At 40.3% G+C, this 72,089-nt stretch overlaps 1 protein-coding gene and 2 long non-coding RNA genes across 5 annotated transcripts; 2 read left to right on the top strand and 1 right to left on the bottom strand.

Annotated features, from left to right (window-relative positions):
- Nucleotides 1-30,190: 30,190 nt before the first annotated feature.
- Nucleotides 30,191-33,449, top strand: LOC120439030. Its single transcript, XR_005612329.1, has 3 exons — nt 30,191-31,011; nt 32,115-32,316; nt 32,964-33,449. It is a non-coding gene; the product is annotated as an uncharacterized LOC120439030 (long non-coding RNA).
- A 29,307-nt stretch (nt 33,450-62,756) lies between these two features.
- On the bottom strand, nt 62,757-63,821 carry LOC120437606. Its single transcript, XR_005611286.1, has 3 exons — nt 63,710-63,821; nt 63,566-63,624; nt 62,757-63,486 (listed from the first exon to the last, which is right to left on the bottom strand). It is a non-coding gene; the product is annotated as an uncharacterized LOC120437606 (long non-coding RNA).
- Nucleotides 63,822-65,815: 1,994 nt separating this feature from the next.
- Nucleotides 65,816-70,179, top strand: LOC120437604 (coxsackievirus and adenovirus receptor-like). 3 transcript variants are annotated; one of them, XM_039608151.1, is made up of 5 exons: nt 65,816-66,598; nt 66,802-66,861; nt 67,024-67,616; nt 68,188-68,532; nt 68,771-70,179. In XM_039608151.1, exons 3-5 carry the CDS (start codon nt 67,556-67,558, stop codon nt 68,875-68,877), a joined length of 513 nt encoding a protein of 170 aa, XP_039464085.1. In that variant the 5' UTR covers nt 65,816-66,598; nt 66,802-66,861; nt 67,024-67,555; the 3' UTR covers nt 68,878-70,179. The 3 variants fall into 3 exon arrangements, 1 of the variants encoding a protein (XP_039464085.1); XR_005611284.1 differs by lacking the exon at nt 67,024-67,616 and having other exon boundaries at nt 65,821-66,045; nt 66,211-66,598; XR_005611283.1 differs by lacking the exon at nt 67,024-67,616 and having other exon boundaries at nt 65,823-66,598.
- The last annotated feature ends 1,910 nt before the right edge of the window (nt 70,180-72,089 follow it).

Genomic DNA, 72,089 nt, shown 5'->3' with positions numbered 1-72,089 from the left:
TAGAAAGAGAGAGCATATTTCTCCTGTTTTGGCTTCCCTTCATTGGCTTCCTGTTAAATCCAGAATTGAATTCAAAATCCTGCTCCTCACTTACAAGGTCTTAAATAATCAGGCCCCATCTTATCTTAATGACCTTGTAGTACCATATCACCCTATTAGAGCACTTCGCTCTCGCTCTGCAGGCCTACTTGTTGTCCCTAGGGTATTTAAAAGTAGAATGGGAGGCAGAGCCTTCAGTTTTCAGGCCCCTCTTCTGTGGAACCAGCTTCCAGTTTGGATTCGGGAGACAGACACTATCTCTACTTTTAAGATTAGGCTTAAAACTTTCCTTTTTGCTAAAGCATATAGTTAGGGCTGGACCAGGTGACCCTGAATCCTCCCTTAGTTATGCTGCAATAGACGTAGGCTGCCGGGGATTCCCATGATGCTTTGAGTTTTTCCTTTCCAGTCACCTTTCTCACTCACTATGTGTTAATAGACCTCTCTGCATTGAATCATATCTGTTATTAATCTCTGTCTCTCTTCCACAGCATGTCTTTATCCTGTTTTCCTTCTCTCACCCCAACCGGTCGCAGCAGATGGCCGCCTCCCCTGAGCCTGGTTCTGCCGGAGGTTTCTTCCTGTTAAAGGGAGTTTTTCCTTCCCACTGTCGCCAAAGTGCTTGCTCATAGGGGGTCATATGATATGATTGTTGGGTTTTTCTCTGTATTTATTATTGTGCGATCTACTGTACAATATAAAGCGCCTTGAGGCGACTTTTGTTGTGATTTGGCGCTATATAAATAAAATTGAATTGAATTGAATTGAATTGAAAGTATATTTCTCCTTTTTTATCAAGAAGCAAAGACGAAAAGGAAAAAAAAAGAAATAGGGCGGGGTTCGGTGGTTGAAACACCCGTCCCCACCAATGCCAAAACCAAATCTACGCCCTTGCTATTAACCTTCCATTAACTTTTACATCTTGGCATTTCTTTCACTCCTTCACACATTTGCAGGAGTTGCTGTCCTCCGCCACTGTTTCAACCTCGTCCGCACCTGATGCGAACATTACGCACTGACCTGGCTGTGTCGCGCTGTGCATTGTGGGATATATGAGACCACGAAGCGTGCACCGGACCACCCTTGATATTTGGGGAAATTTACGGCGCATTTGGAGTATGCATTTTAAGTACACTTCAAATGGCTTGAAGTGATGGCTTGGACAGCCATCGTCATGTGGCGGTTAGTAATCACACTCAAAACGCGTACTCCAAGTGTGCGGCCTCTAAATCGGGACACAAACTCACTCTCCCTCGGCATAATGAGCACATGACCACTGATGCGCTCATTCTTGACATCTGAGGCCCAGTCAGCAGGGAATTTGCACCCAATTCATGGTTGGCTTTGTTCAGCATGAAGACAGCTAGCCTTAATCGATTCAAAATTGACGAGCAGCTGTACCTCTGCGGTCTGATGACAATTTGCTCATAACTGACATCTTCAGTTTTCTCTGTTGAGTAGATTATGACTGGATTATTCTTTGTTGCCCATAACACATTTTACTTTACATTTTAAAACAACTACAATATTATACTACAGCAACATCAAAATACTTTTACTTTTCTTCTTATATAAGATTTTACAAAAAAGCAGCAGGTTCCCACACTTCGTATTCTTAACATCTCATGAGAAACAAAAGCTTTCACACAAACGTTTGTGTGAAACAGAAATACCCAAACCCACAAAGCTGCCATCTGCTTTCAGTGTACGCTGACACATTTTACCACAGAGCACATTCTCACGAGAAGAAGACAGTTCTTAGCTGAAACAGAAAGAAAAGAGGTTAGTTAACTAGAATCAGAAAGAGCACTGTGGTTTTAGTTTCAGAAATTTAAGGAAGTCAAAAGTACTCACTGTATTAAAAGGATGTTTGTGTCACGGTCTGGCTGGCAGACCGTGGGTGTGTAGGGAAGGAGGACCCAGGCGCGGTGCTCTGTGTGCGAACAATGTGTTTATTTACAGTGGAACCAAACAACAATAAATTCCCCTGTTTTCCCCAGACTCCCGTGTCGTGTCTTCTCAAAAAGTCCGTGCTCCGTGTTCTCCACTCTCGTGTGTTCCACACAGACACACCCCATGCCTGCTGCCCTTCACTAACTGCCTCAGATGTTGACTGGCTGCCCTTTATAGACTGCGGCTAACTGGCCCTAAAGCCACACCATTACCTCAGGTTACATGGTAATATGGTCAACTACACCACACACACATATTTTCTAAGAACCCTCATAAACAATGAATCAACACTGTTGACATACAATAATTAAATATTTCCCACTTGGCCTACCGACTACAGTGCACCATAGCTGGGCATTGGGCATACTATGCATTTGCCTGGTGTGCAGATGGGGATTTTTCATTTTTATGGTCCATTGCTTTTTGTTTTGTTCTGTTTTGTAACAGCATAAAAATGAAAAGTGGTGGATTGGCCAGTTGGTCATGATCGACTCTGGGCTGAACCAATTACAGCTGAGGAGGTCGGATTCAGCCTCCCCCATGCTTGGGCAACAGCTCTGAAAGCAATCTTATCACAGACAAACAGAAGAAAATTGTATTGAGATGTAAAGAAGCACAATTTGTACCAAACTTCAGCTAGAATGACAAAAAGACCCAAAGCTGGAGGTATTCTTTGTCTTTATGCTGTGCAGCTGTCTCTTCTTCTCATTCCCTCCCTTTCCCTCTCCTGTTGCTACTTCAATAATGAAACCGATCCATGATCAGCTGATCGGCTTTTGTGATGCAAGTCATTCTTGTTTACGCCAGAAAAATGAAACCAGCAGATGTCGCACTAAACAACAGCAGCACGTTTAACCTTGATAAGCTGTTGTTACAATTTATTTAATATAACTTTCTATTAATACTTTATTTAATATCAGCTGATGATTGCTGGAGCTACAGCTATTAAAGCTGCTAAAATGTCTAGCTTTTAATAAAATAATTATCTGAATCTTACAACCAAAGTAGTCATCTGATGTAAAATGTATAGAAATCATACAATCTTCCTCAATCTTCCTTACATCTGCTTAGTTTGTCCTCTAGAAGGTTTATGGCCCAATCTGAAGTTTCTGACACATGTTGAGTAGGTAATTTATCCATTTAAATCAGCTGTGATGGATCAAGGACACATCTAAAACCTACAAGGGGCACCGGCCCTCGTGAACATCCAGGTACACGAAGATGAAAGGCAATACAGTCCATCAATCACTGAAAAGTCATGGCAGCACTTTTCAGGCAAAACAACATGCGCAAAAACTCGAGAAGGCCAAAGGGAGTAATTACTGTGGTTTCAGGAACGTCTTTGGCGATAACCTATTCAATTCAATTCAATTTTATTTATATAGCACCAAATCACAACAGCAGTCGCCGCAAGGTGCTTTATATTGTGCAGTAAATCGTACAATAATAAATACAGAGAAAACCCCAACAATCATATGACCCCCTATGAGCAAGCACTTTGGTGACAGTGGGAAGGAAAAACTCCCTTTTAACAGGAAGAAACTAGCAGAACCAGGCTCAGGGAGGGGCGGCCATCTGCTGCGACCGGTTGGGGTGAGAGAAGGAAAACAGGATAAAGACATGCTGTGGAAGAGAGACAGAGATTAATAACAGATATGATTCGATGCAGAGAGGTCTATTAACACATAGTGAGTGAGAAAGGTGACTGGAAAGGAAAAACTCAAAGCATCATGGGAATCCCCGACAGCCTACGTCTATTGCAGCATAACTAAGGGAGGATTCAGGGTCACCTGGTCCAGCCCTAACTATATGCTTTAGCAAAAAGGAAAGTTTTAAGCCTAATCTTGAAGTAGAGATAGTGTCTGTCTCCTGAATCCAAACTGGAAGCTGGTTCCACAGAAGAGGGGCCTGAAAACTGAAGGCTCTCCCTCCCATTCTACTTTTAAATACTCTAGGAACAACAAGTAGGCCTGCAGAGCGAGAGCAAAGTGCTCTAATAGGGTGATATGGTACAACAACCTCTTGTCTTGCCGAAGTCATCTGCTGGCCTGTCAGCTCAGTGTGTCCTACTAACTCAATAGCAGCCGGGCAACTGTTGTTTAGCCATGTTTCGACGAAAAACATGCCACTTGAGTCCATAATCTGTCTGTTGTTGGCGAGGGAGCTCTATATCTCATCCATTTCGTTTGTCAGAGAAAATCTGAAAATGTTGAGCAAAGGGAGCCAAGGTGGTGTTAGCTTTAGCTTAGCTCAGAGCCCTCTACACCATACCCACCTTTGTTTACATTCTTGGCGCCGCCTGCATGCACATCCGCCCGGCCGGGAATTGTGGGCAGCCTCCGGTGTTCAGGAGATCTCTGGGATTCGAGATTCGGGAGTCGAGATCGGCGACAAAACTACTGGAGTTACCCCAAATGTCCAGAAGCTCTTGTCTGCTGTAGGTCAGAAACACACAACAATTCAGGCTGAACAATCCAGTCAAGAGTAAATGAAAAACCCTGCTGCACAGCAGATTCTGGAGAGACACTGAGCCTGTTTTACTGTTGGATGGTTTCATCTGTGAAAACACATCATATTAAACAAATTCAAGAAAAACTGTCAGACTTATCTGATACAACATAATGAAGAAAATCACCTCCATCATAAAGAGGAAGTGTAATCGGTTACTGTCCTGTTCTCTGATTACAGTCGCTTGATTTCCAGGAAGTGCTGCAGCAGCTGCATGCCCTCTCTCCCTGCAGACTATTTGCTGCTCGTCTGTTTCTGCTGCTTCTTCTTCGTCCTCACTGTAAATAGATGTACTGAGAGACTCCTGCACTGATGTTTCATAGGAAAGTCCAAACAGCCTCACTGGTTCTCCATGAAGAACAAAGATTTGCTCTCTGTGGCTCCAACACAACTTAAAGACAATCAGAGGGGACGAAGTTCTCCAGAACAGCTGCACAGGAGGTCATGACCTTCGACTTTTACTCATTAGACCAAGTTCATTTTATTTCCTTGACAGACAGAGTGGAAGGTTGTCTCTGTACACTGACTGTTTTCTTTGAAACAAGGTCATTTCCTGTTACAGTAATACATTGCAAATGGGGTTGACTGTGGGTTAAATGGTTTACAGATATCTAAGATGCATCTGTAAAAACAGGATGTCAAAGTGAAACAAGACTCATTTGAATCAGCTTTGTTCACCTGAAGTCAGTTCACCTACAGATTAACTTGTTACATTTCTTTTAATTGTTTACATTTAAAAATGCTTGTGTTGAATAAACCTAAAAAGGAGTCAGTGAGTCATATTTCATCCATCAGTGAGTGTAGCACAATGTTGTGTTCAACATGTTACAGAAAAAAACTGCATTATAAAGAATTTTTAAGTTGTTTTGTGTTTTTTGTCATTTTACAAAAAATCTTGTAATATAAGAGTTAAACTCTAATTTCAACCAGTTGTCAGACACCAAAGTTTGTATGCCGAGATTCAGCTTTGCAAGTATAATTTCTGCCCCATATTGTTTTCAGAAAGAAGAGGCTTTCTCCTGTTGTCAACACTGCTTCAGTCTTTATTTAATTGTGTCATGAACTTAAACATTTTGTGCTGCTGCTTTGCCTTTTCTTTTGGGGTTTCCTTTCTTTTTGTCTTTCCTTTCTATGTTCACTGGCGCCACCGGGCCCTCTGAGGTTGCCAGTAGGCAACGGGTGAAGTGTCTTGCCCAAGGACACAACGACCGAGACTGGGAGCTGGGGCTCGAACCAGAAACCTTCAGATTACAAGAACCAACTCTTGAGACAAAAGACAATCACAGTTGCTTAAGAACAGCTCTAAAGGAGGAATAAATATGTAGCCCAATAAGTATAAAATCCAGAAAGCTACACAACATGGGGCAGTTCATTTACAAACACAAGTCTAACTTAAGTTTCACACTGTTTTTTTCACATTGTTACATGTTTAAATTACACAAAATGTCAGAAATCTGCACTGTCATGAACAAAAATGTAAACCAAAATTTTCATGATTTGTTGGATTAACCCACTGAGGTCTGAAATACAACCGGCCATCTTTGATTCCTTTTGAGTTTACGTTTGTATTTCACCCTCAAATTGTTTCATTTTGTTTTTTCCCCCCTTGTCTTGTTTGGTATCTTTTCAGCTCAACTGAGTTTAGTTGTTTTTTTCACTGACATACTGCATTAGTACTAGTATTACTACTAATAGTACTATTACTGATCTGAAATCACACAAAGAACTTAAAATCTTAGTAGTATTTTTTTTACTGTAAAAAAAACCCCACAGACATGTTGAGTAAATTTTTATAACTTGAAATGCAAATATAAATTGTACTTTTGTAAACATATACAACTATTTATCTATAAATGCAGAAAATACATCTGCCGATTTTTTTCATTTTGTACAACCATTTAAAATATTACTAAAACTAAAATGAGAGAACAATCAGATTTCGCAATAAGATGCCCCACAAATGATGTTTGCCAGTAAAAAAAACATGTTTTTACACCAAAAGACAGAGGAGAACAGCACAGGGACAAACCTGCAGGCCTGACAACAGGAGGTGTATCACTCCGCTGGTTTTCTACTTAGTGACAGTGTTTACGTTGCAAATGTGCCTTTGTGACATAAATTAGTGCCCTCACTGACACACAAAACAACGACTAGACAACAGAACAGCTGCACAAGACAACACAACACACTAAGTATACACTCCACACTAAACGTCACAAATCTCCCACATCTAAAAACACTCTCTCTCTCGCTCGCTGTCTTTACCGTCACTCCCAAAACTCTCCCCTCTTCCTAAACAACCAAATCCCACTTGTTGACTTTTTTTTTTAAAATTGGTCAACATGGTGCATTTTTCCACCGATAGGAAAGAGGGTTTTTTTTTCTTTTCTTTACTGTTTTGGCACTGTCGTTTGAAAACGCTAAAAACGCACACACACAAAAACGTGATCATAGTATTTAGTAAAAAGCGTGGCTTATATATATATATTATCATAACTCTGGATTTACTTGCCTGTAATTAAAATTTAAAAACTTTGAAGTCCGAACTTTCAATGTGAGCTGAAATAGAGACTCAGCGTGGCTGCAGCTTGTTGCTAAGTCAGCTTAGATGAGTCATGTGATTTGGAGGTGCAGCGTGTCCGTGGACCACAGAGGGTTAATAACACTCACCTTCATTACATTTCCAGAGTATAACATCCAGCCACCAGTGTAAAATCTGAAATTCCCATGGTGCTGTTCAAAATGTGCTCTGGCACAATCATAAGCATCGCTTGCTACAGCAAACTAGAAAAAAGCCGGTCCTGCTATGGGCTGAACCATTTGTTAATGGTGGAGGGGGGGAACACTATGCAAATATTCAGTTTTAGCATTTATATTCACTGTTGACTGTAACTGTTAATGTTATCTAATTTTAATAAACAACACTGTCATATGCAAAACTGGGGTGGCACTTGGGGTGGCAAGGGATCATTTTAGGGTGGCACTTGCCACCCCATGCCACCCTTCTAGATCCACCCCTGCTCTTTGAACAAGACAGAAATTTAGGAGTAACATGGCCTTGCAAACCTAACAGTGAGCTCTTAAGAGATCCACAGCTCTTCGATGGGGTGTCCCGGGGTCCCCAGGAAAAAAATGTAAAATGAAAATAAATATTCTGTAGCAATAACACAAGCATATCCAGTAATGTCTCTGCCTACAATTAAACACATTCACTTACCGAAAATCGGGGGCATCTGCTGTGGCAAAGGGTTGCAAGCCTTTTACCACAAACTTAGTCACTGCTCGGTGACATTCGTCTATCCTGAAAAGAGATGCTAACGGTAGACTGCAGCGAGAACTGCCAGCATCTGAGCCAGTCAGACTCTGACTCTCTCATCATGGTCACCTAAATGCACAGTAATGGCAGGTTTTGTAATAAAGCAGATCGCGCTAACATAATATGCTCTGTTAGTTAATTATTTACCTGCCGCATTAACGGGAGAGGACGTGCAAATGTTACCGCTGCTGCTGGGATGAGAATTAAAAACACAACCTTCATTTAAGGTCATCACGTGTTTTGTGAGCAAATGCTTTTGCATATTCGTAGTGTTTCCTCCCTTAAATGCAATATGTACTTTGCAAGTATTGCAAGTTGCCCTGTTGTCATCTGTTCTCGTAAAGTATTGTGGCGAGCCCAGACACAGAGCAGACAGAGGTCTCTTGGGAGCACAGCCATTTATTTAAATCTGCCAGGAGCACTGCCGCTACCAAACTGCTCCTCGCGGCAACCACAGCAACAACACAAAATGGCGCTCTCTCACCCGCAAACACACAGTTGCAGAGAGAGCGTCACCTGTAACCATGGCAACAGAACATACATGTCAATAACAAAACCCCGAACAGCCCTGGCCCACTACAGTATAACCAAACTTTTGAGCGTTTGAGCCGCTTAGGCGCCCTGCCAGGTAAATGACGCTCCGCAACGTGGTGACGTCATTCAGGGCGACTGGAGTCGATGAGGGAATCAATTGCAAAAAAGGCAAACGATTCCAAGGAATTGAAACAGTGGGAACCGGTTCTCAACAAGAACCGGGTGTCGATACCCATCCCTACCCACAACAATAAGTAATACCCGACCACAGACACAATTACTTTACCAACTGACCCTTGAACTCCTAAGTGTCCCTCAAACATGATTCAGGGATCCACTTCACTTTCCCTCCCTGAAAGCTCACTGTCCTCACTTTCTGATGGAATGTCCCCAACTGTACATTCCCTTTATTTCCTTCCATACAAGGTTTTTACGTCCATGTCCTGTGGTTGTCAGCAGATTGTGAAGTAAAAAACATTGACTTTGATCATATAAATGCACACAAACACATCTCTACACACATATGCAAATTTATTATATCGCCTGAAAACAATTAGGCTAACTCCACAGTGTGGCCTTGAGGCAACAAATGAAAATTAACAGTTTTACTGTATAACTAAATTTTAAAAAGTAGAACAATCAAATATACTTCTTAACACATTCGTGCACATACAAGTATTTTTTATATTCTTTCTTTTCACTATAAAGATGTAAAATAGTGATCTTTATCTTGCCTGCCAATGGAGATTTCTCTCAGCTTGCAGTCTTTTTCTAATTGTCTCATGAACTTCAAGATTTTCCCTGATCACTGAGGCCTGTAGAGTCGTGTCCTTTTTTCTGTTTTGTGTTTGTACAGGAGGCCACGACCTTTGACTTTTATTAATCAGACCAAGATGATCTAAACTCACAAACAGAGTGGGGCGTTGTCTCTGGACATCTGTTCAACCTGTTTTATGGAAACAAGTTCACTTCCTGTTGCTCTGTGTATCTACTCTGGTCAAAAGAATCCACGCTTCATGTCCACAATTCCTTTTTATTCCTCTCACAATCACGGCGCACCGTGAAAACTAGAAACAAGTAAGATACTATCAATCGCACATATGACATCATCTCAGCCACTTATTTCTTTTCACAAAGTGCACAAGTATATAAAACATAAACATGAGTACCAAATAAAGAAAACAAATAAAAAACAATATAATGATCTCAGACGCTCTTCTACTGTTGTCATGGCAACCCACACACATATTTCAGCGTCAGCTACACTTATCAAGATTTGTTACTCAGACATGTGAGCTTACAGCAGGTGGAAACAGATGTGGCTGCTAATGTGATGGGCACTGCAGATATAAGACGTGTCTGTATAGACATAACGTCAAAGGGAGATAACAGGAAGTTGGTCTGGAGCACAGAGCAGTTTACCCACAGATTTGAACTTGTTGCTTTCTAAAGGACTATTTTAATTTTTCAAAAACCTTTTCTTTGTGTGGAATAAAACTTCCAAAACTGTTTTTCCATCCTGATGATCAGAAGAGTGTTTGAGGGTCTCAGAGACCCTTCAGAACAACATTAAGTGTTTAAAAATCTTTTAGCTGTTTAGGTGATTACAATCATGTGATTTCCAGGAAGTGCTGCAGCTGATGCATGCTCTCTCTCTCTGCAGACTATTTGCTGCTGTCTGTCTCTACATGTTTTCTCTGTGTGTGTTTCTGCTGCTTCTTTGTCCCTCACTGTAAACAGATGTACTGAGAGACTCCTGCACTGATGTTTCATAGGAAAGTCCAAACAGCCTCACTGGTTCTCCATAAAGAACAAAGATTTGCTCTCTGTGGCTCCAACACAACTTAAAGACAATCAAAGGTGGACAAAGTTCTGCAGAACAGCTGTGCAGGAGGTCATGACCTTTGACTTTATTCATTAGAACAAGTTTATCTCAATTAACTGACAGACAGAGTGGATGGTTTTCTCTACAGGTTCATTTCCTGTTTAATTCGTCTGTCACCTTGCCAATGTCGTCGACTGTGGGTTGAGTGGTTTTGCTAACAGACATGTCTGAGGCGCGTCTATAAAATAGGATGTCAAATGAAACAAGAGTCAGGTTAGTTCAGCTGTTTTGAGCACAGTTGAGTTCACACACAGAGTATTTTAATTTACTATTTTTTAATTTCTTGTTTTGAATAAGCCTTTAATAGGTTCTTTTTGACTTAGAGAAAGCAGATGGATTATACCAACTTCACATTGTTTTTTATATTCATCTTTATATCAATCTTTGTTTTCCATTTTGATGGTCAGAAGAGTTTTGGACAATTAACAAGATCTCTTGGGAACAACAGTAAGTGTTTGCTGTCTTTTTCTAACATCATTTTCAGTCTTTTAGGTAAAAAGTTTGAGTTGTCATGGTTACAATTCAGTTAACATCCACCCACAAAAAAAATTGAACAGAAAAACCAGAGTGCCAGAGTTCGGCATTTCCATGCCTTTAGAGGATTGGAGTGATCAATGTCTGTTCTGCTCGGGCTCTCAACTTGCTTTATTAGGCAGTGAAACCCCTGCATATCACATATACTGTTACACAGAGTGGAGTAGGCCCGTGCTCGATTTTTTGGCTCTAAACGTGCCCTCTCCACTCCGAATGTTCCTACTCCTACACCACCTAGCCTCGTTCATGAAGGAGCAAGCCATAGCTCCTTCTTAGCCTCATTTTCGGTGGCACGCCACCACCTCTGGCTGCCACAGACGGACGACCGGGACTGCCTGATGAGGCTGCTGGTTGACAGTGCAACCCTTTTTGACCTGGAACCTGCAGCAACCTGGAGGGAATTGCTGTGTTCAGGAGATGTCATGTGGCCTGTGTGGGCATTTGGCAAAAGTGGGGAGACCCAGAGCAACCTGCCCCCGATACTCCAGCTTCGGGTCCTGGAGATCTCATGCAGTGGCTGTATACAGGGGCAGTGAGGAGGACCTGGAGCCAAGACTCCACTCTCCTTCAGTCGTCCACCTCCCTCCTGACATCCTTGAGTCAGGTTCAGTTGCCGAGCTGTTGCTGCAGGCTGTGTTTCCCTGGTGTATTGCCTGTGGTTCGCCAGGTTACATGGCAGTCAGACGTGGCTGCGTCTGACTGCCATCCTCTATTCAACCACGCTTTCGGAGAGTATTCCATTTGGCTAGGCTGTCAGCCACCTTCCCTGTCTGCAGTGCGGTGCAGAGTGGCCTGGTCGGCTATGGGGATGGACATTTGGGTTGCATCCCTAGCTCGACCCTCCAGGTCATGGCCGAGCTGCTGCTGCTGCAGGCTGTGTTCTCCTGGCACATTGCCCCGCAGTTCAGCAGGTTACGTGCCAGTCAGACTTCATTGCTGAGCTCCCTGACTGTTATGACTGTCATTCGGAAGTTTGCTCTTGCTGCTCACCTGTCTGCGGTCAGTGCAGAGCAGCTGTTTGGCTCTGGGGGCGGCTCTTTAGGTCATGTCCCTGGCATGACCCTCCACTTTTAGCAGGCTAGGATGCCAGCCCCCTCCCCTGTCTGCAGACAGTGCAGGGCGGCTGCTCAGTTCGTGTGGCTGAACGACAAAACCTTCAACTTTATTTAAATCTTAAATTTAATCTGATATATTTAGGTTTAAACTCAGGTTCAGTTCTTCAGTGCAAATACCAAAAAATCTAATTTAGACATTTAGAACAAAATAAGAGTCAGATCAGCAGAACCTCGAGAACACGGACATGTCTACTGTAACTGTGTCCCTCTGCTCTGCTTTGATGTTTGTTTCTGGAGGTGAGATTTAAACTAAACTGAGTATTACTCTGGTTAAATTATTAATAATATTTCTCAAAGGATTTCATATCGATTTGGTTTCTCAAATTTTTTAGAATCAGAATCTTTATTGTCATTGAGCTTTAAGAAAAACGAAAATTGTATGCAAACACGTTCAGTGTAAGGAAAAAGACACACTATTAAGACAATATATATATATATATATACATATATATATATATATACATATATATATATATATATATATATACAATAAATTATAGAATAAATGAATAAATAGAAATAGTATATAATATATACACAAAAATGGATATAAGTCAAAGTTCAAGAACATTTTCTTCACTTTTGCAATATACAGTACAGTGTATAAAGAGGTCCACTGAGTGCAAAAAACAACAATAAATATAAGAAGAGAATTGATATACCATTAAGACTAAGGTAAAAGGATCAATAACAAATTAAAATTTATAGTTTACAATTTACAGGTTGAATGATTGAAAGTGACCAGAAAATGTAGAAGCTTGTAAACATGAGCAGGACATGGGAGTAGGGTTGTGAATAGAGCAGCATCTGCATTACGAAGGCAGTGGTATGTGGAGGGTTATAGAGTCAGTTAGTTTGTTTGAGTGTGTGTGGTGGTGGTTTTGAGTGCGGGGAGACACAATAGTAAGACACACTCACAGGAGTGAGTTCAAGAGTCTGATGGATTGTGGGAAAAAGCTATCTAAGAGTTATAAAAGAGTGAACAGTGAAAAATGTGGTTGTCGCAATTAGAAATATTGTAGTGTCAGGAGTCAGTATACAGCTACAAAGCTTTTTGTTCAGTGTATACAAACAGCTGTAGCTCCATAAAGGCAGCATGCAGAGACTCACAGTGTCTTATAATGAGAGGCTGCTTTCTCTCACACATTATGTTGGTTTATGAATAATAAGGGTTAAATTTGGAGTTTTAGGTGGAAGAAGCTGAAGTTCAGGTGTAGCTGTGCAGTGTGGGGAAAGACTGTTTTAGAAAAGAGTCACATAATAATCAGTAGTATACCAGGCCCTAACCTAACAGTGACATCACTGCAAACTGCTGAGTTTAACCTGCACTTACCGTCCTGTGAATACAGAAATGTTTTGTTTTGTTTTTTCATTTGCTGTCACACACCCACAAACACACACAGAGCAGCTGTGCAACAACCAGGAAACAGCTTCACCTCTGATCACACACACACTCAACTCTACTCACTCACCTGGAGGAACAACAACTCTGAGGTAGTTGGCCTGTGGCCTGTATTTGTATAGTGCTTCACACACCTAGTCATCCACCCATTCACACACACATTCACACACTGGTGATGGAAGCTACATTGTAGGCACAACCCCCCTAGGGCGCACTCACAGAGGCGAGGGTGCCGGACACTGGTGCCACCGGGCCCTCTGACCACCACCGGGTGAAGTGTCTTGGACACAACGACAAGGACACAACGACTGAGACTGTCCAAGCCTGTCGAACCGGTAACCTTCCGATTACAAGGCGAACTCCCAACTCTTGAGCCACGATCGCCCCGTTGTCTTGGATGTAAGTGAATTCAGTCAGCCTCAGTAGCCAGGGATCTGGCTGACAGTCTCCGCCCCTGTTCAGATCCAACTTTGCATTTTCAGTCTTTTTCTACTTGTACTGAACTTCAACCTATATTGTGCTGATGAGGCTTGTAGAATATGAGACGTTAAAGAAAAAGATTACTCCAGTCATTTATGAATAATTCCCCATGATGTTGGATACTTGGTAGAGTCCACTCAATAGGTGTTTTGACCTTGACCTTTAACCTCTCTGATTTGTGTTTTTTTCTCTTGCAGTCCAGACAACCATCACAGCTGAGTCTGGACAGAACGTCACTCTGACATGTCGAGCTCCATCAGACAAAACCATCAGTGCTGTAGAGTGGAACAGAACTGACCTGGGAGATAAATATGTGCTTTTGTACCGGGATGGTCACTTTCAGGATGATGACCAGCATCCATCTTTTAAGAACCGGGTGGATCTGCAGGACAGCCAGATGAAGAATGGAGACGTGTCTTTGATTCTGAAGGATGTGACGATTAATGATAATGGAGCATACCAGTGTCGTGTTGCCCAAAAAGAACCAAACCAACAGAGACCCAGATTGAATCCCATCAGCATCATCCACCTTCATGTTGTTCCTCCAGGTGAGTGAGTAGAGTTGAGTGTGTGTGTGATCAGAGGTGAAGCTGCTTCCTGGTTGTTGATGTTTGTTTCTAAAGATGTTGTTGATGAGACTTTGTAGAAAGCAGCTGGTCTGAGTGATGTGATCAGAGTGCAGTAGATAATGTCTGACAGCAGTTTGAAGAGGAAATGGATTCTGTTCTGTTCTTCACTCATCACCTACCTGACAGCTGACACCTCACACCTGTTTCTTACCTGCAGGTCAGACAGGACCATCTGCTGGAGTGATCATTGGAGTGATCATCGGTCTGATTGTTGCTGCTGTGCTTCTTGTTGCTGCTGGATTTTTCATCTACAGACATATAAAGAACAGAAATTTAATTTAAGCTAGCATCCTGAGGAACATCAGCAAGTTTGAAATGATCATCGGTCTGTCGGTTTCTGCTGTGATTCTTGTTGCTGCTGTTGTTGGATTTTTGATTTACAGAAAACGTGAGAAAACAAAGAGTCAGGACCATCCTCCTGCTGAACTGCAGCCTGTTTGAAATGAATGAATTTTTTTTTTACAGCTGAGCTCCTGGAGTCTGAGTCTCCTGATGAGCCAGACTTCATTTAGTGTTATTGAACATTCAGAAGATGATCTGAGGACAGACATCAGTCAGCTGTCGGTGATTTGAAGTTACTGTTTTTGTTTGTTTGTTTGCTTTGTGTGCATCAGTATTAGTTATTAGTTTGTTTTAGCTTCCAGGTTAGTCGCTCATCTCAGTGGAAGAGTTTATGTTTTTCAACACTGTTATTTACACTTTTGCCTCATTTATATGTGGAACATTCAGGACTTCATCATTCAAATAAAGAAAGTTTGTTCACAGTGATGAGTTCAGTGTTGTCTCTGTCACAATATCAGAATCAGTGAGTTTGTTTCATCTTCAGGTTCAGCTGTTTGTAAGGTCAGACTCACAGACTGATCCTCGTGTTTAGATGTTACACAATGATTACAGACACTGACTGACAACACAAATGCAACACAAAGTGCTCAGGGTCCATTTATCAGCTAGAACTGAGTGACTGAATAATCTGATATTATTATGAAACCAAAGAGAAATGTGTTACATGGAGCTGCAGAGTCACATGTTTCCTCCTCTGATCTATGAAGCCTTAACTTGTTCCTTCAAGAAGGAGACTCTTCAGTTTAAACACGTCAAGATTATTTATTATTTACTTTTTATATCAGTTTGTTTATTGATAAAGTTTAAACGTGTTACTCTTGAATGTTTTTCTTTTCTTCCTGTAGCTGTAAACATTTCCTGACCTCCTGTTTAAATGTGTGCAGATTTGATCTTGAATGTAACAGTGTGAACATTTATATACTTAACTTGACATTATTGCAACCTGTGATCTGTGGAAGCTCAGTATCGCCTCCTCTCAGAGGAGATAAAAGACAGTGTTGAAACCTGGCTGTTCATGATGTTTGTGTATGAGGTGTGTTATTGAGCACAACACTGTACACAGTTTTTCTGTGTTAACATCTTTGTGCCAACTTTATCAGACCATCATGTTAAATGTTAATGAGAAGAGCTACAAGTTGATTTGTACTTTGAAATGATCAAACATTCATATTTCACGATACACTTTCTATGCGAGCTAGCTTCTGTGCTACTAAAACCTGCTGTTATTTTGCTGTTAATGTATCCTGTTCATATGCACATAATAAACTTTATCTCTGAATGATAAACAAACCTTTGTCTGTCATTTCATACACAACATAGTGTTCAGGTCTTACCTGAGCATAGCTACAATATCAGCCATTAAGCAGATCTGTGAGGTGATGTCCAGTGTGTGAGTTTGTGGCCATTTTTGTTGTATTCTTGTGAGTTGTGATTAGTTTTGGATCCTCCCATTAATTATGAAATGAAGCTGTGGGGTGTGGTCTTATGTCAGGAGGGGCGACGGGAGGGTTGTGAAATGATTGGGGTTTATTTTAAATTACTTTTTGAACGTGTGGAATTAGATTAAATGAATTTTCATTCACGTCTAAGTTATAAGAAATGATGTGGTTGATTTTTGGTATATTTGATGTTTATTTTTTAAAGAATCAAGTCAGAATTGTGTTGTGAAATAAACCACCTGCTGCCACCCACGGCCGTTTATTGGAGTATTTTTGTTTTGAAACTTAAAGGCTGTGACTGTTTCTCACTCTGTACTTCTAAGCAGACTTTCCTCTCTCGGCATCTCTGACACACCCCTCGCCTGGTTTCAATCATATCTCCTCGACCGTTCCCAGTTTATTCAACTTAGATCATTCCGCTCTCGTCTATTCTCCGTCACCTCTGGTGTACCTCAAGGCTCAGTTTTAGGCCCTCTTCTCTTCATAATATACATCCTCCCTCTAGGTACCATTTTTCGCAAATTTGATCTTCAGTTTCACTGTTTTGCTGATGACACCCAGTTATATCTCTCTTGCAAACCTGATTCCTCCCTCCCACCTTCCTCCCTTTCTGAATGTCTATCCGAGTTAAAATCCTGGTTTACCTCTAATTTTCTAAAGCTCAATGAGGATAAAACTGAGATCCTCCTTATTGGCACCAAATCCAACCTTCTGAAGGCGAACCATTTCTCACTCACCATCGATAACTCCACAGTTTTCCCTTCTCCTCAGGTTAAGAGCCTTGGTGTCATCCTAGACAGTTCACTTTCCTATAAATCTCACATCAATAATCTCACTCGTTCTGCCTACTTCCATCTACGTAACATTAACAGATTGCTTCCTTCTCTTTCCACCCAGTCTACGTCCATTCTTGTCCACAGTCTTGTTACCTCCCGTATTGACTACTGCAATTCTCTTCTGCATGGTCTCCCCCAAAAATCCCTCCATAAGCTTCAACTGGTTCAGAACTCTGCTGCTCGCATTATCACCAGAACCCCCTCCTATCAGCACATCACCCCTGTTCTTCAGGAACTTCACTGGCTCCCTGTGAAATTCCGGATAATATTCAAACTTCTTCTGCTCACCTTCAAGGCCATTCACAAGCTCGCTCCTCCTTACCTTTCTGATCTGTTAACCACTACCTGTTCTGCCCGTTCACTTCGATCTTCCTCTTCTATACAGCTTGCTGTACCTTCCTTCCGTCTCACCACCATGGGAAGCAGAGCTTTCAGTTGCTCTGCTCCCAGGCTGTGGAACTGCCTACCCCCAGAAATAAGAAACATTGGTTCTCTCCCCCAGTTTAAATCCCAACTCAAAACTCTGCTGTTCAAATCTGCATATTCTCTGTGAATCCACTGTTGGTTGATTTTAGCTTTTGCTTTTGTTTTATTGTTCTTATTCTGCCATTGTTTTACTATGTGTTTTATCCTATTGTAAAGTGTCCTTGGGTGACTTGAAAAGGCGCTTATAAATAAAATTTATTATTATTATTATTATTATTATATTTTCTTTTGCTAGATTGTGGGGGTTTGTTGTTGTTTTTTACAGCTGATCTGTATTTTTGTATAAAGTCGTGCTTCGGTAATAAACAACTGTGAGTACAAGAAAATAATTATTAGAATGTAATGTGTTAAATTTGTTTAGATCAGATGAATAGGAAATGATTGGTCTGAGTTTCAGTTTGGTTTAGGTTTGGTTTTGGGGAAGAGAAACTGCGGTATCCAGTCCGTGGCGCAGTTTGAATGATTCATGAGGCAAATGTGGCGCGATCTGAAGATCGTGAGCCTAATTGTCCTAGTTAGGTTGAGGTGTACAAGAGCGGACGGCACCCGCTCTTTGTGCTGATCAGGGCGTTGTCCTGAATCAGCAGAAGAAGTGTCTCGCAGAAAGTTTGAAAGGGACTGTGAGAAGCATGAGGTGTGTGTGAGTGAGAGAGAAAGAAAGGTGGGGGCGAGTTAACAGCCTGTGAGTGTGTGTGAATTACTTGATGACAAAAGAGTAAAAAAGGAGATTAGTTGATTTTCTGTGAAATAATAGTAGTTAAGAAATCAAAGCGATCAAATAGGAGAAAGTGAACTAAAATAAAGAAAGAAAACTAAACAGTGGATTAGTGTTAAGGTAATGATAAATAAATTGATAAAATTAATAGTGACATTTAAAGGTGACCAAGTATTCAAGGAGGAATGGAGAATTTGATTGCTGACTGCATGAGAGCTGTTAGGGTTAAAGGAGAATGAGGTTGGAGGAGTGAGTTAACAGGTTAATGTGTGGGTGGAAAACAATGGGTTAAAAAAAAAGGATTCTGGTTTGACCAACCAGTGATCAGACAATAAATTTAGTTGTTAATAAAGTAAACTAGGAGATGCTTTCTGCTTGATTGGTGCAGCACAAGTAATTTATAGTATGAGGGAAATTTTATTTTGGTGATAACATTTTGAACTTTCATGTCTGTTGTCCTGTCATCTTAGTGGGTTAATAGCTGATATGCAAATTAGTTGATGGTTCTTAGATTAATGACAGGTGACTGAATTCTAGCACGAGTGAATGAGATGTGTTGGAGTTTGTTGGAGTGGAGACTCTAAAACACTGAGTTTCCTGTTGTGATGTGCGAGTGAATCCTGCACCCAGATACACAACTCTGAATACATGAGAACAAACTTCTTTTGTGAAATGCATGACAACATGACATGTTTTATGATGACAGGGAAAGAGGGAAAACTAAATAAAATCTGTGGCCCAAGTGAGTAAAAAGCACAAACCGAGGGAAACAAAAACTGACTGCTTAGTTGGAAAATTGTGAAGGGATCTGAAACACTGCGAAAAGAAACATACAAAATCACACACACAAGCAGGACATGCATTAACCCTACTAACACAAACACAAGAGAGCTCATGAAGATTAGACAGCATCTTGAGCATGTGAGTCTGTTTATCATCTTGTCCAAGTCACCTCGTGTGATGCAAAGATCAGTGGACTCATAGCACATTAGTTAAAAATGATCAATTAATAGCAGAGAGGTGTGTAGGAAAGGCAGCTTTAAGAACATGTCCTGCTGGAGATGCAGCTCCACAGACATCCATTAAACCTGCCTAATAACACAAACACACATGCAATGAAAATCAGCTTGTTATTTCTCATCAGTGTTAAAATAGTGTCAATTTAACAGACACTTGTTATCAAATGCTGAATTTATCCAGTACTGACGGTTAACTCTCTAGGTTGCAAGACAACATTTTAATATTTGTGGAAAAAAAAGAGAAAGAAAATGATGAAAACAAAGAAAAATAAAAAGTGTGGAAGTGTGAGTGGGAAATTGTCTCCAACTGGGGGAAGCAGTGACATTACAGGCCATCTTCTTCCCCTGCTGGACACAAAAGAAAACATAAGTTGGAGTGTTGTGGGTGAAAATAATCAATAACAACATCAAGAAGATTTTTTGTGTTTGCGGTTAAGAACAAATAAAAATTTCATTTTCGGGGTTTAAAGTCAGTAGAGTTCAAAACAAAATAAGCGGAGATGTGTTGCTTTAGGAGTGATGGAAACATATGCAGTCACAGTGAATAAGGAAAGTGTCTCAGTCTGTCGTTTACAGGTGGGAAACGGACCTGGATCAATTCTTCACGGCCAGCAGTCGGAAGAAAATTGTAGGTTAAGATCATTAGAAACAAAAAAATAGAAACACTCAGCCAGATTTTTTGGCTGAATTGTTTTGCAGCTTCCCGTCCTCATCCTGAAAAAGCAAGCTCCAAGGAAGCTAATCTCTCCCTGAAGACACAGAGTGCAGTCCCAGAAGCATGAACATCAACAGTGGACAGCAGTCCAAGAGACAATACCAGAGACCTGAGCAGAGAGGTCCAGCAGCACTATGGACAAACGGCATCAGAAAGAGAAGATCCATCATCTTGATTGGATGAATGGAGATGCGTTTCCAGCAAGCTGCAACTTCACGGTGTGTGAAAGACTTTTGAGAAGATTGTTGGAGTTTGACACTTGCCATGTTTGGAGCAAGATGGCAATGAAAGAGACAGTGGGAGCATACACGGGACAAAGCTGAAGAGAACTGACTGCCATTGGACAGCAAAGTGGGAGAGGAGAAAGGAGCAGGTGAGGACAGATGAATGCTGTTTTAGTGTGGGGAATCAAATTGGGTTAAGGAATCTGGGGAGACAAACGACTGCCTTGAAGTGGAGGATTGACAAAGTGTCCAGACCACCACAAAAGGGGGAGGAAGACAAGAACTGAGGTATGCGAGAGTACTGTTAGAGCAAATGGAAAGACAACACCACACATGCACATGATATGCACTACAGAGAATACAAAATCATACATAAAGATAAAACCAGTTACACATCAAAAGAGGGTAATTGTAGAAGGGGTTAATAACACACAGCGTGGTTGCCGATGGTAACCTGCAAGCACTTGGGGTTTAGCTGTGCCTGACTGTGACAGAGTTTTTCATTTAGATGTTTCTGAAACAAAACTTGGAGTGAATGGAGTTTTGTTTCAGAAAAAGGGAGAAGGTACATAAAAGAACGCAAAGAAATAGAAAATGTCTTAACCTGACTAACACACACACACACACACACACACACACACAATGAAGCTCATTAGGATCAAACACAATTTTAAGTATGCAATACTGTTACCATCATCCTGTCTGGTTTATTGAGTGGGTTGAGAAGTGATTCATTGACAACTAAATTAGTATTATTTGGGGGAACATGATAACAGGGGTGAACAGAATCTTGCAGTCAGAGTTTAAATGAATAAAACTAGCAGATTTTTTGTTTTTTGTTTTGTTTTGTTTTTTGTTCCTGATCTATGGGGAAGGTTTTACATGGCACCACATTTTAGATTTTGGTGTGTTTTCACCCATTAGAAAAAGAATATTCTGGGATAAGTCCTAAGACCGGGCTTCTGTATTTTTATTTAATTTTGTTTTTCATTTCGATCTGTTATTTTTATTTTTATTTTGTTTTTGGACAGTGCACTGGGAGTTTTGTTTGACAGTTTTGTTTGTTATTTTATTTTATTTTATTTCTGTTTTGAACAAGTCCACTGACTTGTGTTTGTGAATTTCTTTTCTTTAAGCAGATCTGCACGACGGGAATTAAAAGCGTTTTACAACATGCCGAGAAAACCGTTGTAAGTGAGTTTCTCCAAAAAATTACAATTGGGCTCTGGAGAAAGCCGCTTATTTGGGACAATTAGAAAATGAGAGTCCCTGTCCAAAACGGATTCACCGAGATAATCCATATTCATGGGCTTGTGCGCAGCGTTAACATTTACATTTCTTTTCTACAGCAGGATTAACTTTATGACCTTTTTATAGCACCTCTGGAACCTGTTGACCTGCGTCTGACCATCAGGATTATCCATGTGTGTTGTTAATGTTTGTTTTTCTAAGAGTGCATGTAGAGGATTCAGCAGAAAACAGACAAGTGACATGAGAAAACAAATAAGAGATGCAGAGTTAATGGAATAGTTGAATATGGGCTCATTAGCTGGCCACTACTGAGCTCATAGTAAGTGGAGTGACATTGTTTAAGGAAAGTCACCGATTAAATTGTGGAATAAATTGGGATGATTCATAATTTGGGACAAATTATGGCAATAATAGTGATTTGATGATTTGAGAAAATCTGCACATGATACTTGTCTTTTACGCTGAACACTTCATTATTCTTATGATCTATAGTTGGTTGCAAATGTGAAGTGTGTTTAACAGATTTGTCTTCCAGGATACAGGCTCCAGGTGGAGCTGGGAGTTGGACAAGCTTAACATTTAACCACTGTCTAATGTTTTCTTATAAAATGGTTACAGGCTGGAAGTAGAGTTAGTCCAAGGGAGAAGCCCTGGGAATTTTTGAGAGATTGTGCATCTCTAATTATGTGGGGTTGATGCATGACAAGGTCCATGTGCCAAAAGAGGGTTTTCTGGGGAGATTCATTTTTCAGCTGCAGGTGGAGCGATGGAGTTATGGTTCTCTAAGCAGGACAGACACCAGGAGCATGCGGTGCCAGAGACGAATTGGGTCTGTTGGAAGGGGCTCAAGAAGAAGAGGTTGGGCCCAAGCTGGACCAGAGGATTCGAGGTGGTGGAGAGGATCTCACACCCAGTCAAGCTGAAAGGAACGGCGAGACCTGGCACCACGGAAACCAGTGTGCGGTGGCGGAAGAGCCTAGGAGGTCAGAAAGGCTCTTGGCAAGAAAGGGGAACTCGATTGAGACGCCCTACATGGATCCCAGTACAGGGACAGCATAAATCCCTGATCCATGCAACGACTGAAGGGTAGTCCACCCTGGAAGTTGAAGAAAGAAGAGAAGCAGATAATCACCTGACTCGGAAGATGGAAAGATTGACATCAAATTACTCCATCACAGGTCACGGTGGAGCAAAACAAACGCAGACGACATGATGACACTTTTGGGACATGGGGAGAGCTTAGATGAACACATTTTTAGTAACAGATTTAGAGTATTGTTGATCTGCCATGGGGCAGATCAAAAGAGGGACTTGTGAGTACAAGAAAATAATTATTAGAATGTAATGTGTTAAATTTGTTTAGATCAGATGAATAGGAAATGATTGGTCTGAGTTTCAGTTTGGTTTAGCTGTGGCCAGAGAGTGCGTAACTGTTTAGAGAGAAAGGAATTTATGGACACTGGGGGTCTGCTGTCATAAAAGGAGACAGGAAGCTACAGTTGGGGGTTGCTGATGCTGATGCTTGTACCTTTAATAAAAACTCATAACTTAGAAGTAGGCTTGCAGGAGACTCTCCACCTTATCTGTAAATGTAAGACAATGGCCCAGTGGATGCAGAGTGGGGGTCTCAGTGTTTGTAATCTGTTAACTCTGTTTTCTGTTGTGTAGAGGAATTTGGTTTAACTTGGGTGAGATTACTTTTATGACCCCCAGGAAGTCACGTATACAGAGACACACAAACAGTTCTTTGACTGTTACGACGCACCCACACTTACATGCACATTCACTCACGTGCACTCACATAGACACGCGGGTACGCGCACACACAGGCACTCACGTGCTCGTGCACATAGACACAGACACAGAGTTTGCAGCACACTGTGGGGGATTTATGATAGGGCCACTTCTATAAAGCTGGCTGTGACTAACAAAGGGGTGAAGATTTTGCAGAGGGACACACCGGCCTCGTCTTCCCTTCTAGAAGTGCATGCTTAAATAAAGATGAATAAAGATTTTGTAAAAATGGCTACTGAGTTCCGGTGCCGTTTCTGGATCCCTCGACGAATAAAGAACCGGGGCAAAACTGATTTCGTAACACAACTCATTTCTAAAAACCTTGCTGAGCACATGGATCATCTTGAGGGAAGGATTATACTAAACATTTGCACTTGGATTATAAAATGAGGAGAACTGGGGGATTTATAACTTTCTATTTGTTTGTTTTGTTTTTCTCTGCTCTCTCTGCTGTGCTGTATTATGGACGTGTGCTGGTTATTTAAATGCATCACCAGAGGGGGCAGGCAGGTGTAGGCAAGGACCTGTTGTCCATGCCACTAAACTAAATACCTCATGATTCACTAAGTACTCAAATCATTTGAGGACAGCTGCCATTACATACGTTTCTAGCCATTTCTACTAAAGTAAACATTTTAGAAGCAAAGAAGACAATTTATACAGAAAGCTGGTTCAGACTTCATGTACAGGAGTAGCTGGGATCCACAGAGACTCATTGTGGAGGACAGCTGGGCTGTGGTGCATCGAGAGTGACAGGGCAGAGATGAGAGGTTTGTCTTTCTGGGATTCATCTGGAGTGGTCTAAACATCAGGAGAGGATTTTTTCTTTCTTGACACACAGGGAACATTCTTCTTGGAAGTGATTAATTTTTAGGACATTTCATTGAGGGGTTGTTCTGGATGCCAGTTTAAAAAGAGCATTGAAACTGTACTTAATAAATAAATAAAAACAAACAGCAGTGTCCCTGGTTTGATTCCTGTGTTTCAACTCATATCTGCCTCTCTCACTGATGGCAGAGGAAAATGTTGTTTTTTGGATGCTGCTTTTTATGAATCAACAAACAGGGATATCATAGATATCAGATCAAATCAGGTTGTAATACGTAGCGACTGTCTGCTCTCCTGATAACTGATGATAGAGGAGAAGACATGAAAAGCAAATCATGCTGAATTCAAGTTCAAAACACCTTCAGCTTATCCTTTTTCCATCTGCGTTCTGCTTGATGACATTCCCTCTTAACAACATGAGTGTTCTCATTAAACCAAGGCTCAGGTTTGGTCTTAGGCTGCCTGGTTTTCAATGGAGCCACAGAGTCAAAGAGAGTTTGACAGCAAGAATAAAACCAGGAATTAAGCTAATCTGTGTCACAGGAGATAAAGTCAGAAGGACCCAGAGCTGATTAAAAGCAGCAGAAAACTGTGCAACATTGGAGGGGTTGATAACCTGACAGTGCCGAGCGGCAGCGCGAGATTTAATGGCAGTATTGAATAACACAGGTTGTTAATTTTTTTTTTTAAATTTATTAAGACAATTGACACAGGTTGTTAATAAGTCCTCCTGCCAGGGTTTGCATTACCTGCATGGGAGGAGCATGATTCCCCCAGGGGCCAATAGCCAATCAGAGTGCACACCCGTTCTCTCCTTGCTGTGGCAATTAAAAGGTGTAGTCGGAGACTAACCCTGTTGCAGGGAAGTTATGGACTGGATTGAATCAGACTAAGCAAAAAGGAAGAACCTGGATATAAGAAAATATTTTTCAAAGAAACCTGTAAGTCATTTAAAGTCACTGTGACGTCATAACAACGTCACAGGCTATAGGCTTTGGCCCACATCAGTCTACAATTGTATGTAACCATAAATAAAATGTTTTGGAAACTAACTGCACAAAAGGCAGCACTATTAGTTATCTCAGTCTCAGAGTAGCATTTTTAATTTTGATTGAAACTGTCAGAGAAAACTGTAGCCTCGAGCAGGCCAGGATATTAGTTTACAGAGGCTGTGTAAAATTATATGTTTAACGTTAAAATGTTGGGGACACAGTAATTTCATCCTAACGACACTGACATATTCATAGGGTTAATTTTTGAGACAAAATATCATCATGATTTTGCAAATATTCCACCTTCTAGTGCAGTTTGCACAGTTTAAAAATGCACTCACCCTACAAACATTACTGATGAGTCAAGATCTGCACAAATTGACAGAAACACTGAAGCAGCTACACATTTTATTCTTATTGTCATGTATGTCCTATTTGTCAGGTGACAGAAGAACCAACACAAAGCTCAGAGAGTAATGGTGACACAAGATCACAGGTGAAATTGGATGATGACTTGTTGGTTCATTACTGTATTTGAAACACATGTGTGACTGCATGTATTTGTCTCACTATTATTTATCAGGTGACAGAGGCAGCTCTGCCATGTTGTAGCTCAGAGGTGGAGAGGCGAGGTCACAGGTGACTGACTGATGTTTTGGTGCTATAGATTAACTAGTATTTATTATTATGACAATTGTTAGGCTGCTGATGTAAATTGATTCATTAGTGTATGTTTGACAAAGAATGTGAATTGACATGTCTCACTTTTTATATGGCACGGATCAATGTGTTTTTATCAGGTGGCAGTATGTCCTAGTGCAGTCAGAGGGGAGGAGCCAAGGCCAAAGGTGAGGCACATCAAGCACATAATAATAATTTCAATCTGAGGATAAAACGCAGGTACTGAGGCTGGAAGAAGCTTCAGTGCTCTCAGAAGACTAAAAGATGGCTAAGGTCAACAATGACTCAAATGAGATTAAACAATGCTGCTGTATGTCCACCAGGAGAGACTGGACAGTATAGATGTGAAAGAAATATGCCAGCAGTTTATCTCAGTTAACGAGAGGAGAAGGCATGTGTTTGGCTGCTTCACATAGTGGACATTGAGTTGTTGTGTCCATGTCTGTTGCTGTAACAGTAGTTCATGTTTAGAATAAAAAGTCCCAGCTCACTGATCTGATCGGGGCAATAGTGCCTAAAATGTTGCATAATTTTGCTGAGAGATCTTTTACTTTGTGGTAATCTTAGATGAGTAGTTTTATGGACAAAAACCAGCAGGTCATTCGGTGTTCCCTTAGTGCTAATGTATCAGAGATGTTGGTGCACTATAACTGAACTAATGTTGTTAAGTCCTTAAAGTCATATTCTTTTATTGTCTTGACTGTATTTGAAGCTATTTTTATTTTTGTATGATACCTGATTTATATGGAATATGGCTGAAGTAAACTAAAGTCTAAAATCAGTCATTTGTTTAATAGTAATTTAACATTATATAATTCACATGTAAAACTATAAATTGTAATTTTAAATGGTTTAAAAGCATGTAGAATAGCATATGTGTGGTTGAATCATCCGTCCCCACCAATGCCAAAACCAAATCTACGCCCTTGAGTAGTAGCCTGGCTACACAGGATATTTCTCATTTCTAAGTTGTCTCAGTTGTTGTGGAGAGTTAATGTTCACACAGATTTTACCTAATGGTGTTACTATGTTAGCATACAAATCTGTTCTTGTTTATAAAGCCTGCGTAAACATGATGGCCTTTGAGTGAGCAATTGTGTCCACTAGAGGGTGGTGTTGACTCACAAATGAGGGAATGGGCCTAAATTGATTATGATTCTGTGTTTATGCCATCCTTACATTTACATGTGTAATCCTTTTTGTAAATAGTCACTGTGCCTCGACCTCTGCCTGATCTCTGTGATGAGTTAAAACAGCAACAGTTCACTAGGAAAAGTTCTCTATGGAGATTTCATTCACACCTCTGAAGTGCAGCCATTACATTTTACAATAATACTTATAATTCTCAGGGAAACAAAACCCTAAAATTTACTTTCATTAAATTACAATTTTTCACCTGGTCCCTTCCTGTGACATCGGAACTAAATGGGAAGCTGTAAATACAGGAAGTGAGGCAGCACTTCCACATTTTGCTCCTGGTAGAGAGGTAAGTAAGCTGACTTCTCAAACAAAGTAAACTGGACAAACTAACAGTTTAAATAATAATATTAAATATTAACAAACTTGATGAAGTTGATTTAAACCAAGATTTTATAATAAGTAATCCATAAAAGTGCAAAATATAAACAAACAGGATTAACATTCCAAATGACTTATCTTGTTGAATTAACATTGGTCAAATCCACGGCACAGAGAGCGAGTCAGACAGACATAAATGTAACTAAACACACGCAGGGCTGAACTGGGACAAAAAATCAGCCCAAGCATTCAGACTAGAGACCATCTACCAGGTATTATAAGAAAAGCCATAAAGCCTTTGAATGAAAACAAACACTGTTTGACAGTGACAGTGTGACAGTGATGTACAGTGAGAATATAACTGTGACATTATATTCCCCCCCCCCAAAAAAAAAAACCTTTCACCTAAGAACATCGCCGTTAGTTCACATTAATTTTCAGTTAAAATTTAAAATAATTAAAACAAAAATACGCGAGGGCTTTCCCAGACATTCTTTAAAACACAGATGTGCAACGCATTATTTAATTAGTGTTTTAGTTTTCAGTTTGAATATATACAAACAGGAGTTACTTTTGCAATAGTGTACACACTCTAACCGAAATAGTAGATTTTGTGTCATGGTCCTGAGTCCATGACTCGGGGATTTTGTGTTTGGTGTATTTATTGTTATTATTTGTGGGCTGTTTTGGGATGGTTTGTGTTTTGGGATTTTAGATACTGGGTTTCTGGGTTTGTGCTCCCTCTGTTGGTCCCTGGTGTTAGTGTCAGTGCTTTAAGTGGCCCAAAAGAGGTGCCGGTACTCTATTTTTTTTCCGCCTCCCCTGAGGTAACAACAACAACTATATTGAATGGGTTTTATATACAACAGTCAACAGACAACCTTATACAAAATAATAAATCATTTTATTAGTTTGTGGATTTGGTTGAGCTAGAAAGAGCTACTGAACATAAATAAAATGTGCAAAAAGGTATTGAAATTTTTTTTTTTAACAAAATGTACATAAAATAAATTATAAACTAATTTGTATTTTGCTCTCTCTTGAGTCACTGCTGCTATCAGCAGCAGCACTTGTAAAGTGTACCTGCAGAGCTTGGTAGTTCTCCCATACTGCTTTCACTGTTCTCTCACTTGAAGCAACCCAATGCACTGATAAAACACGGCCTATCACAAGGAGACGTTGTCCAACATTGTGAGCACTCTCGGTTAACTCCCTTTGGTTTTTTGGTGATGCATGGTAGAGGGAGTAAAGTTGATCTAAGAATATTTTAAAGTGGTTGATTCCTCCTACCTCCTTCAAAACATCACAAACTGCCAGTTCCAGTCTGTGATTGGAACAATGCCAGACAAACAGGTAAGGGAATTTGGAACAAAGCTGCGCAGCAACTCCTGCTTTCCTCCCGAGCACCACTGAGGCTCCATCACAAGCAAATGCCAACAAATGTTCCTGTAGGTAGTGAGGGTCAAAGCCATTATTATGAAGACATCCTAACAGTGCTTCAGTGATGTCCTTTGCTGTGGTCCCCTGCAGCTCAATCAGTTCAAAAAATATTGTGTCTGGATTTTCACTGGAAATAGCTGACCGCAGGCACACGACAAGCACAGACTTTCCACTTATTGTAGTGGATTCATCAATGAGCACACACAATTTTCTTTCATTCATCACTATGTCATTGACTACCTTCTTTTTCATTTCAGCTGCAATGTGATCCAGTATATTTGCACATGAGTTATTAGAGTGCAAAACTCTGCCCATCTTGACACCATTTAAGACTTGCAACTGGACATCTATTGGCATGTCTGTAAAGGGACGCCCATGCTTGCCAATCTTATAAGCTGTTCTAAACACATTGCAAGTTGAAGCGTAGTCAGCCTTTCTCATATCTTCAATGTGTTTTTGCATTGTATTTTGTGTTGCCTTCTCTTTTATTTCAACAGCTTTCTTGTGATAAATTGAGTCTCTGTGCTCTTTTATTTTCTTTCGTAGTGAGTTTTGTTGTGCAGCCTTGTCCCTTCCAAAAGACGAGATTAAGCACCCACTCCACTCCTGCGACACTCTCTGCCCTTGCTACATGTCCACGCGAGCACAAACTTGACTACACACACTACAACCCAACTTTTGATTTCTGCTGATCAGCCACTTGTAATTTGTGGAGAAATACCGGACTTGTGCCTGGGACCAACATTCTGGCCACTCATGCTCGCTAACGCGGCTGTTGTCATCGGTAGAAATGGGGCGTTTATCAATATGCGTACTTGTGCGTACTTGCGTTCTCGTGTACTCGTGATACGTCATCAGTCGGAGACCAAGTACTGTTCCAATTCGAAGTACGCATCACGCCGAGAACGCGAAAAAGTCCCGGATGTGTTCTCGATCCGCCCATTTTATCGAGCATGCATCGGTGTAGACTTGGGACAGCTATATATCCCAGAATGCATTTCGTCCAAAACTCAACAGCGGACTCCCGGCACATCGTCCGTCCCCACCCCCCGCTCGCGGACTTCTCACTACTCAGGTTAAAGAAACCCCAGCAGCTGTCTATAGTATTGAGTGTCCACTAGAATAGAAATAAAAGCGTTCTAACATCTCACCTGCTTGTTTTTATTAAGGTATGTACACGTATGTACATGTACACTATTTTTATTAATAGAGGTTTCACTACTGAGGTTAAAAATGATATATAAGTCACTTAGATCACTTCTAAATGTTAATGTTTGGTTTATTTCAGTGTTTTATTTGTTCCTGAGTAAACCGGTTTGGCTGTGATTACAGTTAAGCTTCATAACATGTTACTCACAGTTAAATTAGGAGGGACGGTAAAAACTCCGGACCTGTGACATCATCACGTACGCTGGTGTTCCGACTGTACAAATCACGAGTCCGTGCTCGCGTACTTGAAAACTGAGAAACGGCCCACGAGTCCGTGCTCGCGTTCTCGGCGGGTACGTACTCACCGAGCACGCGAGTACGTACTCGCGTACTTGGGCATTGATAAACGGCCATGGTGTCATTCTCGTCCTCGTCGTCGCCAAAAGTGCCGTCGTCCGCGGCTGCGGCACTAGTGCAGCTTTCATTAGCTTGCGTCTGACCTGCAGCGATATCATTCTGGCTTGGTGGGGTGTCAGCCAGCGAGTCCTCTGATTCTGACCTTGTTCTTTTACTACTCAGAGTCTGAAGCCAGGAGAGCATATTAAGTGTTCATTGTTTTTGTATTTTAACCGAGCAGCTGTTTGCGCGTTTTACACACCCTCTCCGGACCACGTTGACATGACAACGGCAAAAGCGACGCATGCGCTTTTCACTTGTAAAACACATTGGTGTATGGGTAATGTAGTCTCTGCTCTCGGTGGGACGAATTAGGAAGCGTGCTTGTGAAGGGCGCTCTGAAAAGCGGCAGCGCAGCCAAACGATTATAACAGATGTGCAAATGAGAGTACCGGTACGCTAAAAGCACGTTCTGGGCGCATGGAGAGGTGGCGGTACTCTCAAGAGCTATATTTAGAAGTGGCGGTACTGAGTACCGGCGCGTACCGGCCCACTTAAAGCACTGGTTAGTGTTCCCCTGTCTCGTCAGGTTAATCAGGTCCAGCTGTGTCTCCCACCTGTATGTGATTGCCCAGTGTCCCTCTGTGTATTTATAGTGTGTGTTTCCCTCAGTTCCTCGTCGCGTCGTCTGTGTTCATCACTCAGTGTCACCCTGCCTACTCTGCATTGCTCTGTGTTCCTCCTCTGTGTCACCCTGCGTGCTCTCCCTGCTGTCCTCCCTCCATGCTCAGGTTTGCTGCTCTTTGGTTTAGATTCTCCCAGTTTAGTTCATCTTTAGTTCTGTTTTACCATCTCCACTTTATGTTTGGTATTCATAATAAATCTCCCTCACATCTGAATAAGTACTGCATTTGAGTCCTCCCTTCCACACCTCACACGGCCGCTGCCCCGAGCCGTGACATTTTGTGTGTTTTTAACAACTGCACTTTGGGGAGGGGGATAGTTAAGGTGAATTTGAGGTCTGTGCTTTGGGGTGGGGGAAGAGGCATAAAGGTTTATAAAAGCCAGCAAACTCTATCCTTGAGCCTGACACCCGCACGTTAGTTTGTGTATTCGACCGTAAATTTTTAGAGAAAATGCAATACATTATTTTAATGTTGTTTATCAAAGGCTGTGTGCGTTTTGGTTTTCACTGTGAATGAGTTACTTTTGTAAATGCAGCATCACATTTTTAATGGTGCTTTTGAGACACTGATCTAACAGATAAATGCTTTTGGTAGAAGCAGCTTTGCTGGATTTGTTTTTTAACTTGGTGAAACATAGTGCGAAACTCTTAATTTAGTATTTTTACAGGTTTTAACTGTGTGGTCTTTCTGTCTTTCTGGAAAATGTAGGTCAACTTGTGACATGAGAGCATGCACCGTACTCTTCAGACCTGTCAGCTTTGCTCGTTTCATGGGTCCTCTGTTGATAAAACTGATTGTTGTTGTTTTTTTAAGTGGATCTTAATGTTTAGAGACAATAGCGAAGGTACGGACCTGTGTGTCTCTTTAAGCTCTAGATGTTAAATTTTAAGGCTACATATTATTTATCTCGCACTAAGTCTGCTTGGCATATGCTATGTATAAAGGCTCTTTCCAAAAAAGTGTAGAGGCGACTTTAGCGTGATTAATTTATTACAATGTCAGTTTCTGGGAAGTTTTCAGTTTTCCCTCCTGTGTCTAGCTGGTGCAAGCATTTTGTTTATTTGTGAATCTGAGCGCGGTTGCGGACAATACCGACTGTGCTGTTTGAATTGTGTTTCGTGCTGGATCGCTTTCTTTAATTGTTACTTCTCTGCGAGCAGTGAAGACCCAAACTAGTACTTCAAAGTTTAGAATCAGTTTTTCCCCAGTGGCCAGTGCGAAGTTGTGCTGCAGATCCCAGTATGAAAGCTGAGGGTCCAGTCAGCCGGCAGAAAGGCCAGTTGATGCCTCGACGTGCGTTGGAACCGGTTTTGCCCGCACAGAGCGTTTCTGACATGCTGACGTTGCTTATGCATAAGAGAAAAGCAACAGTACAGAGTGCTTCTCTGCCCCAGGACATCCTTTCACACGGTATGTATGTATGTCTGTATGTCAGCGCTAATTATTCAAACCCTGTTTAAAAGGCGACTCATTTGTTGACCAAAAACATTTCCTCTAAATTTGCAAAGTTACTGATTTAAAAATATATATTTTCGATTTTTAGCTGGATGTCACTCTCTATACTCTTGAGCATATTTATATAGCAAAATTCACAATGGTATAAACATGTTAAATAAAAGATGCCCAAGTGTCCACCAATGCACTCTAATGCATGCCTTTAATTACCTCTAAAGCTGAAAAGAGTCTGTATCCATAATTTGTGGATCTGCTGATTTGTTTTTAATGTGGCACTCTTTTTTTTTTTCACGAACTGCAGATGATGAAATCCTCTTTATTTGAGAAAGTGTCCTTAAGCTATTGTTGTTCATACTTACTGAGTTCCCTAGCCACTTCTTTACTATGTCAGCAAACTTTCTGAACAGGAAAGGTATCGTAGATTTAAAGACACATCTTCATTGAAGCAAAGGCAAAAAATTGGAATGAATTTTATGTTCATATTAAAGAGTGAAAATCCAAAATCTGCTGCAATCTTTTGTATTAATGATCTCTCTCTCTCTCTCTCTCTCTCTCTCTCTCTGTGTGTGTGTGTGTGTGTGTGTGTGTGTGTGTGTGTACAGGAGAAAGGTGATGGCAGGAGCTTTTTTAAATGCATTTCGAATCAACTTTTTTTTGTTTGTTTTACAAGAAGTGTATTTCATACATTGGAACAAATGTAATCTTTTCTATACTTTATAACTATGAAACTCTAAAGATTTTAAGTTCATGCACATTGTGAAACAAGAATCTAAATCTTTCTGTCACAATGATTTCTATAAACGCATGATGTTTATGGGGATAATGTGAAAAATCTTTTGTGGGCTCTAATAATGATCAGTGGTGATTGAAGAGGAAGCTTGAACCCCGGCTCTGGAGATTTTCATGACAAGTGACAGTGCAGACATTTGTTAATGAGAGAATATGTTTTATCATCATAACGACTGGGAATTTAAGCGAGAAAGAAGTGTTTACTCATGTTTTTTAATAGAAGACTTAAAACACTAAACTCTAATTTCTGGGGTTTATTTTAAGTTTACAGAATATAACATCTTGTATGACAATGAGTTTTACTTCTCACTGTCTGTGTTATGTGTATCCATTTATCATGTATGCTACTTTGCTCTGTGGACTAAAATGTTTCATTGTATTCATGAAATAAACCAGAATTTCAATGTCCGAATCTTTTTACTGTTTTTCTGTTTTTGTTCACTCCAAGTTTGACGAAACCCACAGCTCACTAACAATGTGGAGCAGTCTCAGTGTATTTAGCTGCTTTTTTTCCCTAAACACAATCAGCTGACTGAGAGAAATGCCAGTAGTCCTCACTTTGGTCATTGTGAATGTTGAAGGAGATTTGTTCCATAGACACCTTATACTAGTGTTTCCTAAACTTAATCCAACACTACTATGTTCTATTTAAACCCAGATTCCTTTTATAGTTTGCAGTGAAATTTGTTAAACCATTGCTTAATGGGACAGCAGTACAAGTCACTCTTTACTAACACATTGTAGATAAGTTTATTGCTGGACAAGACAGCTAGCAGTCTCACACACTCTTTAGGTTTTTGAAGTTTTGTTTGTAATGGTTTAGTCTATCACACCTTACCCTTTTCTCCCAGTATCACAACAGTATGACTCCCAAAGTACGGCTCAGTAAACAAACAAGGACTCTGAAGTCAGAACAGAAAGATACAGTTGGAAGATTAATGATTGTGTTTTTATGATGCGTAGTAAAACTACCCCCTCTTCTTTTTCTCTGTGTTGTTGTTCTTGTGTGTGTGTGTGCTTTAGAAGTCAAAGTATACATTAGCAACACTTACAAAAAACATTTAGAATTTCATTTAGAACTGAGAATTTAAGTTGTAAGCAGAAATCTTATGCTCAGCCATAAGCCTGTTTCCCCACTTTCACAATGCTGAGGTGTCAAATCCACAACCCCCAACAGATGGTTTGTCACACACTGGGTTCAAACACTCAAAAAGCAACACAACAGCAGGTTCAAGAAGGACAAGCCCCCCTTTATTTGCACAGCCTCACACACTATAGATTTTTAAAGTTGTGGTGTACAACGGTATAGCCACAGATGTGACTTCTACTTTTGATAAAGATCACTCCACATGCATATTTCTTAAGAAATGAAGCGTCTTTATGAAGCTCTTATTTATACACGTCTACACAATAATAGACAGCGTGTGCTCTGTGACATTATAGTCTTCTACTTCTGCTTCCATTGGTTTGCATTTTCAACTCCCAACCTTTCAGGTTGTTATGAACGGTTTATATTTCTAACATTTTGTGATGTAAAAGTGAATCACGCAGCTTTTTTATTTTCTGTCTGATGGAAGGACTTAAGACACGAGTTATTTAAACAATTGTAAATGACAGTGTGACGGCCATAGTACTTTATACGGGTGAAATATGTTAAGGATAATGTTTCTCAATGTAACATGGCAAAGAACTTTTGGTTAGGATACAACATTTTGTAAACCGTTACCTCAGAAGCTGTACTGTCAGATCTATGCATGTAAGGTTAAACTTTCCACAGTACATCCACTTAAGCAAGTAACCAAACACATAAAGTCACCCTCACCAATAATCGACTGTTCCTTGAAAAAAGTAGCACAAAAAGTAGCACAAAAAGTAGCACAAACAGACAACTGACTCATCAATGATAAGTAGAGCTACCCTAGGCCGAGACTCAAGCAGAAGAAAATTAAAAGTTGTTTTGTGTTTTTATGGCTCGAAAGATTGAAGAAAAATATGTTTAAATGGCTTTAATATTTCCAGCTGATAAGGAGACTTACAGCATTTCAAATGCCCGTCCAAATGCTTTAAACACAACAACAGCATCAAACTACAGAGCATTGTTTTTACTCAAATTCAGCATTTTCTGATGAAACTTTAGCTGCTTTTTTTTTCACTGTAACACCCCCTCAGTGCCATTTTTTAGGATGATATTCTTGGAGATTCCTTTTTTTTATATATATTTATGCTTTTGGAGTGAGGGTATCTAATACGCACGTTGTCACTGTGTTTTGTACTACCAACTGTGAGGGCTCTGCTTTTACTTTGAGCAGTCTAGTTTTATTTTGTCTCATGAGTGTGTGTGTGTTTTTCAAAGGAGATCTTCATCAGTTTGATTTTGTTACCACAAACTTTGTGTAAAGTTCACAACAGAGGTAAAGAGATTGAAACACACCAGTTTAAGGAGGCATGCAGGGGTTGGACCAGCTGCACAGGAGAGGTGAAGAAGAGAGTGTCAGCGGAGATGTGCAACAGAAGCAGAGGGAACATTTTACAAGATGATAAATGGCAGATTTAGATGATTACGGATTATGTTGACAAGATTAAAAGACACGTCCGTCAGAGTTCAGCAACATTTCAGTTTGATTAAATTAAAGTTGTTGTTTTTTTGTTTTTTTTTGTGTGTTTTTTTAAACTACACAGGGTTTATTTTCTCCTTTGATAGTAATCATATTGAACATGTCAGTGATGGAAACAAGAATATAAAGAAAAATGCTAAACGTGTGTCTAATTAAACTGTTCCTGTGAACCATAAATCATCCTTTAGTATGTTCGGTGTTACAAACTTGAAGAAGCACAGAAAAGATCATCAGACATTAATCTAATGAGTTTTCAGCCTTCATTCATATTGAAATGTTGAAATCTTTCCTGCTAGACCAAAGTGTAGCGTTTGATACCGTTGGCCATTACATTTTATTACATCTATTATTAAATGGAGAGTCCTCTTCACACACTGAAGTCAATTATGAAGCTCCACGGCTTCTGTTCAAAGACTAGTTCTGTTTACATTATACTTGCTTTAGAAGCCAAAGCATACATTTTTACTGCTATGCAGATGATACCCACTTTTATCGGTTAAACTGCTGGTATGTCTTAGATACATAATGAGCTTTAATTTTCTGCTTCTAAGTTCAGATAAAGCTGAGGTTATTGTAACATGGCATAAAAATCTTAGAAACACTGTGGCTAACAAGATCCTTACTCTGGACGGCATCGTCTGTTGTAGTGATTTGACACATTATAAGTAAAATTGAAGCACACACTCCCGTCGCACAACATCAACATTTATTTATATACAAAAATAAAAATGCTTTTTTTACATAAAAGAATTGTAACTTTACAATTCATCACCGATTACGTGGGTACATAGTCCTCATCCTTAGCCCATAGTGGTTCGGGTAATTCCTCAGGGACATATCAGGATACGTGGTTGAAAACAGGATACATGTTTTTTTTTTTTTTTGGTTGTTTGTTTGTATTTGAATGCGCTAAAATGTCTGATACATGCTTGAAAAAGCGTACATGCTTTTAAAATATGTGGCAAAATGCAGATTACACGTTTTAAGAAAGAAAAAAAAGGGTAACTGTTTAAAGATACGGTACCATACGTGTTTTTTGGAAAGAATCAGTCTTTCAGAGAAAGCATTAGCGGCCTCCTTTGTAACATTCTGTGACCATCCACAGCTGTCCGATTTTCACCACATCCTCCCCCACTAGATTGTCATAGGCCTCGGTAATGGCGTCAAAGACTTTCCTCACTGATTTGAGCTCATGCAAGAGAGTCTCCGCCACTGTGCCGACTTTGACGTCGTCCGTTTTGATGTTCCGGGCAATCAGCAGGCGTTGAATGGAAGGAATGAAACGAGGGGTGAGGAGTCTTTTTCTGATGCTGTAATAATTTTCAGCGTAAAAGTCATCCTCCAACACTTGCAGACACTCGTGCTGTCTCTGGCTGGGTTGATCGAACTTACAGCCGTTGCATTCTTCGGTGCGATACTTGATGATTACAAGGTTGACTAGATGATACACCGCGGTTTTCACGGTATCGATGAATAAAGAAGGTGCCCAACCGTCAAGCTCGTCGGCTTGCTGCAGTTTCTCCAAGGGGCGATAGTAACCAGGCGTGTCGGGTACTATTGTGCCCTCGTCTGAGGAACTGGCCAAGGAACTGTCCTCCTCAGCGCGACGCAGGGGTGCAGAGTCCATCTTTCTCTCTGTTTTTGAGCTAAAAAAAAAAAAAAAGGTTTTTGAAAGAATGAGAAAGCGGTCTTCTTTTTAAAGTAAAATAAGGCGGGCGTGGTCTGGAAGTGGGATGTTCTTAGAGGGGCGTGTAGGAGTGGCAGCGATTTTTAAAACCGGAGAGCTGGCCGTCAACTTTAGAAAAGAATGGTAATGTCCTTTCTTATCTTTTGGGGATGAATATCTCCATGAAAAATGACATCTTGCAGCCCTTCTGCTCAATCAACCATCAATGTGGCAGAACTTGGTACAAGCAGCACCGCCAACAGTAACAGAAATGAGTGTATCAGGGACGCTGTGCAATCTTTACTCTCTGAAGATCCATCCACAAACCCTACATTTGAAGATTGGAGTGAAGACGCACCGTATTCACCAGTGTCAGAGTGGAGCGCACCCCCTTCACCGCCACAAGTGTGGACTATGGACACCAACGACGAGGAAGGTTTTTCGTATTTCGGTGACTCTCCCGACATTAATGAGATAGACTGGGCATGGCCGCCCTTCCAAGGCCCTGAGGAATTACCCGAACCACTATGGGCTAAGGATGAGGACTATGTACCTACCTACATTTTCCAGAAAGACAGAAAGACCACACAGTTAAAACCTGTAAAAATACTAAATTAAGAGTTTCGCACTATGTTTCACCAAGTTAAAAAACAAATCCAGCAAAGCTGCTTCTACCAAAAGCATTTATCTGTTAGATCAGTGTCTCAAAAGCACCATTAAAAAATGTGATGCTGCATTTACAAAAGTAACTCATTCACAGTGAAAACCAAAACGCACACAGCCTTTGATAAACAACATTAAAATAATGTATTGCATTTTCTCTAAAAATTTACGGTCGAATACACAAACTAACGTGCGGGTGTCAGGCTCAAGGATAGAGTTTGCTGGCTTTTATAAACCTTTATGCCTCTTCCCCCACCCCAAAGCACAGACCTCAAATTCACCTTAACTATCCCCCTCCCCAAAGTGCAGTTGTTAAAAACACACAAAATCTACTATTTCGGTTAGAGTGTGTACACTATTGCAAAAGTAACTCCTGTTTGTATATATTCAAACTGAAAACTAAAACACGAATTAAATAATGCGTTGCACATCTGTGTTTTAAAGAATGTCTGGGAAAGCCCTCGCGTATTTTTGTTTTAATTATTTTAAATTTTAACTGAAAATTAATGTGAACTAACGGCGATGTTCTTAGGTGAAAGGTTTTTTTGGGGGGGGGGGGATGCAGTTATTTAATGAAAGGGATAAAACTTTGGTCTCTCTCCACATCCTTATTCACCATTTCTTGAGATAAACGGCGTCTTAAAGTCTGAAACAGCCAACAATACAACAAGGTTGGGGAGTCGCTTAACTAACTGTAGAAAATCTGCTTATAAAACACACTGCCGTTTCAGTTCGAAGTCTTTCTATAGAATAAAAGACAAAGTCATTCCTGTTTGTATAAATTTACCATGAAGAGCCCGAGATGCCTGCAGCGGATGATGAACCTTAATTAAAACACCCTGCTAGGAGAAGACAGAGCATGCGCAGTGGGACCGCATGGCCACAGGAAGTGCCCCTTTTCGGAAGAGTGAAAGCACGTACATGAGAGTGCATGCGCGCGTGCTCGTACGTGCACAAGATGCCAGTTTTTAAGCTCGGCAAAGGGGGTGTGGGGGGCAATCCCCCAGGCAAAAACCCCCACCCCTCCCCTGACCTCTGACCCCTCACCCCCCACACCACCCCACCCCTCATCCCCCCCCCCACAAAGGTGCCAGTTATATTCTTCTACAGTGTCTTTTTGGTATATGTATGATTTTTATACATTGTAAATCAGATGACCACTTTGGTTGTAAAATTTATAAAACTAATTATTGAATATAATTATTTAATTATTCCATGCCATGGAATGGAATAATTATTAAATACTATTTTTTTAAATACTGTCTTTCAACTCTTCTTTGTTGATACTGAATCTTGAACATATTGTAGGTCACAAACATTTCTTGGTGTTGATTAGTTTCTAGGTGCCCCCTAGGATGAAAAATAGCTTTGATGTACAAGAGCAGAGGCTGAAGTTAAAGGAGTGACAGGAATGAGAATGTGAAGCTATAGTTTCTTGCATGAAATGGGTGGAATGGTCACTGCGGGTTTTCTGGTGGAAGTTGAAATCTTGTTCACGAGTGTGGGGAGAGAGGAGTGTAAGATTGACAGACGAACTGATGACCTGGAGTGATGTGGATGTTGTACAAATCCAGCTCAGTTGAAAAGCCATTGATTCACTGGTCCATCTATGTTCCCACCCTCACCCACGGTCATGAGCTTTGGGTAATTAATGAAAGAATGAGACTGCAGAGATTAGCAGTAAAAATTAGTTTTCCACAAAGGATGGCTGGGCTCAGTGTTAGAAAGTGGGTAAATAGTTCAGTCATTTGGGAGTGACACAGAGTAGAGACACGCTGACAAGATCCAGCTGAGGTGATCTGGGCATCCAATTACTTTACTGCCCTGAGCTCTCTTCAGTTTATATCAGAAGGATTACAGCCTGATCACAGGGTCCACAGACTATATCATGATTTTTCTGACCATGAATTTAAATGAAATGTATTTTTTATCCACAGTGGAGTACAACAGACATTGTATTAAGAAATTAACAAAAATGTAGAGATCAATAGTTCCATGCTAGTATTTAAAGTCCAACATCTCCCTCTAGTGGCCATATATAAACCATGTGTGAGGATGGTGTTAATGTAAAATGTGAATCATAGTGTTCCAGTCAGTCATCAGTGTGTCTCTGCACAGCTGTAATTAAAATGTGTTCAGAGGGCTTTTTTAAAGTACGCTCGTGCTAATTGTTGGATGCGTAGCAGTATGAGTTATAGTATTGCACATAAAACTATGCATAACTGTTGAAAAAAGTTAGTTCCCCAACAGTGTATCTTAACCAATAGAAAAACTGGTGCTCAGAGGAAGAGGGCGGGCTTTACTTGGTGTCAGTGACAGAAATGAAAAAAAGCTCAAATGAGTGAGAAGGATGATGAAGGAAACATCTGTGCTGTGTCTGCTCTGTAAGTAGAATCTCTGTGTTTGTTTGAATTCTTGTACTTTGACTGTCTGCTCTCCTGATAACTGATGATGGAGGAGAAGACATGAAAAACAAATCAGGCTGAATTCAAGTTCAAAACACCACGAGGACCAACTGCAGGTCTGAACTGACTCTTTATCTTTGCTCAGGAGTCGAGGAAACACAGCAGGCAGTGAAAAGATCAAATCATTCACTCATTATATCAACACAGCTGCACAGTGGACACATGACTTTACTGTAATATTTAAATGTAGTGGATATTTTGTATATAGAGGATAGTGACCTTAGACAAAGATGATCCAAGTAAACAAGAAATGCAGCACGGTGTAAAAAAGTGTCCCAGGTTGTTAAATTATGAATTAACTGTGATTAATTACATTTTTATTAAGCTGAGCTCAGTTTCACTGCTACACCAAGGCCTTATTCTGCCAAAAGTTCTCTATCAAGAAATCACTTAGAATTTGTCTGACAAAAAAAGACATGCTACGTTCTTAAGAAGCAACTGAGAAAGAAATTCACTGACATTTCTCAGTTTGGAAGACGTTACAAGACAATTTCTAAGGCTTTGGGACTCCAGTTTACCACAGTGAGAGCACTTATCCACACATGGAAAAAACATTGAACATGATGAAGGACTGCCAAGCCTACCAAAATTACTTCAAGAGCACCGTGAGGACTCATCCAAGGGGTCACAGAAGAAGCCAGAACAATTCCAAGGAAATGCAGACCACACATGTCTCAGTTTAGGTCAGTATTCATGACTCCACCAAGAGACTGGGCAAAAATGGCCAGCATGGCAGAGTTCAAAGACTACAACCACTGCTGAGCAAAAGGAACATGAAGGCTCATCTTAGTTTTGACAGAAAATATCTTGATGATCCCCATGACTTTCGGGAAAGTGGTCTGCAGAAAGCTGAGAACTGAAAGGTGTGTCCCATTACATCTGGCGTAAGAGTAAAACAGCCTTTCAGAAAACAACAAGCAACAACATACAAACCGTAAAATATGGTGGTGGTAGTGTGATGGTCTAGGGCTGCTTTACTGCCTCAGGACCTGGAAGACTTGATGTAGTAAATGAAACCATGAATTCTGCTTTCTACCAAAATATTGTGAAGCAGAATGTCTGTTCATCTGTTCATGATCTCAAGTTGAAGCGCACTTGGGTTCTGCAGCGAGACAATGATCCAAAACACAGCAGCAAGTCCACCTCTAAATGGCTTAAGAAAAATAGTGACCAATGTCCTGACCTGAATCTGACTGAGATGCAGTGGCATGAACTTAAAAGCCTTCCAGTGTGGCTAAATTACAACGATTCTGCAAAGATTAGTGGGCCAAAATTCCTTCACAGCGTGGTGAAACACTCATTGCCTGATATCGCAAACAGTAGACTGCCGTTATTGCTGCTAAGGGTGGCTAACCAGTTATACTGTACTTAATTTTTCACACAGGGCCATGAAGGGTTGATTTTTTTCCCCTTAATAATAAACACCTTTTTTAGAAACAAAATTCTGTGTTTATTTGCGTTATCTGTCTTATATTTTAATTTGTTTGAGGATCTGAAACATTTTAGTGTGACAAACATATCATAAAATTTGGAACTCAGCAAGGGGGAAAATACTTTTTCACACCACTGTACAGGTATGTGGATGACACAAAGTTGAAACTAAAGACTCAGGACATACCAGAATTAACTGAAGATGTTAACTTGGTGGACAAACATCAGGTTCACCACAGAGGGCATGAAAAATGTCAGGCTAGCCTTAGACTGTAAGATTTCCATCAATACTGGGGGACATTTAAAAGCCAGCCAGAGCACAGTGTACGCTGTTAAGTGCCAGGAGGATTGCCAGGATTTATACATCGGGGAAACCAAACAACCTCTGGTGAAGCGGATGGCACAACACAGAAGAGCAACCTCGTCAGGCCAGGACTCTGCAGTCTGTTTACACCTACAGGCCAGTGGACACTCTTTCAATGATGAGGATGTACACATCCTGGACAGGGAGGAACGCTGGTTTGAGCGCGGAGTCAAGGAGGCCATTTACGTGAAAAGGGAAAGACCATCTCTGAATCGAGTAGGGGGCCTAAGGGTACATCTTTCACCATTTTACAAAGCTGTGATTGCAGACATTCCCCAACTCTCTGTGAATGGTACTCATGACCATTGATCAGTGGTTGTTGATCAGTGGTCATGGGAATTTGCATAATTATGATTAAGGAACTGACCTCCCAGGACATTGTTCCTTCAGTGGGCTGGTTTCAGTCATTATGCAAATGTATAAGATTGACGAAACCTGCAGTCAGCTGATACTGAAGAAGAGACTTGGATGAGGGACGAAACGTTTCTCCAACAGAAAATGCTACATCCAGATAAACAGAATCAACTTTTTACTTACCTGGATGATTGAGCACGAATCAAGATGCTACACTAGCCGTACCTCCAAACCATAGTAAAGGACATCATAGACGACCCTAGACCCTAAAGCTGAAATAGTCATTGATCAGTGATCATGACAGTTTGCATATCATGAAAATGACCATGTGACCTACGTTAATCAGTACTGGCAGTTTCTGTCATTTTGCAAATGTACTGTTTATAAGGATGGGTACACTTAGATGAGTAATGAAATGTTTCTCCCACTGAAAACGGTATGTGGAGATGAACAGAATCACCTTTCTAGGATTTGGAGAGAAATATTTACATAAAATGTAAAGATTTTTAATTATATTAAATAGAACAGGTGGCAAGCAGCTTAGTGTGTGTGTAGGTTTCCTCCCACAGTTCGATGGGTAATAACCAGTTATCTGATCAGCCATTTAAACTGGCTGTAAATTTACATTTAAATGGTAAATGGACTGATTTGCGCATTATACAACATGTCTTATTTCTGTAAGTCATACAAGCACTTTCTTCTATACTGAAGTATATACTGAAGTGTATACTGAAGTATACACATTCATACTCCAAAGGATGGAATGATACTTGGCATGCAAAAGGCAGCAGCCAGGGGCGTCCTGTTCTACCACCCAAGCTACCATTCCTGTGAAAGTAAATGGTTGCCTTTCTGTGTTATGCTCAAAGGGCTAGCAACCTGTAGCAGAGATGTCCAACTCCAGGCCTCGAGGGCCTCCTTCTTGTTCTTCTTCTTCTGTCAAGTATAACGGCAGCTTGCATCCAAAATTGTTGCATTACTGCCATCTCCTGGCATTTAATCTACCGACACTCCTGAATCCTCAGGTCCTCTTGATGAGACCAGTATTCCTCAAAAAACGAAAACCACCCCTTTCCCTTCACTGTGACTTAACTTATTAACCACTTGATCAAACATAAGTTCCCTTCCACCACTCATTTCACCCCACATCACCCTCCTGTGACTTGCATACTTCCTACAACTAAGGAAAACATGCTCAACCATCTCCATAGCCCATCACACAACCCAGTCGGATGTTTCCCTACGAATACGAACAGTGGCCTGTTCGTATTCTACTTATAATAACCTCCTCCTGTCTCTTTAATCCGCTACTCCTCTTAACTTTTATTGCACAGGTCTCGAATTCCAGGCCTCAAGGGCCGGTATCCTACAGGTTTTAGATGCTTATTTAAATTATTAAATCTTCTTCTTCTGTATAGGGTTTATTGGCGGTTGGCAAACAGCAAAATGGTGGATTACCGCCACCAACTGGTGTGGACTAAAATGACAAAAAATAAATAATTAAACAAATAAATTAATTAATTAAAAGAAAAGAAAATATTCAAATTCTCCCAAACAAATGGGTCTGTCTTAAAAACCAAAATACAGCTTAATAACATTTACTCATAGAGCTCACGCGAAATAAATCAAACCAGTCCAACTTCACTTTCATATCGTCCAGCTTTTTGATCAGCTGTCTCCTCTCCACATCATACTTCTGACAATGCAACAAAACATGTTCTATTGTTTCCTGTGCCCTTCTGCAGTCACACTCCCCTGTACTGTGTTTACTTATTAACAATAATATACTATTTAAACCAGTGTGTCCGAATCTCAGTCGAGATATAATCGTCTCCTCTCTCCTGTTTCGTCCTGTACTTCTCATTTCCCCCACTTTCCTTTGGATGTTGTACAACCATCGCCCTTTCCTCTCCTCCTCCCATTGCTTTTGCCACCTTTCCTTCACTTTGTGTCGTATTCTGCTCTTGAGCTCCGTCCTACTCACACTAATAACCACATCTACCATCAGTCTCCTTGTTGCGACTTTTGCTGTCCTATCTGCCATTTCATTTCCTTTAACTCCATGATGCGCTGGTTTCCATAAGAATGTGACCACAAGCCCCATCATAACAAGTCTGAACAATGTTTGCTGGATCTCTAGCAGAATGTCAGGTCTGCAGTCTGAGTGGCTGTCTTGCAAGCTGGCCAGTGATGAGCTCGTGTCTGAGCACACCACAGATCTTAGTGGTTTCGTTTCCTCAATCCACTGGACTGCTAACAATATGGAAACCATTTCCCCTGTGTATACTGACAAATCGTCACTGATCCTTTTCCCCACCTTGATATTAAATTCGGGAACTATAAAGGCTATCCCACTCTGGTTGGCTGTATTCTTTGATGCATCTGTGTAGATTTTGACATAACTATAATACTGATTAATATATTCCTGCACTGTATGCGAATTTAAGATAACACCCCTCTCCTTAGTCTTTTTCTTTAACAATGTCAAATCCACAACTGCGTCATAAATTATTAAATTACCTCCTCAACATCTCTTGAAGTTCTCCAGAGGCCTGGTAATAAACTAATCATCTGATTCAGGTGTGTTGACCCAGGGTGAGATCTAAAACCTGTAGGACACTTGAGGCCTGGAGTTTGAGACGCCTGTATTAGAGAGCGATGAGTTTGTGTGTTTGTCAGCTGTTTGTGTGGAGTTGTTCTTTATGTTCACCTCAAATCAACCTTAGTGTCATTTCTCTTTAGTTCTGATCTCACTGCTGAGCTGCACAACAAACCAAGGTCAGTAACCTTCTTCTGTCACAGTTTAAACCTGAGAAATGCTCACTGATATGACCTGATTGGGTTCATGTTTCACAATCTAAAGTCTAACAGATCATCAGTTTTTCATTTCAACCCTCACAGCTCGTCTGACTGTGAGTCCCAGCAGCTCTCAGTTCTTTGAAGGAGACTTTGTGTCTCTGAGCTGTGAGGAGGACGACAGCTCTGCTGGATGGACTCTGAGGAGAAACACAAGTAAACAACAGAGGACTCAGTGTGGAAGTACATGGGGAAAACGAGCTGGTTCTTCCTGTAACATCAGCTACTTTGTCCTGCTTGACAGTGGAGTTTACTGGTGTGAGTCCAGAGAGGGTCCCATCAGTAACATGGTTAACCTGACAGTCACTGGTAAGCTGAGTGTGTGGAGTTAGTGTTGATGAAGCTGTGTGTAAATGGATGAAATGCTGTAGTTTGTCTCTGTGTTGAGGTGGATCAGTGATCCTGCAGAGTCCTGTCCTCCCTGTGATGGAGGGAGATGACGTCACTCTGCTCTGTAAAACAAAGACCACTCCCTCCAACCTCCCAGCTGCTTTCTATAAAGATGGCTCCCTCATCAGGAAGCAGCCTACAGGTCACATGACCATCCAGCATGTTTCCAGGTCTGATGAAGGCCTCTACAAGTGTGACATCAGCGGTCATGGAGAGTCTCCATCCAGCTGGATCACTGTCACAGGTGACACACTCACCTGTCTGTGTTTCTGCAGCTTTCAACATTCACAATGTGACGACAACTTAATGACTGTGTTTGCTTTATTTTAGACAAACACACCACCACACCTCCACCTACATCCACACCTCCTCTTGGTTCCACCTCCATCACTCTTCCTCCATCACTCTCTAATGCTGTTATCTCTGTGATGTCATGTGTTGGATCAGTCTGTGTTGTGGTTCTACTGGTGTTACTGGTTCTGATGGTGAGACGATGTGTCCACAGGAAACCTGAAGGTGAGACTCAGACTTCCTGATCTTTATAATTTCATTTTTTAGAAGAATAAAGTTCACATTCACAGCAAAGAAATTTCTTGCTGATGTATATTTTGTGTGTTGAGTGGTTGGTGTTACACAGAGCAGATGTGTTTGCTAACTGGAAAGTGTTTGTCAGTTAAGTTTTGCCTAAATTCCAGAGATGTATTCATTACTGTTAATGTAGCTTTTTTTATCCATCTTGTCCTATATGTTTTTAATTTGTTTTGCTGTTTTAGGGGGTCAAGGTGAGGGGAAGATTTTTTTTTTTTTTTTTTTTTTTTTTTTTTTGTATATGTAAATTAAAATATTTTTGGTGATCAGTGGTTATTTTTTTATAATGTAAAGAGATTTTGCTAGCATAATGGACAGGTTTGTAATGGGGCGCCCACACAAACGCAAAGCAGGAGATGAAGCATCACTGAATATGTTTCCAAACCAAGTTCATTCTAAGCCAAAGACCAGAAAACATGGTGAAGTCTATCTTCCCTTTGGTTTCACCTGCACAAGTGCCGAGGTAGGTCTCCCCTGCAGAATTGGTTTTCCTTCATCGGGAGCAGCGCTGGGCTGTTCAAATCACGGGCAACAGTATCCCACATTCTTGATTTTTAGTTCACAAACACTTGTTGTAATGACTAATTACTCCTGTCATTTTGGAGATGTTAGCTCTTTATACAGTAAAGTTACAGCGGGATACAAATAATATCAGGCTGATCCTGCCACAATTTGTTCCCCCTGTCCAAATCACTGACAAAACAATATCCCAAAGTTGTTTATGTTTTTGAACCCATTTTGCATAGAGAGACATTCTTTGAAAAATGTATTGTTAGCAACATTGAATATTATTACACAGGAAAAGAACAACTACACGTAAAATAATTACGCCGTGACGCCTAAGCCTTTCTAAATAGATGGACAGTAACTGCAGATAGAGACAAAATACTGTTAATCTGACTATCTGCCATTCTTCAATTCATCTCATGTAAACAATAACATGATGTGAAAAAAGGCACATACCTTTGATGTTGTGTGATGAACTCTGTATTCCTCGTCCAAAAAAATAAATAAAAAAGGAGTTTTAAAAAAACTTTGTTCGGTGATTCGAAACTCTGTTTACGTGTTGACGAAAGGCCCAAACGCATAGAAACAGCTGTGTTTTCAAAAATACCCGTGTAGGTGTGGACGTAGCGTAAAATAGCTAGTAGTGTATTTTATTACTACCTGTAATTCATGCTGTTTACTTGTATGTGTTTAATTGTTTACTAAATGTTCGAGGTGTGGAAAAACACCGCAATGAAGTTTGAAACCAAAATATGGGTGTGTGTGGTTGGATGATGTGGGGTTTTTTGGGGGCGGGGGTGGGCGAACATTTCTCTTGTGAAACAAAGGGGGGCCTAGCGAAAAAAAGTTTGGGAACCACTCTAGCCCTCTAGTGGGTCATGGTAGATTCTCTGGCTGGCTGGCTGGAGCGTCACCTAATAAAGATAAAGCAAACTAAAAACAAACTAACAAACTAGGGCTGTCAACTTAAACACCATTATGACAATTAACATACAAATTTTAATGCAATTAATCCATTTGGAGCACAGACAGTCTCAAAATCCCTGAAATGTCTCTGTCAATGCATTTCAGGCAGTTTTTTCAAAGTTTTCCATTCTGTGCTCCAGATGGGATGACTGCATTTAAACTTGTCATCCCGATTAGTGGGATTTAAGCGTTAGTGTTGGCCCTACAACAAACACAAAAGCAGAAGACATTATGATATAGACTTATACTTTGCACCGATGTGTTTTCTAAATTCTTTCACACATATATGCAAAAAGTGAGCGTGAGGGCCCTTGGTAGACCTGCTTGCTGCTGCTGTGATGAAGTCTCACACACAACCTGTTGAAAGGGGAGGGGGACGTGCTGCCTCCAAACACATTTAATTCATGATGTTGTCAGTCCAAGCCCATTATGTATTATTTTTTTCCTCCTGGGTTGTGTGAAATCCTGGGGGGAACTCTATACAAGGTGTAGGTCTATTAGGTTATGTTGGGTGTTGATACTGGAGTGCCAGAGGGAGTGTTTGCCAGGGCACCAAACATGCTAGGACTGCCCCTGCCTCCACCCACTCCACTCTGCCTGCACTGTCTTTCTTGTTCACTGTCTCTTTGAATAGTTAATCCCAGGCATTTAAACTCACCACCTTCACTGCCTCTACACCTTGCAGCTTCACTGTTACACAACCTCCTTATCATTCACTCACATCTATTCTGTCTACAGACTTGATTCCTCTTCTCTCCAGACCATAACTTAACCTGTCACTATAGACCACAATGTCATCTGCAAACATCAGTCCAGAGACTCCTGCCTGACTTCATCTGTTAGCCTGTCCATCACCACTGCACAAACAAAAGGGCTCAGAGCAGATCCCTGATGTAATAAATCACCCTCTTGAACCCATCTGTGTGCTCCTACAGCACACCTCACCACTTTCTCTCTGTCCTTATACATGTCCCGCACCGCCCTCACAAAATACTTCTCTTCCACGCACAAAATCCAACAAGATCATTCATACATGAAAACATTTATTTACATTCATCCATTTTCTCATGCTTATCGTAGTCCAGGCTTCAAAGACGCCTAGACTTCTGTCTCCCAAGCCACCTTCTTGAACTCCTGTAAGGGAATTCCAATGACTTGCCAAACCAGCTGAGAGACATAATCTCTCCCAGAGAAATCATCTTTCCACTGTGCCTTCAGTTATTCCAAGGCCTTAAAGCCTTAAAGGCAACAGCCAACTTAGCAATGGAGATGCAGAACATGGTCCAGTCAGACTCTTCAGTCAGGCTTTCCCCATCTTCCTTGAGCAGAAGCATCTAGGTTTTCTTTCTTTAACATATTTAGAGTTCACATTTTAGGATATCTAGACCAACATACAAAGTTTTGCTGTACAAGGGCCTGATATCCCCTTATGAGGACATTTTAATGTTCCATCGAAGTTTAAAACAAATGTCCTCAGATGTGCATCTCATTTTTCTCAGAATCAAAAATGAGGTAAAAGAAAAAAAAAAATCAGGTAATTCTTTGTTTTTACATTAACCAGGGTCCAAACAGCCCAAATGGCAAAGAGAATTTAAAAATGCAGCCATGGAATAGTTCAGGTCTTAGGAGGTTAAAAGAAGAACAGATTCAGAAGTTAATTAAAACTCTATAATATTTACTGTAGGACAAATAGTTGGCATAACTTTTAACAAAAATTCAGTTGCTTCAAGATCCAGTGTTTCACCACTGGAAATGTGTTGCTTAAATATTGTGATATAGGTCCATGGTTGAGCAGCTGAGGTGACACATTAAGACCTCCAATTATAATCACTTTATCTGTTTTAATAAGAGCCAAAAAGTTGGAAAACTCTAAAAAGTTAGAAGTCAGTGATCAATAAACTGAAACACAATAAAACCACTTTAAGAAGAATTAAAAAATATGGTGCTTTAAAAAAAGTGGAAAATGTATATTCCAGATACTAGAAAGACCTAAAGCATGGCCTCACATGTAAGTTGACACTAACCAGCTACTTATTAGTACATCTGTCCTATAAACAGGGGATGCAGCTTGTTGCTGCTGAATGAGCCATCGTTATTTATTCCACTTCATACTTTATGACCTTTTTATTTACTTCCTGGTGTTACAACTTTGTATTCATTTTTTTTCAAAGGATTTCTCAGATATCATCATTACATGTTCTCTCATCACATTGACAACTGCTATAATAAATCTAAAATGTTCCAAAAGAGTGGTGTAATCAGCAATGAAATGAATGACACCCCTCCCCACAAAAATAACAGCTTATTTTGGTTTTTAATTAATGCCTGTGTGTTACCATGAGACGTATAACAAGACAAACTGAACAGACCTCTGATACAATGAATCATTTTGACTTTAAACTTCTGCATGACAATCCACAGCACACGCTTAATGATTCCAATTATCTAAAGTAGGAAGCCATGTTTTCTAGTTTGGCTAAGAATAGTCTGCTTGTTGTTAGAATACGTTTGCTTTGTGCTCTGTGGTGAAATGTGTCACTTTGCACTGAGAGAAGATGGACGCTTTGTGGTTGCTCACCTTCAGTTTTCACACAAACATCATGCAGATCGTTGTCATCTGTTAGTGTTTCTCTGCAGAGGTGTTAAAGAAGTTGGAAAAAAAAACTGTGAAAAGCTTCTGATGTTTGTAAAGGTTAGAACTTATTTTGTTCATAAACAAGAATAAATAACATTTTTATAGCAGCTGTCTAATACTATTCCTTTACCAATACTATTGTATCTGCAGTAATTGGGAAGACGTCACCTATGGACAATCACTAGGAGGGGGAGGGGGAGGGGGATTATGTGGCTGGCTGTGCAGAGCAACCGGGGAACGCAAATGGTCAGCATAGAGACCAGAGGGTTAAATATGGATTGTCAAATTCTACTTCAAATTAGAATGACAACTATAATAAGAACTTTATTTACTTTACATCTAGAAGAAAATACTTCTTTGGATTGCTGTTGTTGGAGGATGGGGTCAAAATGAGCCCACTTGGCAGACGTGTTAAAGACAATGGCTCTACTATGTGCTATATTTTTAGCTACATTAGTTTTAAACCAATTTTTAATTGTTTTACACAAAAGCTTTTTACTCAATAGACTGATCATACTAGAACATGAGTTTGAATCAGGGACAAAGTGATTGTTTGGTTTAATTTTTTTTTTTTTTTTTTTTTTGGGGGGGGCAGTAACAAATTTCTTAAATGTAATCTCTGTTTAGATATTTAATTAAATTTTTTATGTTGAATCGTTTCATCAGATCAAGAAGAAACTGGGGAAGATGAAATCATCACTCATGTCAAGTACAACATCAAAACAATAAATCATCAACAACAACCAATCAGACGAAGCAGAGGTAATGTAGCGTTTTCTCCATGGTGAGGTTTGGACAGTTTCAGCTCCTTGTTATCGTAGTAAAGATGATGGTCAGTGTACTTGTTGTTTTATTGGACAACGTGGCTGTCTGTGGAGACTCATTCACTTTTGTAGCCTCAAGTGGACATTAGAGGAACTGCATTTTTATTATTATTTGTATTTCTTTTTTTCTCCCTAGTTCATTCTTCGGCTCCGGAAGTTTCTGTTTGGTTTGTTTGATATTTTCATTAAGCTTGATTGCACAGAGCTTCACCCATATGTCGGACAGGTTTTAGTAGTTTGACTGCTGAGTGGTAAAATCTGCTTCTAAGGACCTTGGTGAATGTTTACAGTGGCAACATAGGAGTGATGGTATTTAAAAAAGAAAACTGGGAAAATTGGAATCATGAGCATAGTTTGGATTATAAGGACATTTCTCATCAAACGCCGAGTTTGGTAGTTTAGTATGAAGACAGAATCAGAATTAATTCATGAAGACAGTTCATGCTAACTGATAATATGAGTGATTATGAAGACTTTATGGGGCACATGAGGGAGGTTCAGAAAATGTAATCCCGATATTTAAATGTATGCTTCTTTTTTTTTTTTTTTTTGCATGAGTTTCCTTTATGTAAAATTTAATTAGTATGGTCAAATGTCTTTAAAACTATGTGTAGTGAGTGTTGTTCACTGTGAGCTGGACTGTGTGTTTGTGGTCTGTGGTTAACTGAAGCTAACAGCTCTGCAGTCGTCCAGCATCCTGTTTCTGATAGAAAGAAAACACTTCAGCTGCGGGTGTTTCAACACCAGGCTGTTAACTTTAAACACAGGAAGAACACGTAGACACTATTTGGAGAAACATTTCTCCAAACTCTAAACACAGAAAATAAGTTGACTCTAGGGCTGGGTATCGTCACTGATTTCTAGAATCTATTTGATTCGGGGAAATTTGGCCTCAGTCAAAAATATCATAATTCTGATCATTTATCAGTAAACATCCAGATTTCTACATCCTTAAAAAGAAAGCTGACACTTGTGAGACTATCAGAGGTGTGAGCATCGCAGCAGATGCCTTTTTGTAGCAGATAACCTTAAAAATATTTTGCAGTCGAACAAAAACTGAACTATGAATCAACATGTAAACATTACCTGATGCTGCTGAAGTGAAGTAGAGCAAAGTTACCGAAGTTTAAAAGTTAATAGCTTTGCAATTTCCCATAATTTTAAAAAGTTTACATTTCTTCAGTACTGGTCTTCTGTGCAAACCACAGTTTGGCCATAACGAACGCCATGTTCAAACATAAGAGTGTCCATAAGTGCACGTAGCACCAGGACCCTCTAGGCCACAGGTCGATGATCAATTTTGTAATAGTATCACCAGACCTGAGGCCATATGTTTTGGACACTCAGGTAAAGAGTGGGGCATCTTTCTTTGCCTTTAGACAATTTAAAAAAGGGGGCTGAGCTGTCAACTGATCACCACCTGGTGGCGTATTGTCTCAAGTGGCGAGGGAGGATGCTGGACAGACCTGGCACGCCCAAACGTAAAGTGAGGGTGTGCTGGGAATGTCTAGCAGAGGCCCTGGACCACAAGATCTTCAACCGCATTCCGAGGGAGACTGGGGACATTGAGTCCAAATGGATCATGTTCAGCACCTCCATTGCCCAAGCCGCTGCAATGAGCTGTGGCCGCAAGATAGTTGGTGCCTGTTGTGGTGGTAATCCCCGAACCTAATGGTGGACATCAGAGGTGAGGGAAGCCACAAAGCTGAAGGAGTCGTCCTACCAGGCTTGGTTAGCCTGTGGAGAAGCTAATAGGTACTGACAGGCCAAGTGGAATGCGGCGCGGGGGGTGGCGGAAGCAAAAACTTGGGTGTGGGAGGAGTTCAGAGAGACCATGGAAAATGACTTCCGGACTGCCTCAAAGAGATTCTGGCAAACCGTCAGGTGACTCAGGAGGGGAAAGCGGTGTTCTACCTGCACACCCCTGGGGTGCCCCAGGGGGCTCTGGATGTCGTAGGGTTGTCTTGGTTGACACGTCTCTGCAATGTCGCGTGACGTTCAGGGGCAGTAACCCTGGACTGGCAGACCGGGGTGGTGGTCCCCATCTGTAACAAAGGGGACTGGAGGGTGTGTTCCAACTACAGGGGAATCACACTCCTCAGCATCCCTGGGAAAGTCTATGCCAGGGCGCTGTAGAGGAGTGTCTGTCCGTTAGTCAAAACTCTAATACAGGAGTAAAAATGCGGTTTTCGTCCTGGTCATGGAACACTGGACCAGCTCTTTATCCTCTCAAGGATACTCAAGGGTGCATGGGAGTTTGCCCAACCAAACTGTGCTTTGTGGACTTGCAGAAGGCATTTGACCGTGTCTCTCGGGGGGTCCTGTGGGGGAGCGCTCCGAGAGTATGGGGTGTCTGGCCCATTGCTACGGGCCAATCAATCCTTATACGACCGTTGCAAGAGCTTGGTCCGCATAGCCAGCAGTAACTCTGACTTGTTCCCGCCAGGGCTGCCCTTTGTCACAGATTCTGTTCAAAATTTCACACATGTGTCCACTGTACCATTTGGGAACTCTTCTTGTTATCACTCCTAATAACACAAACATTAAATCTTCCTTCTCTTGTGCTGTTTTGTAGCAGTGTATACACCTGAGACTGTCACCTGTCTGTCTGTCCTGCACTCTCTCTCTGTTTCTTTCTCTCTGATTGTGGAATAAAAGTATGAACATGTGTTTATAAGTTACACTTGTGTTTGAATCCTGCAGCTTCTCATACATTTGATTTCCATGTGTGACAACTGCAAGTGTCCAGAGTGAGGACAGACTGAGGGACCCACTGCTGCACATCATCTGTGAGGCTTTGCACCCCTGATGATCCACCAAGAAACTCAGCAGTGTGTGAGGAAGAGGAGGAGGAAGAGCCAGCAGCAGCTGACAGATGGAGAGAATAGACAGACTGTTCCCTGTTTGTGAAGGACTGCTAGGAAAGTTTAAAATAACTAATTGTCTGTCCTGAATCAGTCTTATTAGGTAATGTTCAAATAATGTTATCATCCCAGTGTTTTCAGTGTGGGAGAAAGTACTCAGGCCTTCAAGTTACACACTATGAAAGGCAGCAACAAGTTTAATATTCAGAAACCTAAAGTATGTATCAGCAGCAGAATGGAGCTAAAAATAAATGTTTGTTTCAGTTCTATGAAGCTTTGAGTATTTTGGATTAGCAGTACTGCTGTGTTTGTTGCATCATATTGCTGTAATTGTTTTATTGATTTATATATTCAAAGGCAAGTTGATCTATAGTGCTACATCATATTCAATAAGGATGTTATGTGTTTGTAGACTTTCTGCCCAGTTTGACCCATTTAGCAGAAGTCCGCCTGTTTAAGGCTCTGATATCTATTCTGTGTGACTTAAAGCAGTTATGACATGGTCTGATTTTCTCACCCAATAAAGGAATATTTCATATATCAGTCTACTCTTCATTCTATCAGAAACAGTTATCACAGCTCGTACGTTTTCTTTTTACACATATATGTAAGCATTGAGCTTCATTTACTAATGCCAATATAACAAAATAACAATATTTATCTCGTATATTTAATATAACATATGTGTATGTGTGTGTATATACACTGTAAAAGACACTTGTCTTTGAGTGAAGATTTAAGGTGTCAGGAAATATAAATAAATGCAACTTGAATCTTTACTGAAGCTCAGTATTTGACAAGGAGTTCAAGCTTACTGCTGTGATAAATCATAATAATATAACTATAGTATTGGCATTATTACACTTACATTACCAAAGTAAGATGACTTTAGTCTCATGATCAGCATTAGCTAATTGTTGTTTACTAGCTAATCTTAAAATGACTGTTCAGTACAGAAATGAAGCCCAACAGTCAAGTTTTGTACAGTCCCGTGGTCTCAGCCTCAGATACTCAACAAATCAAAGTGATTTCATAAAAAAAACCAAAAGAATAAAAAAAAATCTCCTTCATTTCTGTCAAGCAAAGCTGTATGAAACATGGTTAGTATCATGGTTGCTAGGCAACCTGAGCAGCCCGATGACGACTAGACCATCCCTTTTCACAATGCTCTCACTTCCACCCTTCTCACACTTCAGGGTACCCACCTCAAATAGTCCGCGAAGTGCATGTACTACGAAGCGTGCGGTCCCTGATTGGGACACAGCTTAAAAGTGAAACCTCACATCGATGCGTGTGTCGCTTGAAGAGAAATCACATGAGCGCAGCTGCTTTATCTTGCTGCGGAGAGGCGCCAATTTCTGAAGCATGAAGCGTAACTTTTGACTCGTTTGTAGTGATGGGAATTCCGTCTCTTTTTAGAGAACCGGCTCTTTTGGCTCAGCTCACTGAAAAGAGCTGGCTCCCAACTGGCACTTCAGGTTGTTTTGTTCCTTTAATTAATTTATTACCAACAACAATATAAAGTTATGCACAAAAGGAATTAATAGTGTAAAAATGGTTTTATTCATATATGTTTACATATAAATATATATGATGGCCCCTAGAGACAAAGCATGTACAAACTCCAAAACACATTGCTAGTGTTAATTGAACTTCCAAACCAGAGCTACCTAGATCACTTAAATTACACAATTGAAAGCACATATGTATTGTTTGTATATTTATACAAAAGCACTCATATATATCCAAATAATTAAAAAAATACACCAAATTCGGTCGTTGGCTTGTGTAGTGAGAAAATATATTTTACTGTTATTTTATCATTGCATCAGAATCATATAATAAGCATTGCATTAAAGCATTTATTGAAGCTATTGACATTACATTAAAGTTTGGATGACAGTGATTGTTATAACCTCATGTTAATCTTCTATTTACAGGTGTTAGTATAATCATATAATCTTTCATTGCAGGTGTAACCTGGATCATCTTTATACATATTGCCGCCTGGTGCTTATTATGGAGTTGTGCTCAAGTCAGTAAGGGTTAAAAGCTACAGTCAGCGGGATGTCTGACTGATCTATTGAGGGAAGTGGCTCAGAGCGTAGAAGGCTGCACATGCTTACAAGACACTTACATCATGTTGTTTTATGATCTTTTATTTAGTTATATCTTTTGTTAACCTTTAAGTAGTGTGTATTGGCAATAATTACTCATTATTTCATTTACTTATCATCATTAATTGTTATTGCATTAGAGAATTTCTTTAGGCTGTTGGCCTTATGTTACAACTCCTATTACAGGTATCGTCATAATCCCATATTAACATTTTCTATTACAGGGGCCGTGATAATCCTTTTCATATACATGCATTGCATTTTTGTGCTTGCCAATGAGGGGGGCTTGATCAACTAGTGGAGGGTTGGAAACTTTGTTCGGCGCGAGGACCGAGCAATCTATTGTGTTATGGATCTTGAGCTATAGAAAGAACACGCTTACAAAACACATATACCATGTTATTCATCATTATCCTTTATTCCTTTATATTCTTTTATTAAACTTTGAACAGTGACATTTGATTAGAACATTTATTCAACATATTACATGTATGGTTTCAGTTAGATTATTGCACACATGAAGGGTTGGCCTCTGTCATTATAGACAGAGGGAATGCTGAGGCCTAGGCACACACGCACACACACAGACAGTAGTTAAACCCATGTGTAGGTGAGAGTTCAAATATTTAGAAAACAGTTTGCAAGGCCTTGGAGCTGTTTGATTGTGCTTGCAGGAGAAACTGTTTGTTCCGGGGGATAAGCAGAGTGGAAGATTATGGGGAAGGATCTGGGGTCCGTTCTTCGTACCTCGCTTACTACATCCAAGATCAAATCATCGCGCCAACTTTAAGCTTGCTAATCCGGTTCTCCGAACATACCTGTTGTTGACGATTAGTATAGCTGGATGAAGTAATGTGACATCACTGGGTGGCTTAAAAGGGGCTACGCATCGATAGTAGAAACATTGATCGGCAACCCTTTGATTGGTTGGCGAAAATGTCGAAGGAGCGCGCTCAGTATTTTTCAGTATATAACCCTAACCCTTCCTGCCGTTCAGGACATTTATCTCCAGCGATGCCTCCGTAAAGCACACAGCATCATCAACGCTTAAACACACACAGCACAGGACGCACTCAGAAGCTACCATGCAGCTTCACAAGTACTCTGTATAACTGCACTGGTCACTCCACTTTACTGATATCTATATTTAAAAAAGTGCAATACTGTAACAACTGCCACAAAAAACAAAAATTTTTGTACTCTTCAGTTTGTACTGTTGCTCATTCCTGTGCAATATCTGCCCCCCGCCCCTCACATTCCTATTTAAGATTTTCTTTATTTAATGACTAGTGTGTACATATATTTATATATATATATATATATATATATATATATATATATACATATATATATATATTTAGTCAGTTAACTGAAAATCTTTTTTTCTCTTTACTACAATTTACTCACATGGACTCTACTAACCAATCAGAAGCTTCTTCAGCTCAGAATGGAATCCTCTGGAGTTTCTTATTAATTAACAATAAACTTAGTGTCTATCTACTCCTAAATTTGATGAAAGTGATAAAAAAAGGCAGCTCCTCTCTTTTATTCTGACATTTAACTAATTCAAAAGATATTTCAATATTTATTTATCTAAAATAAAACAAGTTTACTCTAAATTGATGTTGTACAGTAAAAGATGTTCTTGTGTTTTCCAGAAAGTGTATGGAAAGATCTGGTTTAAACTGTGAATATACTGCTGTGTACAGTAGCGGTTTTTGATACGGGCGGCATCGTGGTGGGTGGCAGCATCACGGGCATTGGCAAAAAAAACAAAAACAAAATTGCTCGTGACTCATGCTGCATCAGCCAGCGATATTGGGAATGGCATAGGCACCGATCTTGTTTCTGTTGCCCATTTGCTTGGAGTAAGGGAAACCGATTTATTTAGCCGTGGAGGGTAACAACTGAAAATATGAAATAAACACACGTAAGCTAAGACTCTCTAAAGAAACAGCGTTGTTGTTGTTCGGCTTTTCATTTCACCATTTGTTGATTCACTTGACGTAACGTAATATGGGTCAAGTGATCAGTTTGATATTAATCTTTCATGATACACTGTCATATTGACATCATTTGTATAGTAGGAATGATTTGCTTTGGTACCTGGTCGAACTTAAGCTCTCCTCTGTCTGCGCCGCTCCGTTTCTCCAACAGGCAGCAGCTCCCCCGCCCCCCCCGCTCAATTGCTTAGTGCCTGAGCTCGGATCATACCAATATTAGGTGGGATTTACGCACAGAAGTAAATTCCCACATTATGCACTATGTGCTTCGAATATTGTGTGTAGGTTTTGTTTATACAGTTGTCAGCCAGCCATCTAACTATGAAAAATTACACTGCAAAAGACCCCGGCTTCTGAAAAAACAACCCAGTAAGCCCCCCACTACGCCACTGGTCACGCCGCATTCTGGTCCACTTCTGCCACCTCAACATCGCCGGCCATCTTCCAGGCCGCTTGTAGGACATCTTCGCCATCGTCGACGTACTCTGGACCAGTATCACCTCTGCTGCCTTCCTCCGCCACTGCCTTCTGCATAGTCTTTTGGATTTGTTCTGCCCATGTCACCGCCATCTTCCACGCTGCCACCCTGCAAGAGGGCTTTGTGATGGATTAGTGAACTGGCGACCTCCGGGTTGACCTCCAGAACAGTTTCCACGTCACCTTCTGCATGGCCGACCCCCTGAACTGTTTCACTCTGGACTCCTGTGCTGGCTACCTCAGGGCTGGTCCCCTGAACTATGTTTTGAGACTTTCGGGACTTTGCTTTGGGCCTGTTTCGAGTCCTACGTCCGTGTGTGATCAGAGGTGAAGCTGCTTCCTGGTTGTTGATGCTTGTTTCTAAAGATGTTGTTGATGAGACTTTGTAGAAAGCAGCTGGTCTGAGTGATGTGATCAGAGTGCAGTAGATAATGTCTGACAGCAGTTTGAAGAGGAAATGGATTCTGTTCTGTTCTTCACTCATCACCTACCTGACAGCTGACACCTCACACCTGTTTCTCACCTGCAGGTCAGACAGGAGGAGACACAGAGGATGGATCTGTTGGACTGATTGTTGGTCTGTCAGTTCTTGCTGTTCTTCTAGTTGCTGCTGGATTTTTGATTTACAGAAAACATAAACAAAAGCAGAGTCAGGATTCATTTCAGCCTCCTGTTGAACTGCAGCCTGTTTCAAATTAGTTTGTTTCCACATGAACTCTGAGTCTCCTGCTGCTGTTCAGACTCTCTGTGTTGTCAGTGAACATTCAGGTACAGACAGATGATCTGATCATCCAGCAGACAAACATCAAACACGTCCAGAGTTGGTTTAGGAACCATTAAGACGAAGCTTTAAACACACAACTTTAAACTGGCTGTTATTGTTATTATATATAATAATTTATCTAAGGTCAATGCTCAAAAAATATAAGGCAGAGATAAAGTCAGGACATTTTAATAAGATATTAAATTAAAAGATTCTGGGGGGTTTTTTTCTTTAATTTCAAATACATCCAGCATTATCTTGTCTTATCTTAACAGATTTCTCTGACACGGCATCATGCTGCTTTCTCCACTTCAGCCTGTGAAGTAAGGAAGGATGTGAAGATTCGTTATTCGACAGATGCTTAGTTGTACAACTATAACACACAGTGAAATGTAACCTGACACGCTCCTATACTTGTGCAAAAGGGGGTGAGAGAGGAAGAACATTATCTATTATATACATTAGGTGATTGTGCAGTTTTAGTATGTTATGTGTCAAATGTGTTTGTTCATTGCTAATAAAGTTTTACAAACATTATTACTGAATGTTTTTCTTGTCAGTCTTGATTAATTTGTTTTCTGTGTCTGTGGAAGTTTATTTACTGAAGTTTTCTGACTTGTTGAACCAGATGATGCAGAGCTGATCTGACCTGGAATCAGTGCAAACAAAACACTGAGCAGGTCTGATCCAACCTCCTGCATGTAGAACAGATGGAAGAAAGAATCAGTCTCAGATAAAACCTTCGAGTAAAGCTGCTCACTGAGAGCGTCTCTCTGCAGCAGACTGAGAGATCAAACTGACAACTGAGTCTGTTCCTGTAAGAAGAAACAACAAAGTCTACAATGATGCATAAAATAAAATAAAATAAAATAAAATAAAGGTGTTTTTCTCTCAGTGTAATGTTTATATGAAAAAGGCTTCACTTCAGACTAACTGAGATCAACATGTTCTGTAAAATAAGATGCAGAGTTGCTGAAATGTCCTGATTCTGTATAATCAGTTCATCTAAATGAGTTTGTCAAGTTCATAAATAGAAAATTCTGACACTTAAATTTCTCCAGCTGTTCCTCATTTGTTTAAATCCCACCAGCACTCAGTCTTTCTGGCCTGCACGCTGCTTTGTTCACACTGCAGCCATTTTTACACTGAAAGGTCACCAGGTCAGAGGAAGTATGGCTGCTGAGAAGCTGCAGATCCCACTGGTGGATGACAGAGGAAGTGCAGGTTTGAGTTCATGCACAGCCTCTAACATCCACCAGGGGCGCTGCTGCAGCCTCAGCACTACTTCTCACAGCCCGACTACAAATGAAAAATTCCAGAATCCAATAGTTTTTAATTCCTTTGACTGATTCTAGTGTTTACAGACTGTTTGATGACCATAGACAAGTCTTGTGCACACCTAAACAAAGGGAACATTTGATGGTTCCTCTTGGTCACACTTTGCTCCTCCTCTCTTCCCTTCTGTTGTGTTTCCTCACATTTCTCCTGCTGACATATTATACACCAGGCCATGGTGGATTTGGGCAGCAAGCGGACTCTGCTGCACAAAAACCTGGTTCAGGTGGGCGCAGTTCTGGAGGCAGAGTGGGTGGAGGTCAGATGTGTGCAAGGTGACATTTATAAATATCCCATAGTGCTGCAAATGCAAATTTGTATTAATGGAAGATAGGCTTCATCAACTGAGTTGTGACACTCGCACAGAAGAGTAACACACACAATTCTTGGTGCCTAGAAGCTGCCGGGAAATGATTTTCCTCATGATAACCTCATGGAAAGGCATACGGGATATGATTAAACTCTGGAGTGAGTAATGGCCTGATTTATTGACCGGGCAACCAAACTGATGCACACTGTTGGTGTGCATTCTGCCCGGAGTGTCTTTCTAAAAGCGCTTTTGCACCCCTACAAAAAAAATGGAGGTTTGAACATTTTGGGATGGACCTCATTAGGCCGTTTCACTGAAATGCACATCTTGAAGCAGTGCCCGTATGCACCATATCAGCAAAGACTCTGGTGCAGGTGCTGTTTCAGGTCATCTTCCAAGTCGTCAGCCTGAAACATACTGACTGACCAGGGCCCATCATTCATGTCTCACACACATTAAAAAAAATCTGCTTAAGGAAAGAGGTGAGTTGGAGCCAGAGGAGCCAAATTCCACCATTCCTGCCTCATTACAATAACGATCTGACATGACATAGAGAACAGACATTGCATTTGTTTGGCCAGAGTCACGTGATCAGTGACGCCTGAGGCTTCGTTTAGAACGTAACTGATTCAGTGTTTTTAGGAAGTGAATCATTTGTGGGATTTGTGGAGTATTTTGATAGTGAGAGATAGCAAACCACTGATCATTCTACTGAGAGATATGAAGCCAGCGAGGAAGAGAGGAGGTTCTGTCATGTGGGAGTATTTGAGTTGATGTTGATCAGTGTTTCAGTTCAGTTATTGTTGTTTACTTTTGTCTTGTGTTTATTTTATCTAAAAACATGAAAACTTAAAATGTTATAAATCTGCTTTTCACATTAGAAACCTTATAAAAATGACCTTAAAATGTGCAGCATTTTAATTTGTTTATTCTTTTTAGCTGATAGTCTGTGGGACCCAGAATGACCATATAACTGCATTTCTACTAACTTGCATTGCAGCTTCTGTGCACTCCAGTCTCTTCTGTCCCGTGTGAGAGGATTTTCTTTAAAGCTGGAGAAATGATCTCCATGAAAAGAAACAGAGTCGTCCATCGCACAGTGAAACAAAATGTCTTCTTCAAAGAAATGAAACACGCTTACCTTAAATGCATCATGTTTTTACTGTGCAAGTTCAGAAGCATTTTCCCTTTAAAGTTCATAATCAATTCTACCTCCAGGTCAAAATATGTATAAGAAAATTGGCCTAATATATATTATTTATAAACATACCTGTCCAGTGATTAATTGCATAAATACCTGGAGGCGGGACCTCAGAGCAGAAGCATACTCCATGTGTTGTACATTATTATCTGTATTTTTCAATTATTGTATTTACCAAAATCAAGAAGTTAAGAAAGAGCACACCATGGTGAATGTTTAAACAAGGAAAGTTTATTGATCAAAATTATTTATTAAACAAATGAACAACAATCTTTTTCACACACAACAAAAATACAAAGCAACACAATGGAGGCCCAATATCAGACAGAACTCCACTCTGTAGAGTCATAGTGAAGCAGTTCGTTTATGTTTTTTTCTTTTTTTTTTTATAGATTCAAGCTGCTCTTCATACTTTTGACCACCAGATGTCACCAGAGAGGACTGTGTTTTAAAGCTTCTAGTAATGATCCCTTTTTCAACACAAGCTTCAGGAAGCTTCATTTGGCCATCACTAGGTCACAATAACAGAACTCTACTCAAAGCTGACAACAAACAATGCTGATAACTCAAACAAACGGACCTAACTAAGAGACAAAGGGGAATATAAATCGTGGCTGATCAGCCCACAAAAACACAAAAAGGGGTAAAACACACAAAACCTGACTGAAACTAACATAACCAACTCTTCACTGTTTTTACAACTGTGTGGCTGTAACTGCAGCCATCACAGGAGGGCAGCTGGAAACACTTTGGTGATTTAGTAGCTGCTGCTGAATTTTCTGTCCATCGTTTCATTTTCTTAGTTTGGAACAATCATCATGATTTAGCTCTACAGACGCATACTTTGCAACAACATCATAAAAATTGTAACTCCGAAATGACAACACAGGCACGGCTTCTTCAAGACGGGCGCTTCGCTGCATTTATTGAACGCCGTGAAAACTACAAACATAAAACACAAAGGCTTTAAGCGCTTCAGTCTATCAAAGGTAACACTTGTGATTTAACAACAAAAAATTACCTCGTGGCCGCCTGCCACTTCGGAGGTTCTAGAAGAATACCTTTACAGTCTTGCGCATTCTAAATTAAACCATAAAATAATTAGAACACTATACATTACAAATTTTCACAATATCACAATACAATTATGGCAAAGGACAAATACCTTGTACAGCTGGTAGACTAATCAGGCCTTTGCAGATAGCTCGCTGAACTCCTTAGCGTGATTATTAAACGTGGGCTCACAGTCTATATTGTCACGCCCCAAACCTCGCGATAATAGCGGTGTAATAAACCTTGTTCTTTGTGACAAGATAAACATGTCTCCTATACAAGATAAACACACCTTTACAATATTGTCCACAGAACTGTACAAGCAAGAACATTTTAACTGCTGGAACCATCTATTAAACTTCTTACACATAAGCCATTTCTGTAACACTTACAAAAATACTCAAAGTAAAAAAAAAAGGAATACATTCAAACTGAACTGGGAACAATGGTGTGTTCCTCTTCGTGTGTTCATCATTGAGTTACCATGGTAACTCAAAGATAAACTGTGTACAGCATCACTGACTCTTTGTCTCTGATTGCTTCTGTTGTCTTTCTTAGCAAAGTTCAGCTGACGTCATTGTCAGCATTTAGAGGTGCATGTAGATCAGATCGACATTTTAAATTATTTCCCTGAGAAAAAGACTCAGTGAGTCACATTTCCTGCATCAGTGAGTGTAGCACAATGTTGTGTTTAACATGTTATACAAAGAAAAAACAGCACTATAAAGAATATTTAAGTTGTTTTAATATTGTTGTTATTTTACAAAAAAAGGCTTGTAATAAAATTTAAAGGTTTACTTTGCAATTTGGCCCCTTAAAGTAGGCGAGACCTCACAATGTGACCTGAACTCCTAAATGTCCCTCAAACGTGATTCAGGGACCCACTTCACTGTCCCTCCCTGAAAGCTCACTGTCCTCACTTTCTGAAGGAATGTCCCCAACTGTACATTCCCTTTATTTCCTTCCATACAAGGTTTTTACATCCATGTCCTGTGGTTGTCAGCAGATTGTGAAGTAAAAAAACATTGAGTATGATCATATAAATGCACACAAACAGAGTGGGGCGTTGTCTCTGGACATCTGTTCAACCTGTTTTATGGAAACAAGTTCACTTCCTGTTGCTTTGTGTATCCACTCTGGTCTTCATGTCCACAATTCCTTTTTATTCCTCTCACAATCACGGTGCACCGTGAAAACTAGAAACAAGTAAGATGCTATCAATAGCACATATGACATCATCTCAGCCACTTATTTCTTTTCACAAAGTGCACGTCTATAATACATAAACACGAGAACCAAATAAAGAACACAAATAAAAAACAATATAACGATCTCACACCCTCTTCTACTGTTGTCATGGCAACCCACACACATATTTCAGCGTCAGCTACACTTATCAAGATTTGTTACTCAGATATGTGAGCTTACAGCAGGTGGAAGCAGATGTGGCTGCTAATGTGATGGGCACTGCAGATATAAGACGTGTCTGTATAGACATAACATCAAAGGGAGATAACAGGAAGTTGGTCTGGAGCACAGAGCAGTTTACCCACAGATTTGAACTTGTTGCTTTCTAAAGAACTATTTTAATTTTTCAAAAACCTTTTCTTTGTGTGTGGAATAAAACTTCCAAAACTGTTTTTCCATCCTGATGATCAGAAGAGTGTTTGAGGGTCTCAGAGACCCTTCAGAACAACATTAAGTGTTTAAAAATCTTTTAGCTGTTTAGGTGATTACAATCATGTGATTTCCAGGAAGTGCTGCAACAGCTGCATGCTCTCTCTCTCTCCCTGCAGACTATTTGCTGTTGACTGTCTCTACATGTTTTCTCTGTGTGTGTTTCTGCTGCTTCATAGTTTCTCACTGTAAACAGATGTACTGAGAGACTCCTGCACTGATGTTTCACAGTAAAGTCCAAACAGCCTCACTGGTTCTCCATAAAGAACAAAGATTTGCTCTCTGTGGCTCCAACACAACTTAAAGACAATCAAAGGTGGACAAAGTTCTGCAGAACAGCTGTGCAGGAGGTCATGACCTTTGACTTTATTTATTAGAACAAGTTTATCTGAATTAACTGACAGACAGTGGAAGGTTTTCTCTACAGGTTCATTTCCTGTTACTTTAATTCGTCTGTCACTTTGCAATTGTGGTCGACTGTCGGTTGGATGGTTTTGCAAAGAGATGTCTGCAAAACAGGAAGTCAAAGCAAAACGATAGACAGGTTAGTTAAGCTGGTTGGTACACAGTCGAGTTCACACACAGAGTATTTTAATTTACTATTTCTTCTAATTGCTTGTGTTGAATAAACCTTCAGTAGGTTCATTTTGACCTACAGAGAAAGCAGATGGATTACACCAACCTCACACTTTTTATCTTTATATGGATTTTTGTTCCATCCTGATGATCAGACGAGTGTTTGAGGATTTAACAGATTTCTTGAGAACAACAGTAAGTGTTTGTGTCTTTTTCTAAAAATCATTTTCAGTCTTTTAGGTAAAAAGTTTCAGTTGTCATGGTTACAGTTTGGTTAACATCCACCCACAAAAATGTTTGAACAGAAAAACTGTTTCAAAACTGAGTGAGACTTCATTTAAAATGTCATTTCCTTTCTAGTGGACGTTAAACCTGTAAATCCTGAACCATGAAATCATTGCTCGATCATTCAAATTTTATTGGTCCAACGCATCAAACGTGACTCCAACGTCACTTCCGTACGAGACGTTGCATCCTGTAAGAGTGGAGTTTGACGGAGCGGCTGAACGACAGATCGGTTCTAACAGTCAGTGACTTTCAGCTTTATTTAAACCTTAAATTTAATCTTGTGTCGTCAGATTTAAACTCAGGTTCAGTTATTGAGTGAAAACACCAACAGACTCAGACATTTAGGACAAACTAAGAGTCAGATGAGCAGAAACAGAGAACACGGACATGTCTGCTGTAACTGCGTCACTCTGCTCCACTTTGCTGATGTTCGATGGAGTCTTCATGTTTGTCTCTGCAGGTGAGATTTAACTGTTAGAAAACAAACTGAGTGTCACTCTGGTTAAATTATTAATAATATTTCTCAAAGAATTATTTTCATATTGATTCAGTTTCTCTGTGTGTGTGAAGGAGACACGAGGCTGGTGGGTCTGTGTGGACGTCCGTGTCTGTGATGCAGCTGTGACAGAGACACAGAAATCTAATGTGTTTTATTTTCTTTAGATTTTCCACCCTGATGACCACAGAGGCCTTTGAGGCTTCCAGACGTCCTTCACAACAACAGTAAGTTTTTCTTTCTGTTTCTAAAACTCACTTTTAGTCTTTAAGCTAAAAAAATCTGTTTGAAGGTTTCACTTTACAATTCACCTCCATAGAAAAAAAGGAAATTTAGCAGAAAACCTCAAATTCTAAAACTGGTGATTCTTTGTTCTTTGAATTGGACAGCACTGGATGAACTGGTGATTTACACAGGCTACTGGTTTTGTAAACTGGTGCAGGCTGCTGCTGGTTCTCAGGTTAGTCAGAGTTATGTCGCGGTGTTGTTTGATAAGCTGCTCGGCAGACACAGACCTCCGACCTCGGAGCTGAAGCTGAATCAGGAAGAGGCGGAGCAGGATGTGAGCTTGAAACTTGCTGTGGGAAACAAACTCGGTGCAGAGACAAAACAAACTTCTGCTTCAAAGACACAAACTGTTCATGCATGACGACTGACACATGAAACAGGTTCAGATCTTTCCTGCCAGGATGCTTCAAGAACTGAAGAAATAAAACTTTCTTTCCACTTCACCTCTTCTGTTGTGACGCACTTGTTTCTGCTCGACCCCGCAGTGCAGCGCACCAAACGTCACAATGACACAACTTCCTGAAAACAAATGTTACTGATACAGTGGCTTTCAGGGGTTTTAAGCCTAAATTTTAATCTCCTGACAGACTGAGACATTTAGAAAAAGCTAAGAGTCAGATCGAGAACACGGACATGTTTGCTGTAATTACGTCACTCTGCTCCACTTTGATGTTTGCCGTGTTCGTCTCTGCAGGTGAGATTTAACTTTGACATAAAACAGGAAGTACTGGCTGCATATTAAACATATTTCCCTGAGACTAATTTTCATCCTGATTCTGTTTCTTTGTGTGTGAGAAGGAAACAGGAGGCTGTGTGTGTCAGTGTGATGTGTTGTAGTGTCAGGAGTCAGTATACAGCTACAAAGCTTTTTGTTCAGTGTATACAAACAGCTGTAGCTCCATAAAGGCAGCATGCAGAGACTCACAGTGTCTTATAATGAGAGGCTGCTTTCTCTCACACATTATGTTCACTTATTATCAGCACATGTTGTTGTTCTGTGGAAGCTGCAGGATCTCAAATCATTATGTAAAAACAAGAAACTACAGGTCTCTAGATTCTTTTCAAAATCATCTTGTGCTGATGTTTGAACCTCTCTGAGGACTTCAGGGGCACCAAACACTGGAGTATAAATCTATAGAAAATAGATAATAATAGATAATAACAATAATAATGATAATAATAATTGTATATGTGTAGCTGCTGTCAAAGTAAACAGTTGTACTTTGACCTTTAACCTCTCTGCTCTGTGTTGTTTCCTCTTTCAGACCAGGAAATCATCACAGCTGAGTCTGGACAGAACGTCACTCTGACATGTCGAGCTTCAAACAACATTATAGCAGTAAACTGGAGCAGAGCTGACCTGGGAACAAAATATGTCCTTTTTTACCGGGATGAGCGTTTTTTTCCAGACGACCAGCATCCATCTTTCAAGAACCGGGTGGATCTGCAGGACAGACAGATGAAAGATGGAGACGTGTCTCTGATTCTGAAGAATGTGACGATTAATGACACTGGAACATACGAGTGTCGAGTTGCCCAAAAAGAACCAAACCAAGAGATATCCAGTTTGAAGCTCATCAGCAGCATCTACCTTCATGTTGATCCTCCAGGTGAGTGAGTAGAGTTGAGTGTGTGTGTGATCAGAGGTGAAGCTGCTTCCTGGTTGTTGATGTTTGTTTCTAAAGATGTTGTTGATGAGACTTTGTAGAAAGCAGCTGGTCTGAGTGATGTGATCAGAGTGCAGTAGATAATGTCTGACAGCAGTTTGAAGAGGAAATGGATTCTGTTCTGTTCTTCACTCATCACCTACCTGACAGCTGACACCTCACACCTGTTTCTTACCTGCAGGTCACACAGGACCATCTGCTGGAGTGATTGTTGGAGTGATCATCGGTCTGATTGTTGCTGCTCGATTCTTCATCTACAGACATATAAAGAACAGAAATTTAATTTAAGCTAGCATCCTGAGGAACATGAGCAAGTTTGAAATGATCATCGGTCTGATTTTTGGTCTGTAGAAAACATAAACAACCGTAGAGTCAGGATCCGTAACAGCCTCCTGCTGAACTGCAGTTTGAAATGTGAGTTCTTTACAGCTGAACTCCTGGAGTCTGAGTCTCCTGATGAGCCAGACTTCATTTAGTGTTATTAAACATTCAGAAGATGATCTGAGGACAGACATCAGTCAGCTGTCGGTGATTTGAAGTTACTGTTTTTGTTTGTTTGTTTGCTTTGTGTGCATCAGTATTAGTTATTAGTTTGTTTTAGTTTCCAGGTTAGTCGCTCATCTCAGTGGAAGAGTTTATGTCCTTCAACAGTGTTATTTACACTTTTGCCTTATTTCTATGTGGAACATTCAGGACTTCCTCATTCAAACAAAGAAAGTTTGTTCACAGTGATGAGTTCAGTGTTGTCTCTGTCACAATATCAGAATCAGTGAGTTTGTTTCATCTTCAGGTTCAGCTGTTTGTAAGGTCAGACTCACAGACTGATCCTCATGTTTAGATGTTACACAATAATTACAGACACTGACTGACAACACAAACACAACACAAAGTGCTCAGGGTCCATTTATCAGCTAGAACTGAGTGACTGAATAATCTGATATTATTATGAAACCAAAGAGAAATGTGTTACATGGAGCTGCAGAGTCACATGTTTCCTCCTCTGATCTATGAAGCCTTAACTTGTTCCTTCAAGAAGGAGACTCTTCAGTTTAAACACGTCAAGATTATTTATTATTTTATTTTTATATCAGTTTGTTTATCGAAAAAGTTTAAACGTGTTACTCTTGAATGTTTTTCTTTGCTTCCTGTAAACATTTCCTGACCTCCTGTTTAAATGTGTGCAGATTTAATCTTGAATGTAACAATGTGAACATTTATATACTTAACTTGACATTATTACAACCTGTGATCTGTGGAAGCTCAGTATCGCCTCTTCTCAGAGGTAGGAGATAAATGACAGAGATGAAACCTGGCTGTTCATGATGTTTGTGTATGAGGTGTGTTATTGAGCACAACACTATACACAGTTTTTCTGTGTTAACATCTTTGTGCCAACTTTATCAGACCATCATGTTCAATGTTAATGAGAAGAGCTACAAGTTGATTTGTACTTTGAAGTGATCAAACATTCATATTTCACGATACACTTTCTATGCGAGCTAGCTTCTGTGCTACTAAAACCTGCTGTTATTTTGCTGTTAATGTATCCTGTTCATATGCACATAATAAACATAATCTCTGAATGATAAACAAACCTTTGTCTGTCATTTCATACACAACATAGTGTTCAGGTCTTACCTGAGCATAGCTACAATATCAGCCATTAAGCAGATCTGTGAGGTAATGTCCAGTGTGTGAGTTTGTGGCCATTTTTGTTGTATTCTTGTGAGTTGTGATTAGTTTTGGATCCTCCCATTAATTATGAAATGAAGCTGTGTGGTGGAAATGTCAGGAGGGGCAACGGGAGGGTTGTAATATGATTGGGGTTTGTTTTAAATTACTTTTTGAACATGTGGAATTAGATTAAACGAAATTTTGTTCACGTCTAAGTTACAAGAAATTATTTGGTTGAATTTTGGTATATTTGATGTTCATTTTTTAAAGAATCAAGTCAGAATTGTGTTGTGAAACAAACCACCTGTTGCCACCCACGGCCGTTTATTGGAGTGTTTTTGTTTTGAAACTTAAAGGCTGTGACAAAACTTTTTATATTTTCTTTTGCTAGATTGTGGGGGTTTATTGTTGTTGTTTACAGCTGATCTGTATTTGTGTATAAAGTCATGCTTCGGTAATAAACAACTCATTTCTAAGAACCTTGCTGAGAACATGGATCATCTTGAGGGAAGGATTATACTAAACATTTGCACTTGGATTATAAAATGAGGAGAACTGGGGGATTTATAACTTTCTATTTGTTTGTTTTGTTTTTCTCAGCTCTCTCTGCTGTGCTGTATTATGGACGTGTGCTGGTTATTTAAATACATCACCAGAGGAGGCAGGCAGGTGACCTGTTGTCCATGCCACTAAACTAAATACCTCATGATTCACCAAGTACTCAAATCATTTGAGGAGAGCTGCCATTAAATACGTTTCTAGCCATTTCTACTAAAGTAAACATTTCAGAAGCAAAGACTGACAATTTATACAGAAAGCTGGTTCAGACTTCCTGTACTGGAGTAGCTGGGATCCACAGAGACTCATTGTGGAGGACAGCTGGGCTGTGGTGCAACGAGCCCAATAGAGTGACAGAGCAGAGATGAGAGGTTTGTCTTTCTGGGATTCATCTGGAGTGGTCTAAGCATCAGGAGATTTTTTCTTTGTTGACACACAGGGAACATTCTTCTTGGAAGTGATTAATTTTTAGGACATTTCATTGAGGGGTTGTTCTGGATGCCAGTTTAAAAAGAGCATTGAAACTGCACTTAATAAATAAATAAACAGCAGTGTTCCTGGTTTGATTCCTGTGTTTCAGCTCACATCTGCCTCTCTCACTGATGGCAGAGGAAAATGTTGTTTTTTGGATGCTGCTTTTTATCTTTATGAAGCACAGACTTCAGCAGTCGAGAAAGCTGACACAGCGATCTCGGCTTAGCAAAAAAATCCACGGGCACCAAGCAGGCATCAACAGGATCCAGAAAACGCAGAGAGACAAACAATCTTGGGATCAATCCATATGCTGGTCAGAAATAATATAAAGAGAAACTTGGGAGTGACAGACAAGCAGCCACACACACCGGCGCCATCTTGAATTTGCACTCATTCAAATGTGTTATTCTATAAAATCTAATTCTTAATAGTTTGTATAAGTGTTTCCAGTTCATTCAGACTTTCGGATGCTTGTTTTAATCAGTTCTCAGGACCATGGCGTTAAATTCCTGCCTCTTTGAAATGAACTCTGAGTCTCCTGCTGCTGCTCAGACTCTCAGTGAACCTTCAAGTACAGAGATGGTTCTTGACAGTTCAGCTTGTAGATGCTTTGTGTGAGGTTTCCAGCAGATTTCATCTGAGAAACTTGCTTCACCTCAACATTATTTATCAAGAATTTTGCTCCAGCATCTTTTTTCTAATGTCCAAATAACATAAATGTAGTTTTATTCAAATTTAGCGATAAGTTTTCTGTCAATCCATGTTTTCAGTTTGATCATTTCTTGTGTGACACA

Source organism: Oreochromis aureus, linkage group 3 (assembly GCF_013358895.1).
Source record: "Oreochromis aureus strain Israel breed Guangdong linkage group 3, ZZ_aureus, whole genome shotgun sequence".
NCBI lineage: Eukaryota > Metazoa > Chordata > Actinopteri > Cichliformes > Cichlidae > Oreochromis > Oreochromis aureus.
This window is presented reverse-complemented; position numbering and strand designations above follow the sequence as displayed.

Excerpts from the sequence above, each read along its gene's own strand:
- LOC120437604 (XM_039608151.1), top strand. The coding sequence starts at position 67,556 with ATGTTTGCTGTAATTACGTCACTCTGCTCCACTTTGATGTTTGCCGTG. Across the intron at positions 67,617-68,187 it reads TGCCGTGTTCGTCTCTGCAG|ACCAGGAAATCATCACAGCT; the intron begins GTGAGATTTAAC and ends TTCCTCTTTCAG. Across the intron at positions 68,533-68,770 it reads CCTTCATGTTGATCCTCCAG|GTCACACAGGACCATCTGCT; the intron begins GTGAGTGAGTAG and ends TCTTACCTGCAG.